This window comes from Triticum urartu, chromosome 6 (genome assembly GCF_003073215.2).
Source record: "Triticum urartu cultivar G1812 chromosome 6, Tu2.1, whole genome shotgun sequence".
Classification (NCBI taxonomy): domain Eukaryota; kingdom Viridiplantae; phylum Streptophyta; class Magnoliopsida; order Poales; family Poaceae; genus Triticum; species Triticum urartu.
Window position 1 is genome coordinate 364,201,573 of NC_053027.1, and position 72,089 is coordinate 364,273,661.

The following is a 72,089-nucleotide window of genomic DNA, read 5'->3' on the forward strand; positions in this document are numbered from 1 at the left end:
GCTCCGGTCTCCTGGAAGGAGACGGCAGGCGGCGGGGTGGGCCGTCGGCTGGGCCTTGGCCCAGTCAGCGCGCGGCGCATTTTTTTTAAAATATTCTGCTCGGAAGAAAAAGAAAAAAAGGAATACTAAACGGACTCCAAAAATTCCGAAATAAATTTTCACGGGCTTCTAAAATCAAGCCTCACAAGGTGAACATTTATTTGGGGCCTAGATGCAATTTTGAAAAACGCATTTTTTCCTAAATTCAAATAAAACACCGAAAAACTCTGAAATAAAATCTTATTTGATTTTATTATTAAATCCTCAATATTTCTGTATTTTGGGAAAGTCATTTTATTCCCTCTCTCATATTTTTGTAATAGAAATAATTGATGATAAAATAAATAAAATCAAATGATCCTATTCTCAAAATTTGAGAAAACTCAAATATGAAAATATCGAAATCCCCAACTCTCTCCGTGGGTCATTGAGTTGCGTAGAACTTCTAGGATCAACCAGAATGCAAAACAAATATGATATGCATTGATGATCTAATGTATAACATTCAAATTGAAAATTTGGGATGTTACAAGTTCATAGTATCAACTCTATTGGAAAAATGCCATCGATTATATTTGGATGTTTTGAACTTCCTCTTCCTACTGTCAAGAAGAAATATGATATTCTTATTATTGGGGATGTGCATATCCCTGTTGAGGTAACATAGTGTTATTCAAAATTTCTCCGGTTTCATGTTATTCGAAATGAGTTCGTTAACAAGACTTGATCAACCTTGTTAGTGGATTCCTTTTGATGATCATGAGATGGATGAAACTAGAAGGCACAACCTTCTGTACCCCACTTTTACTTTCTGTTATTTATATTAAATAAAATCAAAATAAATATTTTTCTGTCTGTTATCTGATTATCCGTGCAATATAAAAATACCTCGAAAATAAAAGTTCTCCAAATGTCCTGAAATTTAAATATGATTTTTTTTCTAGAATATTTGAGGATTTATGTAACTGAGAACACACCAGGGGGGTCAACCACCTGCCCACGAGGGTGGATGGCGCGCCCACCCCTCTAGGGCGCGCCCCCTGCCTCGTGGGCCCACGGTGGCCCTCCTCCATTTATTCCTGCACCCACACACTTCATCTTCCTCCCACAAACACGAATAACCAGCTCAAACCCGAGTCCAAGCTCGGTTTGCTGCCATTTTCAATCTCCTTGCTCAAAGCACCTCTCACAAAACTGCTTGGGGAGATTGTTCCCTGGTATGTGACTCCTCCATTGGTCCAATTAGTTTTTGTTCTAGTGCTTTATTCATTGCAAATTTGTGTTGCTTAGGTGACCCTGTTCTTGAGCTTGCATGTCAAATTTATATGGTCAAAAGTAGTTTTGATGCATGATATAGGCCCTAGGGACTTGTAGGAGTAGTTGCTATCAATATTATTGAGTTTGGTTTACTTTTATTTTGAAGTTACTAAAAAATTTCAGAATTTTTCAGAGGAAGAAATATGCTTAGGAAAATGTTTCGAGGTGGTTCTTCAAGGAAGCAAGGACTTAGGCTTGCAATGCGTGATGCTGATGAAGAGCCATCAAGAGACGCTCCAGTGCGTCCTTGTGAGTGGCCGTCTGAGAACTTTATGGATCGAGCGGGAATTAAGGAAGAATTTAACGCATATTTGCGTAACGCTGATCTTGTGAGCTTCGAGGAAGAGAAGTGCAGCCAGTATCACTATCTCACCAGTACCTTTGTGAGGAGGTTTGAATTTTCAACTTCACGCAAGAGGAGGATATACTATTACCAGAGAGGAGGCAGATGAGTACGAGAGGAGAGAGGAGGCCGCTCGTCGCCACGCTGCAGCTCAGCAGGCGATAGCCGCTGCATCGTAGTACGACCCCAACTATAATTACGGATATCCGCCAGGCCAGCCATGGCCATAGACCAACTTAGCCAAAAGCCTAAGCTTGGGGGAGTACGTATTTCCCACCGACATTACATTTATGCTCACACACTCATTGTTAGATGTCGGTGCTCATACTTTTTCATTGTATCATCCATGCTAGTTTATTTTCCTTTTTATGCTTTCTTCTTGTGTGTTTAATAAACCTTAAGAAAAACCAAAAAAAATTAGTTGTAGTTTTTAATTAATTTACCTTCCATGCTTGTAGTAGTAATTAAAAAGAAAACCCAAAAACATTTCATGTTCTTCTTTTGCTTGTTGGGAGCTTTCCCGTGTAAATAGTTTTATTTCTTTTCTTTTCTTTGGGGGTCGATTTCTTTGGGGGTCGATAGGAGAAGACCATAATTAAATTGTAGAAGTGGCTCTTATATGCATTATTGTTGATCTGACAAAAGAGCCCATATTGCCTTATCTTCTCCTGTTTTTTGAATGCTTGCAGATTCCAGCTTAGTCCAATGCACGTGCACTATTATTATTATTCACATCATTCGATCGTGCAAGTGAAAGGCAATTATGATGATATATGATGGACTGGCTGAGATGAGAATAGATGATACGAACTCGACCTCTTTTGTTTTTGTAAATATGATTAGTTCATCGTTCCTGATTCAGCCTATTATGAATAAACATGTTTCCAATGACAATTAAAGATCATAGTTTTTTATGCCATGCTTGATTAGCTATGAGTTATAATGGTTTACCTTGCATGCCAACATGCTATTAAAATGGTTATGATGTGGTATGATAGGGTGGTATCCTCCTCTGAATGATTTAAGTGTCTTGACTTGGCACATGTTCACGCATGAAGTTGAAACAAAATCAACATAGCCTTCACGATATTTATGTTCATGGTGGATTATATCCTACTCATGCTTGCATTCGATGTTGATTAATTTTAATGCATGTTCATGACTGTTGTCGCTCTCTAGTTGGTCGCTTCCCAGTCTTTTTCTAGCCTTCACCTGTACTAAGCGGGAATACTGCTTGTGCATCCAAATCCCTTAAACCCCAAAGTTATTCCACATGAGTCCACTATACCTACCTATATACGGTATCTACCAGCCGTTCCAAGTAAATTTGTATGTGCCAAACTCTAAACCTTCAAATAAATATCCTGTTTTGTATGCTCGAATAGCTCATGTATCAACTAGGGTTGTCTGTATCTTCCATGTTAGGCGGGTTATTCTCAAGAGGAGTGGACTCCGCTCCTCACTCACGAGATAAATGGCTGGTCACCGGTATGCCTAGTCCCATGCTTTATGCAAACTAAATCAAAATAATCGCAAACAAAACTCCCCCTGGGACACTTTTTAGTTGGAGGCACTCATTGTTTCGAGCAAGCCATGGATTGATGCTTGTTGGTGGAAGGGGGAGTATAAACTTTACCATTCTGTTTGGGAACCGCCTATAATGTGTGTAGCATGGAAGATATCGCCATCTCTTGGTTGTTATGTTGACAATGAAAGTATACCGCTCAAAATATTATTCACCTCTGTTTCAAAACCGAGCTCTGGCACCTCTACAAATCCCTGCTTCCCTCTGCGAAGGGCCTATCTATTTACTTTTATGCTGAGTCATCATCCTCTAATTAAAAAGCACCAGTTGGAGAGCACCGCTGTCATTTGCATTCATTATTGTTAGTTTACATTGAGTATGACTTGACTGGATCTCTTTTACCATGAATTACAATGTCTAGTCGGTCCTTGGTCTTTAAAGGTGCTCTGCATTTATATTTTGTGGTGTCAGAAAGGGCTAGCGAGATACCATCTTGTTATATCATATTATGATTGTTTTGAGAAAGTGTTGTCATCCGAGATTTATTATTATGGCTCGCTAGTTGATTATGCTATTGATATGAGTAAACTTGAGACCTATGCATTATTGCGAATGTGGTTAGTTATAATCTTTGCTGAAAACTTGAATGTTGGCTTTACATATTTACAACAACAAGAGCAAACAGAGTTTGTAAAAGTTTTGCTTTATCACTTTCAGTTTGTCAACTGAATTTCTTGAGGACAAGCAAAGGTTTAATCTTGGGGGAGTTGATACGTCTCCAACGTATCTACTTTTCCAAACACTTTTGCCCTTGTTTTAGACTCTAACTTGCATGATTTGAATGGAACTAACCCGGACTGACGCTGTTTTCAGCAGAATTACCATGGTGTTATTTATGTGCAGGAGCAAACATTCTCGGAATGGCCTGAAACTTCACGGAGCCACTTTTCAGAAAATAAGAAAAATACCTGCCAAAGATGAAGGCCAGGGGGGCCACCGTCTCTCCACAAGGGTGGGGGGCGCGCCTGCCCCCTAGGGCGTGCCCCCCTACCTCGTGGGCCCCCTGTTGCCTCTCCGACTCCAACTCCACCTCCATATATTGAGTTTCGGGGAGAAAAAAATCAGAGAGAAGAAATCATCGCGTTTTACGATACGGAGCCGCCGCCAAACCCTAAAACCTCTCGGGAGGGCTGATCTGGAGTCCGTTCAGGGCTCCGGAGAGGGGAATCCGTCGCCATCGTCATCACCAACCATCTTCCATCACCAATTTCATGATGCTCACCGCCGTGCGTGAGTAATTCCATCGTAGGCTTGCTGGACGGTGATGGGTTGGATGGGATCTATCATGTAATCGAGTTAGTTTTGTTAGGGTTTGATCCCTAGTGTCCACTATGTTCTGAGATTGATGTTGCTATGACTTTGCTATGCTTAATGCTTGTCACTAGGGCCCGAGTGCCATGATTTCAGATCTGAACCTATTATGTTTTCATCAATATATGATTGTTCTTGATCCTATCTTGCAAGTCTATAGTCACCTATTATGTGTTATGATCCGTTAACCCCGAAGTGACAATAATCGGGATACTTACCAGTGATTACCGTAGTTTGAGGAGTTCATGTATTCACTATGTGTTAATGCTTTGTTCCGGTTCTCTATTAAAAGGAGGCCTTAATATCCCTTAGTTTTCATAAGGACCCCGCTGCCACGGGAGGGTAGGACAAAAGATGTCATGCAAGTTCTTTTCCATAAGCATGTATGACTATATTCGGAATACATGCCTACATTACATCAATGAACTAGAGCTAGTTCTGTGTCACCCTAGGTTATGACTGTTACATGATGAACCACATCCAGCATAATTCTCCATCACTGATCCATTACCTACGAGCTTACCATATATTATTCTTCGCTTATTTACTTTCGCGTTGCTATTGCTATCATCACTACAAAATACCAAAAACATTACTTTTACTACCGTTACCACTACTATCATATTACCTTGCTACTAAACACTTTGCTGCAGATATTAAGTTTCCAGGTGTGGTTGAATTGACAACTCAGCTGCTAATACTTGAGAGTATTCTTTGGCTCCCCTTGTGTCGAATCAATAAATTTGGGTTGAATACTTTACCCTTGAAAACTGTTGCGATCCCCTATACTTGTGTGTTATCAAAGCGTTTGACAATCCGGTTGATGTAGTCGAACTTCTTCTCGTTCTGACCGATCAAGCATCGAACGTACGGCACCTCCGAGTTCTGCACACGTTCAGCTCGATGATGTCCCATGAACTCTTGATCCAGCAAAGTGTTGAGGGAGAGTTCCTTCAGCACGACGGCATGGTGACAGTGATGGTGAAGTGATCCGCGCAGGGCTTCGCCTAAGCACTACGTGAATATGACCGGAGGCGTAAACTGTGGAGGGGGTGCCGCACATGGCTAGGAATCAATGTTGTGTGTTCTAGAGGTGCCCCCTCCCACATATATATAGGTGGGAGATGGAGAGGGGCTGCACGGGGCGCCCCAAGTAGGAGTAATCCTACTTCGGCGCCTCCCACAAGTCGCCCCCCCCCCTTCCATAAGTGCCCGGACCCTCCCCTTTCCTTCTCCCTTCCTTTCATTCTCCTCCTATTCATCCTATAGGGGGCGCACCAGCCCCTTCGGGGCTAGTCTGTCCCTCTCTTGGCCCATTAGGCCCATATAGCTTGTCGGGGATTGCCCGAAACCCCTTCCGGTGACCCGATACATACCCGGTACCCCCGGAACACTTCCGGTCTCCAAATACTATCGTCCTATATATGAATCTTTACCTCTCAACCATTTCAAGACTCCTTGTCATGTCCGTGTTCTCATCTGAGACTCTGAACAACATTCGGTCACCAAATCACATAATTCATATAATACAAAATCGTCATCGAACGTTAAGCGTGCGGACCCTGCGGGTTCGAGAACTATGTAGAAATGACCGAGACACCTCTCCAGTCAATAACCAACAGCGGAACCTGGATGCTCATATTGGTTCCCACATATTCTACGAAGATCTTTATCGGTCGTACCGTAATGACAACATACGTTATTCCCTTTGTCATCGGTATGTTACTTGCCCGAGATTCGATCGTCGGTATCTTCATACCTGGTTCAATCTCGTTACCGGCAAGTCTCTTTACTCGTTCCGTAATACATCATCCCATAACTAACTCATTAGTCACATTGCTTGCAAGGCTTATTATGATGTGCATTACCGAGAGGGCCCAGAGACACCTCTCTGATACTCAAGAGTGACAAATCCTAATCTTGATCTATGCCAACCCAACAAACATCTTCGGAGATACCTGTAGAGCATCTTTATAATCACCCGGTCACATTGTGATGTTTGATAGCACACAAGGTATTCCTTCGGTATCCGGGGGTTGCATAATCTCATAGTCAAAGAAATATGTATATGACAAGAAGAAAGCAATAGCAATAAAACTTAACGATCATTATGCTAAGCTAACGAATGGGCCTTGTCCATCACATCATTCTCCTAACGATGTGATCCCGTTCATCAAATGACAACACATGTCTATGGTTAGGAAACTTAACCATCTTTGATTAACGAGCTAGTCTAGTAGAGGCATACTAGGGACACCGTGTTTTGTCTATGTATCCACACATGTTTTTCAAGGATGCGTCAAGAGCTTGACGCATCAGAAGCATAGATAGGAAGTGCCAAGAATGGCAAACAAGTCTTTACAACTCCACGGCTTACAAAGCCAAAAAGATGATCCACATGTGGATCACTCGCCGCTATCCAACCTCACTACTCTACGTGGCAAAGAGCCGTGCTCACGGAGCAAACCCGCGACCCTCCAGTCCTGCCCCTCCTCGTCAATCCTCCTAAGCACTACATCTGCCGAGGGGGAAGCACCATTGAACACTATGTCATTCCGGCGTCTCCAGATCGTCCATGCCACAAGGGTGACCACCGTCCAAATCTCTTTCCTTAGCTGCTTCTGCGGAGTGAGGGCAGTCCACCATTGCACCAAGGTAGCATCTGCCGTAGGCATCCAAGAGGGCTTACCCCACGCATTGGTAATACAGGACCAAACTTGCCTAGCAAACACACACCCCAACAGCAAGTGGTCAATGGTCTCCTGGGCTTGGTCACAAAAAGGACATGCGGAGGGGTGAGGCAAGTGACGTCATTGGAGTCTATATGTTGTCCAACATCTGTTCCACGTCGCAAGCCACGCAAATACCTTGCAAGTAGCCGGCGCCCTGGATCTCCAGATCTGAGTAGCACCGTTCGCCTCAATCCTACCCGCAAAACACGCCATGTAAGCATATTTAGCCGAGAACTGCCCAGTGCTGTCCCAAGCCCAATGGATCCTATCCTCCATCCCTGGCGTGAGATCCACATCCTGCATCCTGTCCACCAGAGCAATGAACTCGAGCAGAACACGCGTATTCATGTCCGGGGAAATGTCTTGCCACCATCCTTCCACCATGGCCTGCCTCACCGTCTTAAGCCGTGCTGGCTTTCTCACAAAAGCATACAGGTTAGGCATTAGCTCCTCAATATGGCCATCCTAGAGCCACCAATCAGTCCAGAAGCGCGCTGATTCGCCGTTTCCAAGCACTCAATGTGTTGTCGCTCTGTAGATCCCCAAGGACTCGCACGATACTTGCAAATTGAACTTGTTCCAAGGTCTGTGGGGGTCAGTTCTCTCGAGCCATGGCCATCTTGCCCGCAGCGCCGCGTTCAACAGTCTCAAATTGGGAATCCCCAGGCCGCCGAGCTCGTTGGGTGTGCAAACCTGATCCCAAGCCACCAGACATTGGCCTCCCTGCACGTCTCGACGCCCCTTCCACAGAAATCCACGGTAGATCTTGTTGGTTGTTGTAATAGTCTTGACAGGCAGATCGATCGCCATCATGGCATGAATAGGCATGGAGGCAAGCGTAGTACAAAGGAGCTCCAGCCTGCCTGCATAGAAGAGAAGCCTGGCCTGCCAGGCAGGCAATCGGTCAGCCATCTTGTCGATCAGGTACCGTAATTGCATGGCCGATATCTTCCGTAAACCCAAGGGCAGCCCAAGGTACTGACAGGGCCAACCAAGCACCTGACACTCCATCTCGGTGGCGATCTCAAGCACCTGCTCCTCCGTACATCTGATTGGGTGGGCGGAACTCTTGATTAGATTCGTGTGTAGGCCCGACACCGCGCCTAAGTCGCGAAGCAACACCGTGCATGCCCTAAGACTCTGCAGATCCGGCTTGATGAAAGTAACCACGTCGTCAGCATATATGGACGTGGTACTCCGAAGGCCATTGGGCGCGAGAGGCTGTAGCACCCCAGCCACTGAGGCCGAGCGCAGGAGGTGGTGAAGAGCTTCCATCACCAGGACAAACAGAAGTGGCGAGGCTGGGTCCCCCTGCCGCAGGCCCTGTCTGTTGTAGATGATCTCGTCGGGAATGCCATTGAGCAGCACCCTAGTGGAAGAAGATGCAAGTAAACCGGCAATCCACGACGTCCACTTGACTCCAAATCCCATGTGCCTTAGCACATCCATCAAGAAGGCCCAGTTCACCGTGTCGAAGGCCTTCATAATATCTAGCTTGAGCATCACCGCATCCTTCTTAGTGGCATGTAGCTTCCTAGCCAGCCCTTGCTGAACGCGCTCTAGTGCGCCCCGACCAAGTCTGGCATCTCCTCGGCCAACCAAATAGCCAACACCTTCGCCACAAGCTTCGGGAAACTATGTATCAAGCTGATGGGTCGGAACTCTCGGATCTCCATCGCGGCTGCCGTCTTGGGTAGCAAAGTGATGAAGGCCTGATTAATGGACGTGAGACCATGGAAATCCAGTCTCTGTAGGGTACCGAACGCCTCCATCACGTTGTCCTTAATGACCGGCCAACAAGCCACATAAAACCTGGCCGAGAACCCGTCGGGCCCCGGCGCCTTGTCCAAGCCTTGCGCGCGCACCGCGGCTAAAACTTCCTCCTCAGTGAAATCACGGTCCAAATGATCTAGGACCTTACGTGGCATACCAATTTCCTCCATGTTGAGCGTGAAATCCCTCTCAGCAGACTCCCCAAGCAAACGGGAGAAGAAGGAGTCCACGGCCTCGGCCATAACCTCGTGATCAGCAGTCAGAACTCCATCCACCCGAAGCTTGGGGATGTAGTTTTTTCGACGACGGTGACTAGTGTGGGCATGAAAATATTCCGTGCACGCATCCCCCTCCCGCAGCCGCAGAACCCTAGACCGCTGCCTAGCGATCGTGCGCTCAAGCTAAGCCAAACCCAACAGCTTATGCTTGAGCAGCCTCCTGAGCTCCATTTCCTCCATCGTAAGGAAACGACTCTCCATGGCGACATCGAGTCGCAAGATGACCTCATTGGCGATGCGGATTTGCTGCTTGACACTTCCGGCGTACTTGTTGCTCCAACTGGCCAAGCACTTGGGCGTAGCCTTTAGCTTGGCCGCAAGTCTCTTGAAAGGATTCCGCACCCACGGCTGACTGCTCCACGTGCGACTGAACCACGTCCTGGAAACCATCTATCTTCGTCCAAAAGGACTCGAAGTGAAATCGCCGACCTCTCCGCAAGTTGGCCTCAAGCACCAGGTGCAACAGATAGTGGTCGGAAACACCCGTGCTGAGCGCAGAGAGGAACGATGTTGGGTATAAGTCCTCCCACTCCACAGACACAAGCACTCTGTCCAACTTCTCCAACGTGGGCGTTGAGCGCTCATTCGACCAGGTGTACCTCGTGCCGTTAAGGTAGACCCCATGCATGTCCAAATGCGAGATGCATCTCCTAAACCGCCCCATCATCTGCCTATTTATTCTGTCGTTGCTCTTGTCGGACGGGTCCGCAATCAGGTAGAAATCACCGGAGAGCATCCAGGGACCTGCATGTAAATCCCGGATCTCCCTAAGCTCCTGCATGAAAACAATCTTCTCCGCGTCCTCCTAGGGCCCGTACACCCTGGTGAACCACCAACCAACCGACTCCAGACATTGCACCCATGTCGTGACCGAATTGTCCGTGACATGGGGGTTTGAAAGCTGCACACCACTCGACTTGGCTGCCAACAGAACGCCACTGCGTGTCCCCACCGCAGGCACGTAGAAGAACTGATCAAATGCCAGCCCAAGGCATTGTAGCACTAGCGCAGGGGTCATGTCCTGGATTTTTGTTTTCTGAAGGCAAACAACACTCGCTCCCGAGCCCGAAATGACGTTATTTATAGCATTGCATTTCGCCGGGTTGTTCATCCCGCGTACATTCCACACCACCACAACCTGGCTCGGATCAGCCATAGAGAAGGCCTACGAGCAACCAAGAGGGCAGCACCTAATACAATTCTAGCATGAATAATAAACATTTATCATGATATAAGGAAATATAAATAACAAGTTTATTATTGTCTCTAAGGCATATTTCCTTCAATTTTATCCACCTTCTTTTGTTGAGGTGTGCTTTTCCCCGCCCACCCAACCCTGTTTTTCCTTCTAGAAGTCAGAATGTTCAGCCAAGGCAAGTGTTTCTTCTCCGCACTTAAGACCTACCTACGGTGTCGGTGACTTGCTTCAAGTGCATGGAGTTCAAAGACATTGTTCTCGTTACTTTGAGGTTAATTCAACTGCTGCAAAAGTGTCATTTGATAATGGTATTTTGGGGACCATGTTTGCTTGACCGGCGTTATGAAATCTTCACCGCCAACAAGAGCCTCAAATATATCTTTTCCCAGCTTAATCTCAATCTTCGGCAAAGGCGTTGTGTGGATTCAATCTCGGATTTTGATCTTGGTATATCTCATACTCTGTGCAAAGAAAATGTCATCACCGCTGCTCTTAGGTGCAAGCGTGGTATAATAATATATTAATTCTTTAACTGTCTCATTCTTTGCCTGTGAAGCATTCCGGAAGCTAAACTATTCAAGGCTCTTACATTCAACGCAGTTTTGCTTGCCTGGAAGTTTAGGGCACCGGTTTTAAACACACATGACACTTCATCAGTGTACGAGTCCTTCAAATAGATGATGCAAGGTTGGTGTCGAAAAATGATTTTAGGGCAGGAGCGAGAATGTTTTTGGGTATCAGAAAATTCAGATGATGTAAAACCGGTGCCTAAACTTTCAAACATGAACCGGTTTTAGACATGAATTTGGTCTGTATTTGGTTTTTCGCATGTACTCCCTCCGTAAACTGATATAAGAGCGTTTAGAATACTAAAATAGTGATCTAAATATTTTTATATTAGTTTACAGAGGAAGTATTTGGTTTGTATTTGTTGCGTATTAACGGAAACTCGCACGAAAATAACAGATGAAGTCGATCAAGTTTCTCAATCAAACGCAGGGACGCTGTGAATTCCCGATAGCAAAAGCGCAATACCTTTTTACTAGTACAGCTGGAGCAGATGCCAACCTTAGTTGAGTACCGCCATCGAAAAAGCACCCGGGCTAGTGTAGTACTCCTCGGAAGTTGCCTTTGGTGACCAGATTCAACCATTCTCGGTACTACTACATAGCATCACATTTGACCAACAGAGCTCGAATTGAATTAAGTTGGTGTATCACGCGGCCAACCGCGCCAGGGCCTCGCCGGCATGCTCCCCGGTGGACTGCCGGAGCCGGCGGTAGTCGTCGTAGCCGAAAGTCCTGAAGAGGCGGTGGCTGTCGGCGCCGACGAAGGCGTCCGGCGCGCGGACCACGTCGTCCTTGGGCGCCAGCAAGAAGAGCGCGATGGAGACCCGCGGCACCGCCGCCACACACTGCACGCGGTGCCTCACGTTGTGCAGCGCCCCGTTGCTCCACGCCTACACTAGATGCACACACGGATACAGAGAGTCGAAGTCAAACGTGGGAGACGTACGTAGGGAGGCCAGAAGATGGAGGCATCCTACTGTACTATACTGTACCGTGGCGACGTCGCCGAGGTTGACGAGGAAGGTGCCTGGGACGGGTCCACGGGCGCGAACTCGCCGGTGCCCGGGTCCGCCACCTCGAGGCCGCCGACGCGGTCGTCCTCGTGGAGCACGGTGAGGAAGCCGGAGTCCGTGTGGACCTGCACGCCGGTCTCCCCCACGGTGTCCGGTGTGTAGTTGTACCTGTTGATGCGGAACCGGCACGGCCAGTCCTGGAACATGCGGTCGGCCTCGGGCTCCTCCAGGCCGAGGCTCACGGCCAGCTTCGCCGCCACGTCCACGATTAGCTCGTGTGTCTTCTCCGCGTACCTCCTAATGGTCTCCCTGCACAAGCACAAGAACCTCCGAGCGTCACCACCTCGGGCTCGAGGCAGCCGACACAGGAAAGAAACGGCAAGAAAGGCACCTGAGCACGTCCGTACCTGATGTGCGGTGGCGCGTGGAGGGAGGCGCAGAAGGCGTCGACGTCGGCGGGGGACGCGGCGTCGTAGAGGCCGAACGCCTCGTAGAGCGGGTTCGTTGGCGCTCGGCGCGACGTAGCCGCTGCCGGAGATGACGTCGGCGTTGCGGAGCTTGGCATCGTCGGGGAGATCGAAGAGGGCGCGCACGGCAGTGTTAGCCAGTCAAACTCCTCTCTCACACCTCTCCTCTACATGCACGACTGCATGATCCCATGATCTCATGCACGTCGCCACCCACGGCGCTCCGTGCCCCTGTTGTAACATATACACTTGTATATAATGAGAGCTACGCCATCGGCAGCATCTAAGGTGCGACTGCCCATTCATTCTCCCTCTCACATGGTATCAGACGCTGGGTCTCTCCCTCGCCTGTAAACCTCCATCGCTCCCTCTCTCGCCGGCGCATGGCGACGCCGCCGCCCCCTCCCCCCCCCCCCCCCCCCCCCCCCCCCCTTTCCACCCACGGCCTCGGCGGCTTCGCCGCGACACCGCCGCGCACCCGCGCGCCCGTCCTCACTCCCCTCACGCCTGCCGCGTTTGGGCAGGGTGCTCTGTTCGTCCCCGATCTCACTGCCTCCTCCTCTACAGCCGCCCCCAATCCCACTCATCTGGCCGCTGTCTTCATCAACCACCACGTCCCCATCGTGCTCTCTCTCAACCCCCCCCCCAATTTCTCCCACTGGCGCATTCTCTTCGAGGTCACCTTCCAGAAACATGGCGTCACCGACCACATCTCCGGTTCACCTCGGGCCGGAGACCCGCTCTGGATCCAAGATGACGCTCATATCGTGTCTTGGCTCTACAACCGCGTCTCCCCGGAGGTCTTCGGCCTCATCCATCAGCGCGGCGCCACTGCCGCCGCCGTCTGGGAGGCGATCTGCAACATCTTTCTGGAGAACACTGAGCATCAGGTGGTGTTCCTCTCCACCGAATTTCGCTGCATCGACCAGGGGGCGTCCTCCATCCTCTCCTACTTCGCGCATCTCAAGGACTGCGCCACCATCCAGGATCGCGATCAGGTTCTAAACATGTGCCGTGGCCTTCACCCCCGGTTTCGCTATGCTGTCCCGATCCTGATGATACAGACTCCGTTCCCCTCGCTTCTCCGCTGCCGGGCGTTTCTTCTCCTTGAGGAGAGTCGTCTCGCCGCAGACACCACCACCGAAACTGCTCTCCACGCCGCCCGCGCTCCCAACTCCACCACCAGCTCTGGAGGCGGTGGCGGCGGCGGGCAAGGGCACTCCGCTGGAGGCGGTGGACAGGGCAGCTCCAACCACGGCGGGGGCAAGGCGGAGGACGCTGCGGAGGTTGCCGCGGCGGAGGCAACGGCTCCGGCGAGGGCCACGGTTCCGGCTACGGCGGGGGCGGGCACCAGACGCACCCCGTTGCGCCATCCTCCGCTCCCTGGACCAGCATGGTACATGTCTGGCCCATGCTGTGGCGTCCCCACGCACCAGGCGCCGGCATCCTCGGGCCTCGTCCACACGGCGGCGCTCCATTCGCTGGCACGGCCACACACCAGCATGTCATCCCCGGTGTGCCTCCCAACGCACCCGCGGCGAACTGGCAGCCCGGTGTGGTGCCCGCTCATCCTCTGTACGCCGCTCCGCCTGGCGGTGGCTACACTCCTCCGGCTCCAGCGTGGGACCAGAGCGTGCTCGTGCACACGCTCAACGCCATGACGATGCAGCAGCAGCAAACCGCGCCTCCCACCGCCGACTGGTACTTCGATACGGGAGCCACCTCCCACATGGCCTCATCGTCCGGTATGCTTTCCTCCTCCATCCCTTATACTTCCTCTCGCATAGTGGTCGGCGACGGTTCCTCGCTTGCAGTCACGCACACCGGCCAACACCACATACGCACCACCACCCAACCCATCGTCCTCAACGACGTTCTTATTTCCCCCCACCTCATTCTTAACCTCATCTCTGTTAAGAAGCTAGCTCGCGAAAATCCTCTTAATGTGGAATTTGATGATCTTGGCTTTTCTATAAAGGATCAAAGAACGAAGAAGGTGATCCTCCGGTGTAACTCTGCCGACGATGAGCTCTACCCCACAACCAGCTCGCCTCCTCATCGTGCGCACCACGCCCTCACTGCCGTGTCCAAGGATGTTTGGCACCAACGCCTTGGTCACCTCGGTGCCGAATCCCTCCACCACACCCTTCGCCAGTCTGCTCTTGATCACACGAGCACCTCGTCGGCTGTCTGTCATGCCTGTCAATTAGGAAAGAGCACTAGGCTCCCATTTTCTTTATCTGAACATGTCTCGTATTTCCCTTTTCAACTTCTGCATTGTGATGTATGGACCTCACCTACGATGAGTGTTTCTGGATGTCAATACTATCTCCTTGTGCTCGACAACTATAGCCACTTTGCTTGGACTTTCCCTCTTCGGCACAAGTCTGACGTTTTCCCCACCCTACGCGCCTTTCTCCAGTTCACGCGCACCCAGTTCAACCTGCCTGTGCTCACCATCCAGACAGACAATGGCAAGGAATTCGACAACTCCGCCGCCCGCGCTCTCCTATCCTCACTCGGCACCGTCCTACGCTTGTCCTGCCCGTACACCTCTCCTAGAACGGCCGTGCTGAGCGTGCACTCCGTACTCTCAACGACATCACTCGCTCGCTGTTAGTGCACGCACACATGTCATACGCATACTGGGCAGAAGCGCTTCAGACAGCCACATTCCTCCTTAACCGACGGCCCTGCCGCCCCCGACACAACCATACACCCTTCTTCCTCCTTCATGGCACATACCCAGACTACTCTCCCCTCTGTGTCTTCGGGTGCTTATGCTACCCCAACCTCACAGCCACCACGGCACACAAATTGGCGCCGCGCTCTTCCCCTTGCGTCTTCCTCGGCTACTCATCTGACCACAAGGGCTATTGCTATCTCAACCGCGCCACCGGTCGCGTGATCACCTCGCGTCACGTCATTTTTGACGAGTCTGTCTACCCCTTCCACACTCCTCCCTCCTCACGACCAGTGCTCCTCATTGATGGCGATGACGGCGCTGATCACCCCATTACACCCAGCCCAAACCCTGCCACAGAAAATCCCCCCATGATCCGCCTCGGATCGGCCGCTACCCAACCTGCACCCACCCACCCACATGCAGCACCGAACCCACCCCACGCACGGACGCATGCACAATCCCCCGCCAGCATGCCGCGCTACGCCAAAACTCCCGCCTACAGCGCCCAACCACTCCCTCGGATCACCCGCCCGATTCGCCTGCCACTCCCACTTCCTCGGATCGCCCGCCAGATTCACCTGCTGGCCCCAGCGTATCCTCCCCGAACTCCGTACCTAACCCAGCCACCACTCCGAGCCTGCCAGTTGCCCCTTCCCATCCTACCACGCCGCCGGCTACGCCTCGCCATCCTGGCCCTCTCGTTCCTACACATGGCATGCGTACTCGCGCTCGGGCTGGCAAGTTCTTCCCCAACCCTAAATACCACCAAAACTTCCACGCCACTACTTCCGCTGCCATCTCTCCCATACCCAAAACCATACGTGCTGCATTACGGGATCCGTGTTGGTTGGCTGCTATGCAGGTGGAGTACAGGGCTCTCATGGACAACAAGACTGTAACACCCCGGATATGACTTTTCCAATATGTACTCCAACTCTTGCCGTTTCCGGCCTTAAGTTATTTTATTTTCTCAAGTTCGGGTTTTTGTCTCCGTGTGTTGTTATCGTTGTCATGCATCTTTTATCATGTCATCATGTGCATTGCTTTTGCATACGTGTTTATCTCATGCACTCGAGCATTTTCCCCGTTGTCCGTTTTGCATTCTGGCGCTTCGTTTTCCTCCGGTGGTCATTTTTTACCTTTCTTTCATGTGTGGGGATTAAACATTTCCGGATTGGACCGAGACTTGCCAAGCAGCCTTGGTTTACTACCGGTAGACCGCCTGTCAAGTTTCGTACCATTTGGACTTCGTTTGATACTCCAACGGTTAACCGAGGGACCAAAAAGGCCTCGTGTGTGTTGCAGCCCAACACCCCTCCAATTTGGCCCAAAACCCACCTAAACCCTCTCCATCTAGAGCGTTTGATCACGATCGCGTGGCCGAAAACCGCACCTCATTTGGACTCTCCTAGCTCCCTCTACCTCTATATATAGACCCCCTCCTCGAAATTCCCGGATCTCCTCTCTCCCTAACCCTAAAAATCAGCTCCGCCGCCATCGGACACGTCCGGCCGCAACCGGACGCGTCCGCCCGCTCCGCCGGACCTATCAGCAAGCGCCACGTGGGCGCCGAGCCCCACTTTGCCGCCGAAGCCCGCCGGGCCCGTGGCCGGCCTGCTCGCGCCGCGCCCGGGCCAGAGGCGCCCCGCGCCGCGCCGCCTCATCCGCTACCTCGCGCCGCCGCCCGCGCCCGGAGCGCCTCGCCGCGCCGCCGTCGCCGTCCGATCGCCGGCGCCGCCTCCGCCCCTACGTCCGGCGTCCTCCTCGCCGCCCCATCCCGCCGGCCGCCGCCACCGCCACCATCTCCGGCCTCTCCTCCTCCCCGCGGCCCCGAGAACCTCTCCGGCGAGCTCCCCCAACTCCGGCCGGCAAACTCCGGCGAACTCACTCCGTTCATCCTCGGGAAACGCGCCAGATCCAGATCTGGATCTCGTCTGGGTTGACTTTTACCCCCGAAACCCTAGTTCATTTGCTCATGTTCATCGCATCGTAACTTTGCATCCGTAGCTCCGTTTTGGGCATATAGCATATCAAAATGTTTGCCTCAGAGAGTACATCATTTCATTCCATTGCATCATTTTCATTTGATTTCATCTTGATGCCCGAAATGCTGTTAGAAGAGTGCTACTTGAGATAATTGTCAGATCTGCTGCTCCATTTAGTTATTTGTCATTTTTGCCATGATTATTGTGCGCATGATATGCCCATGAGCTCTACATATGTTTTGTTAAGGGTTTTGCCATCTTTCCAGAGGTGCAACCCATGTATTTTTGTGGTGTGTGTGGTGACTAGCACAAGCTTGCAAAGTGAGGCACTTGGTAATGCTGATTTCAGGGACTTAGCATTTCCACTAAGTCCTTGAGTTGTTTATCTCATATGGCCATATGTTCATGTTGTTTCCTAGTGATCCGTGCCTCTTTTGAGGATGATCAGTAAGGATGTTTTGTTAATCTTGTAGTGCTCTATCCATCCATGTCTTTGTTTGCAATTATGGAGCACCCTAGCTTGAGTCAATCGAGTTCTACTTTTGCTACTTCGTGAATCTGGGCAGATTGTCTACTTGTTAGCGATTTTGCCGAGGATGTTGTAGTTGATCCGTGCATGCTATGTTATTGTTCTTGCCATGTCTAGCTTGCATTTTGTGTATTCTTGATGGATGTATTCTTAGTTTGTCATGACTTGCTCTGGGGTGAGTGCATCGAGCTCGTAAACATGCCTACTTGATATCTGTTTTCAGCATGCTCCAGTTTCCACTAAGTCGGAGAACTGATTATGTTTTTGCCATGTTCACATGCTTGCAAATGTATTTTTTGATCCCTTTTGGCTCAAGGTCACTAAGGGACTTTTGTTAAGCTCTTTGAGTAGCTCCATGCCATGCTTTACTTTGCCATGTTCAGGTCCTGTAGCATACAGTTTTGTTGCTCCGAAGTGTGCTACCTGATCTGAAATTCCAGACAAGTGTTAATTTCACTAAGTTTGAGATCTGTTTACCATATGCATTTTTGCCATGCTTGTTTGAACCTGTTAATGGATGAATTGGCCGTAGCTCAGTGCTAGACTTTTGTTAAGCATCTTGAATGCATCCCTGCCATGTATTTTGTTGCCATGTTTGGTGTTGTAGCATTGTTCATCTCATTGCATTTAGATGGCTACTTGCTGTAAATCGCAGAACGTGTCATATTTGAATTGCTTGCCATTTCCAAACCGTAACTCCGATTCCGGCGTTCTTTATATCGTTTTCAAGCGATTTCATCTCATCTTTCCAGTGGCACACTTGGATTTCCATGTTGAGGCCAGGTTCATGCATCCCTTGTCAAATCTTGCATATGCATCCCGCATCGCATCCCGCATAGCATACCATCCTTTCCATCATATTGTTTGAGCTTTGCATGTGGTTGATTGTGTTCTGTTTGCATGTTTGTCTTGTTGGGTAGAGCCGGGAGATGAGTTCTCTAACGAGGAGCCTGTTGAGTTTGCTTTCGAGGATCCAGTCAGCTCTGACAACTTTGCAGGCAAGATGATCATACCCTCGAAATCACTACTATCTTTGCTTTGCTAGATGCTCGCTCTTTTGCTATGCCAATGCTACGATGCCCACCACTTGCTTTCAAGCCTCCCAAATTGCCATGTCAAACCTCTAACCCACCATGCCCTAGCAAACCGTTGATTGGCTATGTTACCGCTTTGCTCAGCCCCTCTTATAGCGTTGCTAGTTGCAGGTGAAGATTGGAGACCGTTCCTTGTTGGAACATTATTTACTTGCTGGGCCATGTTATCTTAATGCATCTATATACTTGGTAAAGGGTGGAAGGCTCGGCCTCTCACCTAGTGTTTTGTTCCACTCTTGCCGCCCTAGTTTCCGTCATATCGGTGTTATGTTCCCGGATTTTGCGTTCCTTACGCGGTTGGGTTATAATGGGAACCCCTTGATAGTTCGCCTAGATTAAAGCTTTTCCAGCAATGCCCAACCTTAGTTTTACCATTTGCCACCTAGCCTCTTTTTCCCTTGGGTTTCCGGAGCTCGAGGGTCATCTTATTTAACCCCCCCCCCCCGGGCCAGTGCTCCTCTGAGTGTTGGTCCGACCGAGTAGACTGCGGGGCCACCTCGGGGTAACTTGAGGGTTGGTTTTACTCGTAGAATGTCTCATCTGAGTGTGCCCTGAGAACGAGATATGTGCAGCTCCTATCAGGATTTGTCGGCACATTCGGGCGGTGTTGCTGGTCTTGTTTTAACCTGTCGAAGTGTCTTGAAGAACCGAGGTACCGGGTCTGATCGGAACGTCTCGGGAGGAGGTCTATTCCTTCGTTGACCGTGAGAGCTTGTCATGGGCTAAGTTGGGACTCCCCTGCAGGGATTTGAAATTTCGAAAGTCGTGCCCGTGGTTATGGGAAGATGGGAATTTTTTAATGTCCGGTTGTAGATAACTTGAACCTTAACTTAATTAAAACGAATCAACAGTGTGAGTTACCGTGATGGTCTCTTCTCGGCGGAGTCCGGGAAGTGAACACGTTGTCGGAGTAATGCTTGCGCAGGTTGTCCTCTAGTTTCTCGATCACGCCTTGCCTCCTCTTCTCGCTCTCTTTTGCGAACAGGATAGCCACCATATATGCTAGTTGCTTGCTGCAGCTCCACATTTTTTACCTTGCTTTACCTATAAGCTTAAATAGTCTTGATCGCGAGGGTGCAAGATTGCTGAGTCCCTGTGGCTCACAGATTACTATTACACCAGATGCAGGGCCTGATGATTCCGCTCCAGGTGACGCGCTTGAGCTCAAGTGGGAGTTCGACGAGGACTCTCAATGATACTATGTTTCTTTCCCTGATGATCAGTAGTGGTGCCCAGTTGGGGGTGATCGGGACCGTGTCGCATGTTGGGTTATCTTTTATTTTGGCGCCGTAGTCGGGCCATGAGTGTTTGGATGATGTAATGTTATTTATGTACTTGATTGACGTGGCGAGTGTAAGCCAACTATGTTATCTCCCCTTTTATCATATATATATTACATGGGATGTTGTGATGATTGCCTAACTTGCGACATATGCCTTCAATGCGATTATGTCTCTAAGTTGTGCCTCGACACGTGGGAGCTATAGTCGCATCGAGGGTGTTATAAGTTGGTAATCAGAGCCTTCCACGACCTTAGGAGCCCCATTGCTTGATCGTTATTAGCGGCCGAGTTGTGTCTAGAAAATTTTTTTGAGTCATTTAGGAATTATATGTCGGAGAGTTTAGGAATTCTTTTTACTCCCCAGTCTTCTCATCGCTCTGGTAAGGCATCCTGACGTAGAGTTTTGACTCTTCTCTTCTCAAATTTCATTAAAAAAAATTTAGGATCACGCGGGTATCTTGGAATCGTTCCGATGGTTTTATGACGAGAACATTGTCTTGGTGCCTCCTGTCAGGGGTTTTGTGGAAGTGTCCCGGGGAGTTGAGCTCTGAGGTGTTGTCGTCATAATTTTATCGTTGCAGTTCTGGAATACCTGAGTCTAGTACGCCGACATCGAAAATCTCTTTTATGCAGTTCGTTGGTGAGATAACCTCGACGCCACCCAGTACTGGGGCGGGAGTTCGGGAGTATCGCCATAACTTGTATAACAGATGCTTTTCGAAGGTTGAGGTAGATGGTTTCCGAAGTTTTTCTCGGTTATGTGTTGAAGGATGGATACAACTGGATGTAGGATTTGCTAGAATTGGGTGATATATTATGCTTCCCCTGTATCCCCAACACCTGATTGCATAACCGGAAAGGTTCGGGAGTTTCATAGGTGGGAATTCTTGTAGCTCTAGTTCTTCTTCCACGGATATTTGGTTTGAGATTGGGATTTCTTACCGAGTATTCGTTCTTGATCCGTACCTTGTTGATTTATTTCTCTACCTAAATTCTAAGTGGCTTCTCAATTTATGGATATGTGACCATTTCAAGAGGAATGCATTCGTTCATTTTGTTCGGATGTGAAGACTTTATGTTGCAATTTTCATTCCATTGGATTCAGCTTCATTTTATCTGTCTATGTGCTAACGGTGGTCAACCTCTTCAGGATGGCTCCCGCTAAGAGCACCATTCAGAATCAGAATCAAGATCCGCCACCACCTCCACCTCCTCCGGAGGCATGGCAAGCTGTGATGGCCGCGACCAATGCAAACACACAGTTGATCATGCAAATTCTCCAAGAGCGCAATCAAGGCAACCAAGGGAACCAAGGCAACAATTAGAATCACTTTGCTACACTCAACCAGTTCCTTGCTAATGGGCCAAAGACTTTCAGCAATTGTGTTGAGGCAACTGATGCTGACGATTGGCTCGTGGATCTGTGCAAGCATTTCGAGTGCAGTAACGTCAGGCCTGAGGACTTCGTCAAGTTTGCTTCCTTCCAACTCAAAGATCAAACTGCAGAATGGTTCCAGCAATACAAGGACTCCAGAGGTGGACGTGTGATTACTTGGGATGAATTCCGTCAAGACTTCAAAGCTCATCATATTCCTCAGAGCGTGGTTGAAAGCAAGCGTGAGGAATTCCGCAACCTGAAGCAAGGCTCTTTGTCTATCTATGACTACAACAAGTTGTTTCAGAAGCTCGCCCGCTTTGCCAAGCAGGACGTCCCTGATGAGAAGAGCATGATATACCAGTTCAGGGATGGTCTCAGAGAAGAAATCCAGCTCGCCCTTGTTCTCTTTGAGCCCTTGAGGTACGATGAGTTCTACAATATGGCATTGAAGCAAGAGGCCGCTCAACTGAGGTGTGATGCTTCCAAGAAGCGAGTCAGAGATGCTACTCCTTCTTCCTCTACTCAAGTGGCCAAGCAGCAGAAGTATTGGCTTTTTCCTCCTCCGTTCCGTCAGCCGTATCAGCAGAAGAGCAAAGGTTGCAGTGGATCTTCCCACCCACCCAACCCTGGCTTTCAGAATAAGACTTCGTCTCAAACTCCAAGATCGAGTGCTCCGTATCACCGTCCGCTTTCAGAGGTCACGTGCAACAAGTGCCAACAGAAGGGTCACTATGCCAACAAGTGTCTCAACCAGAGGCATCTTCCTCCTCCTCCTGTGAGATCGGCAAGTACAGCTGTGGTCAAGCATCACCCCAAGCACGCCAAGGTCAATTTGATGAATGCAGCTCAGGCAGAGGACTCGTCAGATGTCATCATGGGTAACCTTCCTGTTAACGATGTTCCTGCAAAAGTACTTTTTGATACTGGTGCATCGCATTCTTTCTTGTCATGCCCTTTTGCATCGAAGCACAATGTTGATACTGAGATCATGCCCAAAGTCATGCAAGTTGTTTCTCCCGACAAGCTTTTGACTTCTAGTTTGGTTGCTCCCGATATCTCTATCACGTTGGGCGACTACAAGTTTCTTTCTTCTCTGGTGGTTCTGGGTAACTCGGATATTGATCTTATTCTCGGGATGGATTGGCTTTCTAAGCACAAGGCGCATCTTGATTGTGCAGCCAGGCAGATTCAATTGACTCATTCGTCTGAGGATATAATTGTCTTTGCCGCTCGGGATAATACTATCCGTCTGTTTTCTCTCAATGAGAAGGGTGAACTGGATGCTATCTCGCAAATTCCAGTCGTTTGCGAATATCAAGACGTCTTTCCAGAAGAGCTTCCAGGAATGCCTCCGCACCGGCCAGTTGAATTCTTTATTGATCTTGAGCCTGGCACGGAACCTGTGTGCAAGTGTCCTTACAAGCTCGGACCTGGAGAGTTGAAGGAGCTGAAGAAGCAACTCAATATTCAAGAAAGAATGGGTCTCATCCGGCCTAGTTCTTCTCCGTGGGGTTGTGGTGTTCTTTTTGTGAAGAATGATGGAACGGACCGACTTTGTGTTGACTACCGTCCATTGAACAAGAAGACCATCAAGAACAAATACCCACTTCCCAACATCAACGAGCTGTTCGAACAACTCAAGGGTGCCCAAGTATTCTCCAAGCTTGATCTCCGTATGGGTTATCATCAGATTCGAATCCGTGAGCAAGATATTCCCAAGACGGCCTTCAGGACAAGCTATGGTTCATATGAATACACTGTCATGTCTTTTGGCCTCGTCAACGCTCCTCCGACTTTCTCTCGCATGATGAACTTCATCTTCGACGCCTACACCAATGACTTCGTTTTGGTCTATCTCGACGGCATTCTGGTTTTCTCAAAGAACAAGGAAGATCATGCCAAGCACTTGCGTTTGGTACTCGACAAGCTGAGGGAACACAAGTTCTACGCCAAGTTCTCCAAGTGCGAATTTTGGCTCGATGATGTTCTTTATCTTGGTCATATCATCTCTGCCAAGGGCATTGCAGTGAATCCTGAGAAGGTGTCTGCAATTGTGAATTGGGAACCTCCTCAGAACGTGAAGCAACTCCGTAGCTTCCTCGGTCTCGCAAGCTATTGCCGAAGATTCATTGAAAACTTTTCTAAGATCGCGAAGCCTCTCTCAAATCTTCTTCAGAAGCACGTCAAGTACGTTTGGTCTCCGGAGTGTGACATTGCTTTCAACACTTTGAAAGAGAAATTGATCACTGCTCCAGTTCTGACTCCGCCTGATGAATCCAAGCCGTACGAGGTCTTTTGCGATGCCTCTCTCCAAGGTCTTGGCGCAGTGTTGATGCAAGAGAAGAAAGTTGTTGCTTATACCTCTCGCCAGTTGAAGCCCAATGAGAAGAACTACCCCACTCATGATCTCGAATTGGCGGCAATTGTGCATGCTCTTTTGACTTGGAGACATCTCTTATTGGGAAGAAAAGTGGACATCTTCACTGACCACAAGAGTCTCAAGTACATCTTCACTCAGGCTAATCTCAACCTCAGGCAAACTCGATGGGTCGAAATGATTCAAGAGTATAATCCGAGTATCGAGTATACTCCAGGCAAGGCCAATGTGATTGCTGACGCATTGAGCAGAAAGGCTTACTGCAACAGTCTAATTCTCAAGCCTTATCAACCCGAGCTTTGTGAAGCTTTCCGCAAACTTAATCTGCAAGTTGTTCCTCAAGGTTTCCTCGCCAACCTTCAAGTCTCTCCTACCTTGGAAGACCAGATTCGCCAAGCCCAGCTTCTTGATGCTATGGTGAAAAAGGTGGAGATTGGGATTGCCAAGAGTCAACCCAAGTACAAGTGCTACCGCCTTGATGACAAGGATACTCTCTTCTTCGAGGATCGTATTGTCGTGCCCAAAGGTGAACTTCGTAAAGTGATCATGAACGAGGCTCACAATTCTCTCCTCTCCATCCACCCTGGGAGCACGAAGATGTATCAGGAACTCAAGCGGGCTTATTGGTGGACTCGAATGAAGCGAGAGATTGCTTAATTCGTGAATGAATGTGATGTCTGCAGAAGAGTGAAGGCAGAACACCAAAGACCAGCTGGTCTCCTCCAACCTCTTGCCATCCCAGAATGGAAGTTTGACCACATTGAAATGGACTTCGTGACTGGATTTCCAAAGTCCAAGCGTGGCAATGATGCTATATTCGTTGTCATCGACAAACTCACCAAAGTGGCTCACTTTCTGCCTATGAAAGAGTCAATCACTGCAGCTCAATTGGCGGAACTCTATACCTCTCGAATTGTCTCTCTGCACGGTATTCCACAGGTGATCTCTTCAGACCGTGGCAGCATCTTTACCTCCAAGTTTTGGAATTCTTTTCAGAAGGCCATGGGCACCAACATCCGCTTCAGCACAGCTTTCCATCCTCAAACTAGCGGTCAAGTCGAGCGTGTCAATCAGATTCTTGAAGATATGCTCAGGGCTTGTGTGATCTCCTTCGGCATAAAGTGGGAGGATTGTCTTCCTTATGCTGAATTCTCCTACAACAACAGTTTTCAAGCAAGTTCGGGCAAGGCCCCATTTGAAATTTTGTATGGCAGGAAGTGCCGTACCCCTCTCAACTGGTCTGAAACCGGTGAACGTCAGCTTCTCGGAAATGACTTAATCACAGAGGCAGAGGGAATGTGCAAAGTCATTCGAGATAACCTCAAAGCAGCCCAATCCCACCAGAAGAGCTACTATGACAGTAAGCACCGTGATTTGGCTTTCGAGATCGGAGATCATGTTTACCTCCGCGTCTCTCCAATGAAAGGTACTCGTCGCTTCAGTATCAAAGGGAAGCTTGCCCCTAGATACGTGGGACCTTTCAAGATTGTCAGCAAGAGAGGCGATCTCGCCTATCAACTCGAGCTTCCTTCAAACTTTGCAAATGTTCATGATGTGTTCCATGTCTCTCAGCTCCGAAAGTGCTTCAAGACTCCTGACCGCACCGTCAACTTCGAGGACATAGAGCTCCAAGAAGATCTCTCATATCGTGAGCACCCAGTTGCTATTCTTGAAAAGACTGAACGCAAGACTCGCAACAAGTCAATCAAATTCCTCAAAGTTAAGTGGTCACACCATTCCGACCGTGAAGCTACCTGGGAACGTGAGGATCACCTCCGTTCTGAGTACCCGGCGTTCTTTCAGTCCTAGATCTCGGGACGAGATCCTTTCGTAGTGGTGGAGTATTGTAACACCCCGGATATGACTTTCCCAATATGTACTCCAACTCTTGCCGTTTCCGGCCTTAAGTTATTTTATTTTCTCGGGTTCGGGTTTTTGTCTTCGTGTGTTGTTATCGTTGTCATGCATCTCTTATCATGTCATCATGTGCATTGCTTTTGCATACGTGTTTATCTCATGCATTCGAGCATTTTCCCCGTTGTCCGTTTTGCATTCCGGCGCTTCGTTTTCCTCCGGTGGTCATTTTTTACCTTTCTTTCATGTGTGGGGATTAAACATTTCCGGATTGGACCGAGACTTGCCAAGCGGCCTTGGTTTACTACCGGTAGACCGCCTGTCAAGTTTCGTACCATTTGGACTTCGTTTGATACTCCAACGGTTAACCGAGGGACCGAAAAGGCCTCGTGTGTGTTGCAGCCCAACACCCCTCCAATTTGGCCCAAAACCCACCTAAACCCTCTCCATCATCTAGAGAGTTTGATCACGATCGCGTGGCCGAAAACCGCACCTCATTTGGACTCTCCTAGCTCCCTCTACCTCTATATATAGACCCCCTCCTCAAAATTCCCGGATCTCCTCTCTCCCTAACCCTAAAAATCAGCTCCCCCGCCATCGGACACGTCCGGCCGCAACCGGACGCGTCCGCCCGCTCCGCCGGACCTATCAGCAAGTGCCACATGGGCGCCGAGCCCCACTTCGCCGCCGAAGCCCGCCGGGCCCGTGGCCGGCCCGCTCGCGCCACGCCCGGGCCAGAGGCGCCCCGCGCCGCGCCGCCGCCCGCGCCCGGAGTGCCTCGCCGCGCCGCCGTCGCCGTCCGATCGCCGGCGCCGCCTCCTCCCCGATGTCCGGCGTCCTCCTCGCCGCCCCATCCCGCCGGCCGCCGCCCCTCGCCGCGGAGCGCCGCCACCGCCACCATCTCCGGCCTCTCCTCCTCCCCGCGGCCCCGAGAACCTCTCCGGCGAGCTTCCCCAACCCCGGCGAACTCACTCCGGCCATCCTCGGGAAACACGCCAGATCCAGATCTGGATCTCGTCTGGGTTGACTTTTACCCCCGAAACCCTAGTTCATTTGCTCATTTTCATCGCATCGTAACTTTGCATATGTAGCTCCGTTTTGGGCATATTGCATATCAAAATGTTCGCCTCAGAGAGTACATCATTTCATTCCATTGCATCATTTTCATTTGAGTTCATCTTGATGCCCGAAATGCTGTTAGAAGAGTGCTACTTGAGATAATTGTCAGATCTGCTGCTCCATTTAGTTATTTGTCATTTTTGCCATGATTATTGTGCGCATGATATGCCCATGAGCTCTACATTTGTTTTGTTAAGGGTTTTGCCATCTTTCCAGAGGTGCAACCCATATATTTTTGTGATGTGTGTGATGACTAGCACAAGCTTGCAAAGTGAGGCACTTAGTAATGCTGATTTCAGGGACTTAGCATTTCCACTAAGTCCTTGAGCTGTTTATCTCATATGGCCATATGTTCATATTGTTTCCTAGTGATCCGTGCCTCTTTTGAGGATAATCAGTAAGGATGTTTTGTTAATCTTGTAGTGCTCTATCCATCCATGTCTTTGTTTGCAATTATGGAGCACCCTAGCTTGAGTCAATCGAGTTCTACTTTTGCTACTTCGTGAATCTGGGCAGATTGTCTACTTGTTAGCGATTTTGCCGAGGATGTTGTAGTTGATCCGTGCATGCTATGTTATTGTTCTTGCCATGTCTAACTTGCATTTTGAGTATTCTTAATGGATGTATGCTTAGTTTGTCATGACTTGCTCTGTTGTGAGTGCATCAAGCTCGTAAACATGCCTACTTGATATCTGTTTTCAGCATGCTCCAGTTTCCACTAAGTTTGAGAACTAATTATGTTTTTGCCATGTTCACATACTTACAAATGTATTTTTTTTGATCCCTTTTGGCTCAAGGTCACTAAGGGACTTTTGTTAAGATCTTTGAGTAGCTCCATGCCATGCTTTACTTTGCCATGTTCAGGTCCTGTAGAATGTAGTTTTGTTGCTCCGAAGAGTGCTATCTGATCTGAAATTCCAGACAAGTGTTAATTTCACAAGTCTGAGATCTGTTTACCATATGCATTTTTGCCATGCTTGTTTGAACCTGTTAATGGATGAATTGGCCGTAGCTCAGTGCTAGACTTTTGTTAAGCATCATGAATGCATCCCTGCCATGTATTTGTATTCCATGTTTGGTTGCTGTAGCATGTTCACCTCATTGCATTTAGATGGCTACTTGCTGTAAATCGCAGAACGTGGTCTTATTTGAATCGCTTGCGATTTCCAAACCGTAACTCCGATTCCGGCGTTCTTTATATCGTTTTCAAGCGATTTCATCTCATCTTTCCAGTGGCACACTTGGATTTCCAGTTGAGGCCAGGTTCATGCATTCCTTGTCAAATCTTGCATATGCATCCCGCATCGCATCCCGCATAGCATACCATCCTTGCATCATATTGTTTGAGCTTTGCACGTGGTTGATTGTGTTCCGTTTGCTTGTTTGTCTTGTGTTTGGGTAGAGCCGGGAGATGAGTTCGCTAACGAGGATCCCGTTGAGTTTGCTTTCGAGGATCCAGTCAACTCTGACAACTTTGCAGGCAAGATGATCATACCCTCGAAATCACTACTATCTTTGCTTTGCTAGATGCTCGCTCTTTTGCTATGCCAATGCTACGATGCCCACCACTTGCTTTCAAGCCTCCCAAATTGCCATGTCAAACCTCTAACCCACCATGCCCTAGCAAACCGTTGATTGGCTATGTTACCGCTTTGCTCAGCCCCTCTTATAGCGTTGCTAGTTGCAGGTGAAGATTGGAGACCGTTCCTTGTTGGAACATTATTTACTTGTTGGGCCATGTTATCTTAATGCATCTATATACTTGGTAAAGGGTGGAAGTCTCGGCCTCTCGCCTAGTGTTTTGTTCCACTCTTGCCGCCCTAGTTTCCGTCATATCGGTGTTATGTTCCCGGATTTTGCGTTCCTTACGCGGTTGGGTTATAATGGGAACCCCTTGATAGTTCGTCTTGATTAAAGCTTTTCCAGCAATGCCCAACCTTGGTTTTACCATTTGCCACCTAGCCTCTTTTTCCCTTGGGTTTCCGGAGCCCGAGGGTCATCTTATTTAACCCCCCCCCCCCCCCGGGCCAGTGCTCCTCTGAGTGTTGGTCCGACCGAGTAGACTGCGGGGCCACCTCGGGGCAACTTGAGGGTTGGTTTTACTCGTAGGATGTCTCATCTGAGTGTGCCCTGAGAATGAGATATGTGCAGCTCCTATCGGGATTTGTCGGCACATTCGGGCGGTGTTGCTGGTCTTGTTTTAACCTGTCGAAGTGTCTTGAAGAACCGAGGTACCGAGTCTGACGTCTCGGGAGGAGGTCTATTCCTTCGTTGACCGTGAGAGCTTGTCATGGGCTAAGTTGGGACTCCCCTGCAGGGATTTGAACTTTCGAAAGCCGTGCCCGCGGTTATGGATTGATGGGAATTTGTTAATGTCCAGTTGTAGATAACTTGAACCTTAACTTGATTAAAACGAATCAACAGTGTGAGTTACCGTGATGGTCTCTTCTCGGCGGAGTCCGGGAAGTGAACACGTTGTCGGAGTAATGCTTGCGCAGGTTGTCCTCTAGTTTCTCGATTGCGCCTTGCCTCCTCTTCTCGCTCTCTTTTGCGAACAGGATAGCCACCATATATGCTAGTCGCTTACTGCAGCTCCACATTTTTTACCTTGCCTTACCTATAAGCTTAAATAGTCTTGATCGCGAGGGTGCGAGATTGCTGAGTCCCTGTGGCTCACAGATTACTATTACACCAGATGCGGGGCCTGATGATTCCGCTCCAGGTAACGCGCTTGAGCTCAAGTGGGAGTTCGACGAGGACTCTCAACGATACTATGTTTCTTTCCCTGATGATCAGTAGTGGTGCCCAGTTGGGGGTGATCGGGACCGTGTCGCGTGTTGGATTATCTTTTATTTTGGCGCCGTAGTCGGGCCATGAGTGTTTGGATGATGTAATGTTATTTATGTACTTGATTGACGTGGCGAGTGTAAGCCAACTATGTTATCTCCCCTTTTATCATATATATATTACATGGGATGTTGTAATGATTGCCTGACTTGCGACATATGCCTTCAATGCGATTATGTCTCTAAGTCGTGCCTCGACACGTGGGAGCTATAATCGCATCGAGGGTGTTATAAAGACCTGGCGCCTCGTTCCTCATCCTCGCCACGCCAATATTGTGACCGGCAAATGGGTGTTTCGCCACAAGCTCAAGGCCGACGGCACCCTCGAGCGGTACAAGGCGAGATGGGTCGTCCACGGCTTCTCTCAACGCCCTGGCGTCGACTTCGACGAAACCTTCTCACCCGTTGTCAAGGCGGCCACAATCTGGGTCGTCCTCACCATCGCTGCCATGCGTGACTGGCCCGTTCACCAGTTGGACGTCAACAACGCCTTCTTACACGGCCGCCTCTCCGAGCAAGTGTACTGCCAGCAACCTGCTGGGTTTGTCGACGAGGCGCACCCTGATCATGTGTGCCTTCTCGACAAATCTCTCTACTGCCTCAAACAGGCTCCGCGTGCCTGGTTCGCCCGGTTCGCCGCTTACGCCCGCTCGATCGGCTTCGTCAGCTCGCGTGCTGACCCGTCGCTATTCATCCTCCACAACGACGTTGGCGCCGCCTATCTGCTACTGTACGTGGACGACATCGTCCTTGCTGCATCGTCGTCATCGCTGCTCCAACACCTCCAACGACTCCTCTCCACCGAGTTCTCGATGAAGGATCTCAGTCCCCTCCATTACTTCTTGGGGATCGCGGTCACCCGCACGACGGACGGCTTCTTCCTTTCTCAACGCAAGTACGCCGACGAGCTGCTCGACCGCGCCAACATGCGCGAGTGCAAGCCGGCTTCGACGCCCGTCGACACACGCTCCAAGCTATCGGTCACCGCGGGCTCCCCAGTCGCTGATGCCTCCGAGTACCGCAGCCTCGTCGGTGCTCTCCAGTACATGACGATGACGCGCCCCGACATCGCCTACGCTGTCCAGCAATGTTGCCTGGCCATGCACGACCCACTGGTGCCTCACATGACTCTCGCCAAGCGTATCTTGCGTTATCTTCGCGGCACCGCAAGCCATGGGCTCCATCTCCGTCGCGGTGCCTCACTCGCCATGACCGCGTACTCGGACACGGACTGGGCCGGCTGCCCCGACACCCGTCGCTCCACCTCCGGCTACGTCGTGTTCTTGGGTGACTCGCTAGTGTCCTGGTCCTCCAAGCGGCAAGCCACGGTGTCCCGCTCCAGTGCCGAAGCAGAGTACCGAGCCGTCGCCAACGCCGTCGCCGAGTGTTGCTGGCTATGTCAACTCCTCGTCGAGCTCGTCGTTCCGCTGCCCAAAGCCAGCGTGGTCTTCTGTGACAAATTTCCTCCGTCTACATGGCCGCCAATCGGTCCATCATCGTCGGACGAAGCACATCGAGTTGGACATACACTTCTTCCGCGAAAAGGTTGCTCTTGGCGAACTCCGTGTTCTTCACGTCCCAACCACACAGCAGTTCGCCGACGTGCTCACCAAGGGGCTCCCCACGCCGGCCTTCGAGGAGTTCAGGTCCAGCTTGTGCATCCGTCTGCCGGACGCTCAAACTGCGGCGGGGTGTTAGCCAGTCAAACTCCTCTCTCCCTCCTCTCCTCTACATGCACGACTGCATGATCCCACGATCTCATGCACGTCGCCACCCACGGCGCTCCGCGCCCCTGTTGTAACCTGTACACTCGTATATAATGAGAGCTACGCCATCGGCAGCACCTAAGGTGCGATTGCCCATTCATTCTCCCTCTCACAGGCGGCCTTCATGTCGTCCTGGAGCGCGCGCGGCACGCCGTGACCTGTCACCCGGAAGCAGCCCAGGCGCTGGGCCGCGTCCCGCAGCCGCGCGGCCTCCTCCGGCGCCGCGTCGGCGAGCTGCAGGTCGATCACCGGGATCCCCGCCATCCTCTCCTTGCTGCTGTGCTGCCTGATGTCGTGGCAGTTTTATGCACGGGATGGCGGGGAGTGGGACCGCCTAGTGACTTCCAGCTGGGACTTGTCGGGAGCAAAACAAGGATGGGCAAGTGGGCAACTCTGAGATGAAACTTGGACACGCAATTTCGAGATGACCTGAAATCTTCACCGCCACGACTCTAGCTAGAGGAATCACATCATATCATGAATGTGCAATGTCTCTTTGTCTTCGCAACGTACAAAAACCAACTGACAACATAGCGGAGACACCACGGAACTTGCAAACAGACCAACACAAGATACATTGCACAGGCAAAAAAGGCTTAGGACACACAACTTCTTTCCATGAGAATGTGGAAGACGGCAACAGCCTATCCATCAAATCTACTCGGCTGATGTTCGCTGGAGAGAATGACAAATCATATGTTTTTTATGACAATTTATATTGTCGCGAGGATGACAGTTTTTGTTTGTAAGCACGGCAAATCCTGGCAAAAAATGAATTGGGGCAGATTTGTCATACTTGCCAACTAAACTTGTCATCCTCTGCCAACATAAACTGCCACGCAAATCGTTTGCAATTGTCATCCTTCCCAGCTGACGTTCGCTGGTTAAGAGGTCCTAACAAAAATGCATAGAAAACAAACAAATAAACCCGTATATTTGTTCATTCATTGCCAACCAAACGGATTTCCATGGCATCATTTCTCCACCTATATGAAGACTCGTCACAGCTTCGTTACACTTTCCAGTATGTGCTCACAGCGTGCTATATTCACAATCAAGTAAGTGTCATGTTGATCCTTGGCCAATCAACATCCCTGCTCACCTGGTCAGTGTCCAACACTAGTCAGATCGAAAAGTCTCTGCTCTTGTCCACTGTCATGTGTAGCTATGCCATCTTGCACTTCCTAGTAAACATTTTAGTAGCTGAACAGCAAGCGATTCCGACAAGCACCAAAGCAACGACAAAAACTGCAGGTAGCATATGGAATCCATCAAGACATACAACTAGACAAGTGCTGCAATGTGATGAAAGCAAGAATTCGTGGTTTGAAATGTTGAGATCGATGTTAGTAGCATACCGGCAATGGTGCCAAAGAACAGCATCGCAAGGCGGTACCGTACCAGCCATGGAAGCTCTGTTTCGAGACTACAATGTGCTTCAAAAGAATGCCCTTCTTTTTTGTTTGCATGTGCATTTGATGGCTTCAGCTCAGATATAGGGAACTCCACACCATCAACGGAATTGCCCTGTAAATCTCTTAGTTCAATTTTAACCCATGGAGTTACTGCATTCCAATCTATTTCGATTGCTCCAAAATTTGGCTGACCTGATACATACAACAACAAAAGGACCAACCGGTGAAGGACTACAAGAACAACTCAAACCACAGCAGAAAATAAATCAAATACGGGCTGAAAATTCGTAATGCTATGTTCACAATTTCATGGTAATAGCATTAAACTGCAGCATTTAGAAGAAAAAAACTTGTGAAGCTACAAGTACTAAATATGCAGAAGGGGGAACAGATTACAACTACACCAGCAACCGAAAAGAACCTTCATATTGTAATATGATAGAAGCAAGGCAATTCGGTAAGCCAACACTTCAAACACGTTCTACGGCAATTGTTACTTAGGGGGGTATATGCTGTCATGACATTCTAAGGAAATGAAAGCTTACCATATGAGCATGATTTGTGACGGCAGTTAGGGCTGAAGACTCGCATGGGGGTTGGTGTCAGCCAAGCCAGAAGTCTCATAACAGATTGAAATATTGCTGGTACAGAATTCTCGACAGACTGAGTAAGACCACTCGAGGTAATATCATACAATGGATATTGAACACCGCAGTCAAAACGAGCGATTTCTCCAAAATGAACATCACCACTAATAAATAAGACCCCATTTCTCTGCATATAGTCAGCAGTCAGCACATGTTCCATGAAAACAATAAACAGGTAAGGCAAATATTCATTTTAGATGACATCTGTGGAATCTTGTTAAATATCCAACACTCCTAGAATGAGTAAATCTAAAGCTTTACAACATGTTACAAGGACACCTGTTATCAAACTGGGAAACATTTTTTTCTAATATGAGAATACTTTACATGGGTCATAAACAAAGTAAAACTCAAAAATATGGCAGCTACTTCATAATGAATATGCCGAAGGACTGCCTTTTATAGTAAAGTAATAGTAAGCAACCTTACTGCTATCGATCAGTCTAAACAGCTGTTCTCTTTCCCTCGGAAAGCGTGCCCAAGACTCCACATAGAACAAAGGTCGAGTGGTGGCAGAAAGATTGGACACCACCTGCATTAACACATTGGAAAATGTTCTGTTACTCTATGCTACTCCAATGAAAAACCAAATACAGATAATAATAAAATAATAATGGAAGTGCCAAAAGAAAGGCAAAAAATCTTCTTCTGCAGTCATTCAGCAGCTGTTAAACACATGGAAGATCGTATTATTCAAATTCTCTCACTAAAATCAATCATAGATGCCACTCATGTTGCTGAATCTTTTTATCTATGTATGAAATTATAAGAGAATCTTTGGTTCAATACTATCATCTGCCACAAAATTGTGATGATGAACTGAAGGTGTATATCCAAACTTTGCAAATTCCTTGTACCACACTAAGTTCCTGCATGCTCCAATGCTTTTATGATAAGTTTAAGTTTACAACATGACCAGTCATGATCCTAGGCCAGATCCATACTGTTGAGTATAATGTTTATTTAGGGAACATAGGATAGCGTAAGATTTATTCTACCTTGCCTTGTACTCCAAGATGATCATGTACTCATGTATACAGGGGCGGGCCCAGGATTTTAAGAGTGTGTATTCAAAATCTTAAGAGCTTACAGTTTTTTGACAACTTGTTTTTGGCATGTATAAATGATGATAGCATCATTTTATACAAATTGTATAATATATAAAAGATAAAACATGGAAATTGGAATAGCATCATAGATTCATCTTATTGATCTAGGATCAAAACTTGGAATTGTTGAATGTATGAAAGTACTAATTACTAAACATATGAAGTGGTAACATCTAACAACAATGGAGAGTACAATCGGTACTAGTACTAGTGCCGGTACATCAAAATAAATTCACATCCAGTACTACTAATGCCAACTTCTTCAAAACATCCAAAACAAAAAAATATTTGCCCAACAAACGACTCTGTAGCGCCTCCATAAAAATGAATCTGGGCAACCATCCAAGAATAACCTTTTTTTAGGGGATCTAAGAATTAATCTAAAAGGCCATAATGCACATCTGAGAAAAAGAATAGAAAATGTATCTGAAAAGATTGATGTGTCAACTGACGAACGAGATTGATGCCTCGACTCAATCTCACACCCTGGATGCATGTGCGTCGCGGTCGCGTGTCAGCCTGCCACTACGCGCCGATGCTCCTGCCGCCGTGCGGCTGTGGACCGTGGTGCTTTTTCTAGCGATGAGAACTGGGAGTGTGGGCGGAGCGGTTCATCCGATCGATGATCGATCAGGGCTGCGTCTGATTGCGCCCACGACCACTATATAATTTTGAATTGGGCTGGGACTGACCTACTAGATGAAAAGAGATTTGGGCCACTAGGCCATGTTGGAGCGTGAAAGGGAGAGAAGCACGAGGTGGGCTGGCTAATCCTTCGGCTGGAAGCGATACAATCTGCTATTCTGTCTATATCTCGTTTTTATTTCATACAGTACATGGTACACACTATATATACATAATATTTTGGCCAAAATAATGGGTATTGAAGTGAATACCCATGAATTCACCCGCAAAAAAAAAAGAATACCCATGAATTGTACTGGGCCCGCCCCTGCATGTATATATGCCCACGAGGCTCAAGCAATATATCAACAATTTCACCAATCACTCTCTATCCCTTCTAACATGGTATCAGCCTAACCTCGATCCACAGCGCTAGCCGTCGCCGCTTCCACACCGCGCCGCCCCCGGGGCGGTCTACCTCCATGATCGTCACCGGGGGCCAAGCCGCCCATACCTAGGGTTCGTCCGCCGATCGCGTTGATCGGCTGCCCTAGAGAGTCTTTTTCCTGATCAATTGATCCGGGTTTTTTCTCTCGCCGGTCGTTTGATCGGTGTTCTTTTTTGGTTTTCCGATCTATAGATCGGTTTGCGTCGCCCACCGCCGCCCGTCGACCCTCACGCGCCTCACTTCGACATCGACAACACCAACCTCTCCAGCTGTGCGATCTGGCACGCACACGACACCCCGGAGGACGTACCGTCACCCATGTATCCATCTACACATCGTGCTTGCCGGGTCATCGCCGTGGTCCGTTCAGATCGCCTTGGTCTGTATCCATCTGGTTTGGTTGCTGCATCGCGCCTAAGCAGCTATGCGTCCGTGCGCTGGTGTGGTGGCCGCTCGTGCGGTTTGGCTCTGGCCGGGTGCCGGTGGCCTCGATCCCCGCGGCTACTCACGCGCCCCGCGCGGACATGGGTTGTTGCTCGCGCGCCTATGTTGGCGGCCGCCCGCGCAGGGTAAGCAGGCCAAGTTGATTCACATCACATGGCCTGGATAACACGTGTGTGTGTGTGTGCATGCATGCCTTGGCTGATGGTACATCATGCGTCTCACGCTGGTGTTTCTGCATATGTGTCCAGCCCGTTGCATGACATGCCACGTCTGGCCGGGTGCCTCGTCCTTTGCAGGATCTTGTGTGAATATCTTCGTCGCGTATGCGCGCCTCTCCACCGATTGAGCACCGGATTGCCGCTGCGTCGTCTCATCGGACAGTAGCGTCCTCATCTTGTGGTTCTTCTCGCGGCTGCACCGACCCGCGTGCTGCCGCTGCGTCGCCCTTTGGGCCGTAGTGTCGCCGGCCGCGGTCCACCACCGCCCCGAGGCCGTCCGCTTCAGGTCGTCTCCGTGGCTGCATCGACCATCGCGCTGCCGCTGCGTCGCCTCATCATGACGTAGTGCCGTGGCATGCGGTCTACTCCGCCATCCCCGTGCGTCGACTTCTACGTGGTATGTGTCGCGCTGCCTCCCTAGGCGCGGGAACACCACCGTTCGTACCGGTCTTTGTCATGCTTTCAGGCTCTTCCTCGCCTACTTCAAGCACCGTCGCCGCACTCCTAACCTAGCCGCCGCCGCCGCTGCTCTTCTTTCCGGTCCACGACAACTACCTCGACACCGGTCACCCCGACTCGACATCGACCACGGCGTCCCTCGCACGGCTACCTCAACCATGGCTAGACCACTCTACGCTCTCGGCTACATCGACATCGGCAGAAAGGGCTACCACCTTGCTTGAGCAACCTCGTCGGTTTCCACTCCAGCCACAACCGTTACGACTGTGGGGGGATGTTTGTCGGCTTACCTTCGGATTCTTCTCCAATCTTACCGTCTGCGTCGCCACCGTTGTGACTGCCCCCGGGGGGGGGGGGGGGGGGGGGGGGGGGTTGTTGAGTATAATGTTTATTTAGGGAACGTAAGATAGTGTAAGATTTATTCTACCTTGCTACTCCAAGATGATCATGTACTCATATATATATGCCCACGAGGCTCAAGCAATATATCAATGATTTCACCAATCCCTCTCTATCCCTTCTAACACATACTTTGCAGTATCCTATATCCATTTCCACCAGAGTTTACCCTGTGTCTATTTTAGGACTAGTGAGAGAATATATTTACCTGAATTGAAGATCCAATGATGGTCATCTCTGACTGAGGACCACGTAGCTCCCTCTCCAGCCACTGCCACTGAGGATCTCCAAGTATAGTTCCATCACTTAAGAGTGGGTCTCTGTGATATCTGGTGTCCAACATTATTACCTGTAATAATGTATGAATATCTGTAGTGCACGTAAAATTAATAGTGAAGGGGAATCTTCAATGAAATTTGCAAACACACTGGTTCACTTTTGTGATTTTGACTGATAAATAACCCTTTTAGAGCATGTAGAAGTTGTCAACTGTTACGAAAGCAACTTAATATTATTAGGAGGCCAAAGGCAACATATATACAAGTACATGAGGATGCCAAAAGACTAGAATGCAAAAGACCAAAAGTCATCACTAATATAACTCTAACACCCCCCCCCCCTCCAACTCATGGTGGATCCACAACACTGAGTTTGGAGAGGTGAAATCTATCGTGTGCTCTAGTCTGTGCCTTCGTGAAGAAGTCCGCTAGCTGTAACACGTAGGAAGCATCAACACCAATATGCTTGGTAAGCTCATGCTTCATGGGGTCCCGTGCAATGTTGATAGCACCTGTACTGTCGGACAAGAGAGTGGTAGGTGTAGTAACAGAAACACCAAAATCCTCCAGTAGCCATCGTAACCAAGTCACCTCTGCCGTCAGAAGAGCCATAGCTCTCAACTCGGCCTCAGCACTCGAACGGGAAACTACAGTCTGTTTCTTCGTCTTCCAATCAATGAGAGAACCACCAAGAAAAACACAGTAAGCAGAAAGTGAACGGCGATCCGAAGGATCACTAGCCCACGTAGCATCTGAATAGGCTTGGAGCTGTAATGAGCTAGAACGGGGGGAAAGGAGACGATGAGAGATCGTGCCACGAAGATATCGTAGAACACGAAGAAGGTGACTATAGTGAACTGAAGTGGGAGCGAAACAAACTGGCTCAAAATATGGACAGGATATGAGATATCCGGACGAGTGACAGCAAGATAGACAAGACTCCCAACAAGATGACGGTAACGCGTCGGATCAGACAAGAGCTCGCCATCAGAAGCGCGAAGGTTAACATTGAGCTCCATAGGAGTCTCAGCAGTGCGCTCATCACTAAGAGCCGCACGAGCAAGAAGATCCTGAATATACTTTTCTTGGGAAATAGAAAAGCCATCAGAGGTGGAGGAAACCTCAATCCCAAGAAAGTAACATAAGGACCAAGTTCAGACATAAGAAACTGCTCACTGAGACGGGCCTTAACAAAGGCAATGTACTCAGAATCATCGCCGGTGATGATCATGTCATCAACATATAGAAGAAGAGTGCGACCACGAGCAGAAAGGTGGACAAACAGCGCTGGGCGAAAAACCAGCTGCAGTGACCACAGAGGCAAAACGCTCAAACCAAGCACGGGGGGCTTGATTAAGGCCATATAGAGATCGACGAAGACGGCAAACCATGCCATCAGGAACTGAATACCCGGGTGGTGGCTGCATATAAACTTCCTCACGCAACTCACCATTAAGAAAAGCATTCTTAACATCAAGCTGAGACACAGACTAGTGGCGAACAGAGGCCACGGCAAGAAGTGTGCGGACAATAGTCATATGGGCCACAGGAGCAAAAGTCTCATCGTAATCACAACCATGCTCCTGCTGAAAGCCACGAGCCACAAGACGAGCTTTATAACGCTCAAGAGAACCATCAGAGCGAGTCTTAATCTTATAGACCCACTTACAAGTGATGGGACGAACACGGGAAGGAAGAGAAACCAGGTCCCACGTGCCATTGCGCTCAAGGGCAGCAATCTCCTCTGCCATCGCAAACTGCCATTCAGGATGAACAATAGCATCTCGATAAGAAGTCGGCTCAAGAACGATGGAAAGACCATAGTGAGAAGGAGAATAACGGTCAGGGGGCGGACAAGGCCGAGAACGAAGACCATAAGTCGGGTGAGAGGAGGAAGACGACACATCAGAAGTAGAGGGCACATCTGTAGACTTATCCACAACATGTGAACGGCGAGTATAATGGAAAGGAAATGAGGGAAGAGGTCGAATCACTGAAGGTGGAGACGGGGAATGTATCGGTGATGAAGGTGGAGAAGGGGAATGTATCGGCGAATGAAGGTGGAGAAGGGGAAGGTATCGGTGATGAAGGTGGAGAAGGGGAAGGTACCGACGATGGAGGTGGAGAGTCATGCGATGAGGGAGGAGAAGAAAACGTAGGAGAGGACGGGGTCGGATCTGCAACAGCAAGATGAGGAGTAGGAATACTGGGCACAAAGGGTGGTGTATCTGGACATGTAAGAAAAGAGATGTCCTCCGTAGAAAAAAGCCGAGCAGGATGGACGTGGGTAGAAGGGACGAGATTCATCAAAAGTCACATCCCGGGAAATACGCATCCGGCGACCGACAGGATCCCAACACTGATAGCCCTTATGCTCATCACTGTATCCAAGAAAAACACACTCAACAGACTAAGCGGTCAATTTGGTGCGCTCACGAGGGGCAAGCAAAACATAGCAAACGCAACCAAACGAATGGAGTGCCGAATAATCGGGAGAACGACCAAAAAGATGCTCGAGAGGAATACCACCCTGTAGAGCAGCAGAAGGTTGAATGTTGATGAGATAGGTGGAAGTGGTAACAGCCTCAGCCCAAAAGTGAGGCGGAAGAGAGGTAGCAATCATCATTGCACGCGCCGTCTCAAGAAGGTGACGATGCTTGCGCTCAGCCACACCATTCTGAGCATGAGCACCAGGGCAAGAGAACTAAGTAAGAGTACCCTGCTCAGCAAGAAATCCTCGCAGTGCATGGGAGATATACTCACCAGCTGAATCTGCGCGAAAACCACGAATAGGAGTGGAAAACTGGTTATGAACCATGGCGGCAAAAAGGTTGTATATAGGTAAGACCTCACTACGAGAAGACATGAAATAGATCCAAGTGTACCGAGAAAAATCATCTATGAAGATAATATAGTAGCGATGACCCCCTTTCGAAGCGAAGGGAGCCAGACCCCAAACATCAGAGTGAATGAGATCAAAAGGACGCTCAGACACCGACTCACTGTGAGGGTAGGGTAACTGAATCTGCTTACCAAGCCGACAACCCAGACAATCCAACAAAGCGTTACGAGAGACAGACCCCAGAACACCGCGATGAACCAAAGATGAGAGACGAGAACCACATAAATGGCCAAGACGATGATGCCACTACTGAAAAGAGCTGGTAGATGCAGCTATAGGGGGTGTGAGACTGGCGGCGGTGGCAACGGAGGGAAGACGAAGCCAGTCAAGCTCCCAGAGACCATCAGAGCGTCAAGGGCCAGCACCAAGCAGAGCGCCCGTGCGACGATCCTGAATAGAACATGAATCGAAGTCGAGAATAACCCTACAACTAGAGTCAACAATCTGACCACCAGATATGAGTTGCATGGTAAGTCGAGGAACATGAGCGACAGAGGGAACATGAAATGAAGAAGTGCTAAGAGTGCCTCGACTAGCTACAGGGAGGGGAGTGCCATCAGCTGTAAGAACACGAACATGAGACTCCACAGGTTGAATAGAGGTCAAAGTGGAAGAATCATAAGTCATATGAAAAGACGCTCCAGTATCAAGAATCCATGGGGATGTACCTGAATGAGTGGAAGGTGGTTTCTCAGTGCCAGAAGAGTTAGCCATAGAACCTGTAGAAACCATCGGTGAAGAATCCCAAGCATCAAGCATGCATTTCAGCTGTGCAATCTCATGCACAGACAGGGACACGGCCGAAGAGGTCGAGGTAGAAACACCTGCCGATGATGAGCAGTCGCCTCCACCTGTGGAAGCTGCGTGCAGAGTCGACCGGGAGTAGCGAGTCAACGTAGAGCCGCATGAGAAAGCCACTAAGGGTGTCGACGTAGAGCGGTCACCGCCAAACACGGAAGCCACGAGAGGAGTCGACGTAGAGCGACAATCACCAGGTGCGGAAGTCGTGGGAAGAGTCGACGTAGAGCGGCCACTGCCGTGCACGGAAGCTGCAAGAGGAGTCGACGTATAGCGACCAGCACAGCCTGTTGAAGACTCTGAAGGGGACAACATCGCAGACGGACATGCACCAAGCACCGAGCAATGGCGCATGTGCGAGACTGGATCAATATAGGGAACGCCTTCGAAAGTGTGTGGATGGCGACGAAGACGCAGGCCCGACCGAAACATCATGCCAGTTTCTTTTTCTTCCATTTTTTTTGACAATAGTGAAAAGATCAGGCAACAGCCAAAGAATCAGGCCTCAGGCCAACAGCCGAGTCCCAAAGGCAGCACCCCAGGCCAAAAACGAAACAGACCAACTGCGGCGACTCGATTCAATCCAGCAGACGAACAGCCGAGGCGGAGCAGTTGACCTCCCATAGTTGCTGCCTCTGCTTGATCTGGAGAGCTCTCGATCTGGAGCGGATGGATGCCTAGACACGAAACAGCAGCAGCTATGAACGGATGCACGACCACTCGAGCGCCCGCGGACAGTAGCGGAAGGCAGCAGCGGCGCGGACGAGGCCGATGGCCGACGGCGCCGCGAAAGGCAGCAGCGGCGCGGACGAGGCCGGCGGCCGACGGCGCCGCGGAAGGCAGCAGGGGCACAGACGAGGCCGGCGGCCGGCAGCCGCGGAGGAAGACAGACGGCCGGCGGCGACCTTGGAGGAATACAAGCGGCCAGCGGCTCAATCGATCGGGACACACTCCGATAGGATCCAACACAGCGATGGATCAGCTAATTGGACGTCAAGCACGTGTAGCAAAAGCAAAATCACGGCCGGCAGGAAAGAGAGCAACGGCGGCTGTGCAGGAGATTGGATCGGGAGTAGCACGAGTTGCGACGTGCGAAAAAAATACCTAGAGCTCTAATACCATGTTACGAAAGCAACTTAATATTATTATTAGGAGGCCAAAGGCAACATATATACAAGTACATGAGGATGCCAAAAGGCTAGAATGCAAAGACCAAAAGTCATCACTAATATAACTCTAACATCAACAACTCAAAACTTATGACGGTGCTCATTATATCTGCCAGGGTGCTATTTTATACTGGTTATAAACAATGAGTGTATTGTGTTTAACCATGCTGGACTTGACAAATATGGAGTAGCATACAAACTATATATGCAAAAGCAACATCAACTGAAAAGACAAGCACAAATCAGCATTCACAAGGTACCAGGTTGTTACAAACCTAACTTGTGATGGGGGTTTCCATGTAAGGAATATAAATAATGAAGCAAAAGATGCTGAAGGGATAACTAGAAGAGCTCAAATATTTATATTCTAGAAACCTATGAAATGGTACTTGGTTGCAAGTTATATAAGGATAAAGGGGGAACATGGTGCACACTGGAAGAATCGCAAACATGTTTATGCATGCCTGTGGAGACATCCTATTTGAACAAGAGTTTGGCAAATATAATACTTCAAGTTTTACAGCAAAAGTTGCACATGGTATTATAGACTCTACCTTTACACGTTTTCCTTCGGGGCCAAACATGTATGAGGCATAAACACCTGCTTGTTTCCTCCTAAATAAACAAGAGAGAAAGTACTGTGAGGTTTCTGATGGCCTGCAACTTTAGGTGTGAAGATCCTGAAATATTCATAGAAGATTCGAATATTCTGCGGAAAAACAGATTTGCAAGAAACATCATAAAGCAAAAACAAAGGAATTCTGGAGCACCATCATTTACAAGGCAGTGACCGACAAAAGAAGATCAAGAACTCATAATTAATTCCAGCGGTCATGCGTATATACCGTGGGCTGTCTTCGTCTTCATCCAGGAAATCTAATAGAAGCCTTTGGGATAACACTTTTCCACTATATTCCTTTCCTGCATCATTCACTCCATAATCATGGTCATCCCATGTTCCAATGACCTGCACATTATAGTGAACAATAGTGATGCCAAGTTCTTAATTAACTAGTAAAAGTGGAAATTTTGAAATAAGAAACAGTAACAAAGTTGCAGGAATCTTCATGTAAAACTGTCCCGATTCGCAAACATAGCACTGAGCAATAAAATGAACAAATAAAATTTTGTGGCAGCCTACTCCTCACTGCTCAGTTGTAGTAGATTAACATTCTAGATAGCATGAAATTGACTCCCTCACTGCTGTGGAATAATCAGTGTCATCAACATACTGCATTGCATGATATTGAATTTTGTAATGAAGACAAACACAACCCCAAAACCACAAGACACCTCCCCCACCCAGCTCCAACAAACCATGTTTTGGACTTGCAGACACAGAGACCAGACAAAACAATGGACTATTTAACCCTGTACTAATAAAGAAGCAAAATCTCACAAGACAGTGAAGTCACTAGCAACAACAGTTGGTGCCATCAGGAAACGGAACTGGTCCTGGTCGACCCTAGAGAAACAAAATCTAACGACCGACTACCGAATACACAGGCAATGGCAATTGACCACAGCTAGCAATTTCAAGAGAGCAAACGACGGGGAGCTCACCCTAGCCCTCTCCCTCAGCTTGGCGTACCCCGGGTTAGCCTTGGCCAGCTCGTACTTCCGGCGCAGCTCCTCCTCGGTCGCCGGGTAGAAGCGCGGCACGTTCCTCCAGGGCCCCACCGTGCGCTCCCTCCCGAACACCCGGAACGGGCGCTTGTTGTCCCCGTAGACGTTGTCCCCGAGCCAGATGAAGACCTGCGGGTCGAACCCCACGATGGCCTCCCACACGGGCTGCAAGGAAACAACAGCAAACAGACCCCCGTCACATCCATCCACTCAAGCAAGGGCAAGAAAGTTGAGGCCAGGCGGTGCAGCGGGCGTTCCGTCGAGCACCTGGGGCGCGCTCTGGTTGGCGCAGGAGCCAAATGCGATCCTGGACACCACGGCGGTGGTGTTGGGGGCGGCGCGGAGGGAGGGGAAGAAGAGGATGAGAAGGAAGAGATGGACGAGCCGGGAGCCGGCCATTGGTGCGAGCGAGCTTGAGAGCAGAGAGGAGAAATGGTGGGGGGTTCCGCGGAGAAGTGGGGATATTCCAGTTCCCACGTTTTCCTTTTTTTCCCGAATTGCATCGATGGATCCTGGTGATACGTGTGATGTGGTAAACAAAGCAGGTGGGTGGCGGACGAGGGAAGCAACAGCTTGATGACCCTATTTTCTTTTCTTTTTTCTAATATATACTTCCTTCGTTCCTAAATATAACTATTTCTGAAGATTTTAATATAGACTATATATAAAACAAAATGAGTGAATCTGTACTCTAAAATATAGCATCTTTATTGAAATCTTTAAAAAAATTACATTTAGGAATGAAGGAAGTACCTGTGATGGTATCCGGTGCATTGTTGCGGGAACCTTACGACAAAAATATCTAAAACTAACACAAGTAAATAAACTAAAGTAGTAGAAAATACAGATAATATGAAATAGAAAAAAATTGAACTGCATTCAAAAGAATGTCGTTTCTATGACAAAAGAAATAAAGGGTGCGTTACATATTTATGTTGCAATCGCCGAACACATATACAATCAACACAAAAAATAATGTAAAAGTAACTTATGACTTACATATATGAATTGATGCTATATCTATACTATTTATAAAAGAGCAAACATTTATACCTAGGCCCCGCCGCCGCCGGCCGCCCCCGCCCCCGTCCCCTCCCCCCCCCCACTTTCCCCGGATCCGCTCCGCGCCGACTCCCCAGGAGGTGGCCGGGGCGGCGCGAGCCCTGCCTCCCCTTCGGCCGCCCTCGTCGCTCCTTGCCTCCCTGCCGTCGTCGACAGGCGCCCCCGGCGCTGGCCGGGTGGTGTTGGCGGCGGCGGGGCCTGCCTGTCCCGGCGCGCGCGGCTCCCTGCCCGGGGCATGGGGGCGGCGGTGGTGCCCCTCGGCCTGATGACGGCTCGGCGTCCCGGTGCGGTGGCCGGCGGCTCGCTTGGTGGTGGCGCGGCCCCTTGGCGGCGAGACGGCGTGGTGGCGCTGGTTGACCGATGGTCCTAGCGGGGCGGCCCCCGGCGTGGCTTCATCGTCGTCTGTGTGGTGAGGTGGTGGAGCAGCTCGGACGGGGGGTAGCGACGCCGACGGCATGCCAGCTGCGGCGTGGAGGCGGGAGTTGTCCGGGCCTCTGAAGGCCCGGCCGGACCTGTGGGGTCACGGGCCCGGCAGGCTCCCGCTTTGGCGTCTGGCCGGCTACCGTCGTGGACGGTGGAGGTCGGGGCCTCTAGTATGCTGACGGTGCTGCTGCCCTAGTCCCGGCTCCCCTTCCTCGCTGTGTAGGCCATCATCGCGGTGCCGTGGTGAGACAGCGTGGGAAGCTTCGTGTCTGTGTGCACAGGGTGGTAGTCGGTTTGGTGGCGAGCATCGGAGTGCCTGAGGTGGAGGATGGGATCGGGAGAAATCCCTGTTGGCTTGGCTGACACCGACGCGGTGGCGCCTGAGGGTGCCATCAGACTTTCCTGGAGGGCGTCGGGGCTACCCTTCCTCTTTCCTCACCGTGTACCGAGAGAAACCCTTGGCAGCAGCGTCGTCATCGTCGCGTCCCTTCTTGAAGGTGTTGATTGATATCGGCGCTTCGGAGTCTCGGAGCTTGGGGGGACGATTTTCGGTGGAAGCAGTGGTCACGAGGCTCCGTCGTCTTTGTCGATTCGCCATTATCGACATTTGTTTCTTTTATTTTTTTTCTCTTTCTTTTCTTTTTGAGCGTGGTTGTGCTGCTTCTGTCCCAGCACCTATTATTGATTGTATCGAATGTTTGCTTTGTAATACAAAGTGGGGGGCCTTTTTCTCATTAGTCTCATCTAATTAGATCTAACCGTCACAATTAATCTAATCCAATATCTAATGTGCGCTTAGCAATTATCGGGGAGCGGACCACTCCATCTACAAAGCAACCGGTTCGCGCGAAGGTTGGCCTCTGTTTCCCTGCAGGCCCGCTCGGAAGAGTCATACGCAGCACAGGCACTCCTGAAGCTACGCGCAACAAGAACTCCAAGAGGCCGGTCCCCCAACAAAGCATTTTTTGAAGATGGAGCTCTACAGAGAAAAGAGCCCACCAAAGATCTCAAAGACTAACTTCCGTGACCTTTGACGCGCTCGGGGGCTACTCACTGTGCCCGACAGCCGGCCTGCCGATGGGCCCACCATATACCCAACGACAGGAACGATCCCGGAGGAAGGGATAGACGTCCCTGGATCATCTTGGCCTCCAAGTTGACGGCGGCGGGCACCTAGATCGCATTTTTTTTTAGAACGAAGACGCCGGAAGCGTCCGGCTTTAAATTAATAAAGTCCACATAAGACAGGATTCAACAGATTCAACACATAACAACAGAGATAAAATGGCCGCAGCCAAGGTACGGTACATGTTACCGGCCGAAGCCTGCAAATGGGAGAGAAGCAACATAAAGCACTAGGCCGGACCAAAAGGTCAGAACCTACGGCAGGCTAGTGACGGATATCAATCTGGATCAACCGAATCCGCTCCATAGCCTCCGTCATCCGATCCGCATCACGCCGTTTCCCCAACGGCGTCCATGTCTGAAGAAATAAGTGGCATTTAAAAATAATGTCAGCCGGGTGAGAAGGAAATTTATGCTCGATAGTCATCTTATTGCGAGTGGTCCAAATGGACCACAACAAAGCTCCCACGCAACTCCATAAGACACGGCCGAAGCCACCCCTATGAGCGACTAGCAAAGCGCGCAGGTCCAAGGCTGAGCGGGGATTCCAGTTCTGACCGAAAGCCTCCCTAACCGCACTCCAAGCAAAGCGAGCGAGGTGATAGTTGAAAAATATGTGGTTGGCATCTTCATGTTGACCACATAACACGCAAGAGCCGTCGGAGGGCCCATTCCTAGATCGCATCTCCCCATGTAAAACCTTAGCCTCCACCGTGTACATAAGGGAAGGCTAGGAGGCTCGCATTGTCATCTACTGTCTGGTAGAACAACTCTCGGTAGTCATCTCTCCTTACACCATTGTAATCCCATGCACGAGGTATCCCCCGCCATGAATAACAACAAGCAAGAGTGTAGGACGTAGGGTATTACTCTTCGAAGGCCCAAACTTGGGTAAATACCTCGTGTGACCTCCGATATGTGACTTTCAGCTACGCAAGGCACCCTGCCGAGGGTACTGACGAAAATCTGCACCGTTAGTGTGACGCCCGGATAATTAAGCTACAATAATTCCTAGCTAATGATGCCACGTCATCATGACTACTGTTGTTGAACTCGCATTGGTTTGAAACCGGTTCAAATTTCAAATTCAAATCAAAGTCCAAAATTCAAATTGCCAAACATGAAAAATAAAATGTTCAAAGTGTGGCAATTATACCATAACTAATTATGGTGGTGACCCAACACTTTTGTAAAATAATTAAATGCCCTTTGGTGAATATAACAGCGGCTAAAAAGAATTATTAAATGCTATTTAAATTATAAAAATACTAAACTATTTTATTTGTTCCTCAAACTAAATGTGGCAGTGGTATAACTAGTAAAACCAATCTAGATGTTGCTACTATATTTTATAAAGCTAATTTCTATTCAAAATAAAATAAAACTAAAACTGTAAAAAGAGAAATAAAAAAAAGGGAAGAAGCAAAGAAAACAAAACAACACCCCCTCCCCTAGTGGGCCTCGTGGACCAGTTGGGCCACAAAGCCACCAGGCCGGCCCAGCTCCTCCCCACCTTCCCCTTCCTCTGCTACAGGGGGCAGGGGGATCGTGGCGCCCATCCGCCGGCGATGGCCGGGCGTGGCGGCCATCCGCCCCCCCTGGCGCCCTACTAATACACCCAGTGCGGCCCAAACCCTAAGCTTCCCCGTTCCCCTTCCTCCCTCGCGCCCCCGTCTGCTTTTCCTCGTCGACGTCGCCGAGCCCGTGGACGCCCGAAGCCACCGCCCCGAACCCCCGCCGTCGTCCCCAGGAGCTACGCCGAGCTCCTCTACGTCGTCTGCGCCCTCTACTTGGAGCTCGGATCCACCGCCTCGGCCGCATCGAGCTTGTTTTCTTCCCTCGACCGCTGCCGCCTCTACGTCAACGCCGGCTGCTCTGCTGCTACTAAGCCACCGCCGGGCCCCCGTGTGCCTCCCCAGTGAGCTTCTGCTCCTTCTACTCCTCCCCACGCTTCGGTTCCACCCCTCTGGCTAGCTAGCCGCCATGATCGTAGATCGTCTCCGCCACGGCGCTCGTCGTCGTCGTTTCGGTCGACGTCGAGTTCGCCTGAGCCCTCGGCCGTGTTCATCGGCGCCGTAGTAGGCCGTAGCACCAGCGCGTGCAGTCCCTGCCGTGCCTCACCTCGTCGTAGCCGCCCGCGCCTGCTCGCGCTGGCCACGCCCCACGCGGCCCGCGGCCCTTGTAGCCGTCACCACGCGCCGCATGCGGCCGTCCCACACCCCAGCGCACGCCCTGCGCCTGCCTCCGCTCCCCGCTGCCGTTGCCCTGTTGTTTCGCCGCCGCCCCTGCACTTGCTGTCGCTGCTGCTGCTGCGTTGCTACTGCGCGCGGCCGCTGCTGCTGCTGCCTGCACGACGCCCACGCGAACCCAGCCGCACCGGCTTCGTGCACACGCGCGCCTGCCCGCTTGCCCGCAGCCGCAGGCTGCTGCTCCCGGCCTCGCGCCCACACCTGTTGCCGCTGCTCACTAGTGCTGCTTTGTACTGCTAGGTACTGTAGGTACTAGCTAGCTTTTCTAATTTCACACCGAGTAACCCCCTAGACAGCCCCTAAACATCGGTTAAATAACTGTTAACCGGAGTAAGAATAATATTTGTAGGTAGTATACTTGTCAAAGCTCAAATGTTTCCATTGGACCAAATCAATTTGATGCATGGATTAATTCCCATAAAAATCACAAAATGCTATCTTTTCTAAACAGAGAACAAAATTAACCCCTACCACTGTGTGTGCGTGTGTTGTGTGTACAGCGTGCGTGTGTGTGGTGTGCGTGTGTGGCCGGCTGGACTCTGTCCACTAATGGCCGGCCCTTGTTAATTAGGCTATGTTTAGTTTAGGATTAGTTTAGTACTAACTAGCCCTTTTAGCAAATGACAAGTGGGTCCCATCTAAATAGATTAGACAAATATTTTGGAAATTATTAAATCAGTGTCATATGGGCCACCACCTCTCCTTTTGACTAGTCACATTGACTTGGTCAATTCGGATTTAAATTAAACACAAAATTCTAGAATATTGATAAAACTTTGGAAAATTATAGAAAATTAACCGTAACTCCGATGGAAAAATTTTGTACATGAAAGTTGCTCAGAACGACGAGACGAATCCGGATACGCAGTCTGTTCGTCCGTCACATATCCCTAGCATAGCGAACACGCAACTTTCCCCCTCCGGCTCCTCTGCCCGAAAACGCGAAACACCGGGGATATTTTCCCGGATGTCATCCCCCTTCACCGGTATCACCTACTACCGCGTTAGGGCACCTCTAACGCCGTTACTTGTCATGTCATGCATCACTATGCATATGCTTGCATTATATTTATTGTTTCTTCCCCCTCTTCTCTCGCTAGACACCGAGACCGACGCCGCTGCTACCCAGTATGACTACGGTATTGACGACCCCTCTCTCTTGCCAGAGCAACCAGGCAAGCCCCCCCCTTGATCACCAGATATCGCCTACTCTCCTCTATACTGCTTGCATTAGAGTAGTGTAGCATGTTACTGCTTTCCGTTATTCCTATCCTGATGCATAGCCTATCCTTGCTACTACTGTTGTTACCATTACCTGCTATCCTACTGCTTAGTATAAGATGCTAGTGTTCCATCAATGGCCCTACACTCCTGTCCGTCTGCCATGCTATACTACTGGGCCGTGATCACTTCGGGAGGTGATCACGAGCATATACAATATACTTTGCACAGTTACCTTACCTGTGATACTGTTCGGAGATGGGGGCTGAAGGGGCAGGTGGCTCCATCCCGGTAGAGGTGGGCCTGGGTTCCCGACGGCCCCCGACTGTTACTTTGAGGCGGAGCGACAGGGCAGGTTGAGACCACCTAGGAGAGAGGTGGGCCTGGCCCTGGTCGGCGTTCGCAGATACTTAACACGTTTAACGAGATCTTGGTATTTGATCTGAGTCTGGCCACTGGCTTATACGCACTAACCATCTACGCGGGGACAGTTATGGGCACTCGACGTCGTGGTATCAGCCGAAGCCTTCGTGACGTCAGCAACGGAGCGGCGCGCGCTGGATTGGACTGGAACGCCTACTAGGCTAGGTCTGCTTCCGGCCGCCCACGCAACGTGCAGGTGTGCTAAGGGCGATGGGCCCAGACCCCTGGGCGCTTAGGTTTAGACCGGCGTGCTGACCTCTCTGTTGGTCTAGGTGGGGCTGCGACGTGTTGATCTTCCGAGGCCGGGCATGACCCAGGAAAGTGTGTCCGGCCAAATGGGATCGAGCGTGTTGGGTTATGTGGTGCACCCCTGCAGGGAAGTTAATCTATTCGAATAGCTGTGATCTTCGGTAACAGGACGACTTGGAGTTGTACCTTGACCTTATGACAACTAGAACCGGATACTTAATAAAACACACCCTTCCAAGTGCCAGATACAACCGGTGGTCGCTCTCTCACAGGGCGACGAGGGGAGGATCATCGGTTAGGATTATGCTATGCGATGCTACTTGGAGGACTTCAGTCTATTTCTTCTGCATGCTGCAAGACGGAGGCTGCCAGAAGCGTAGTCTTCGAAAGGACTAGATATCCCCCTCTTATTCCAGCTTTCTGCAGTTCAGTCCACATATGATAGCCTTATTCCATTTGATACCAATGCATACATATGTAGTGTAGCTCCTTGCTTGCGAGTACTTTGGATGAGTACTCACGGTTGCTTTCTCCTTCTTTTCCCTCTATCCCTTCTACCTGGTTGTCGCAACCAGATGTTGGAGCCCAGGAGCCAGACGCCACCGTCGATGACGACTCCTACTACACCGGAGGTGCCTACTACGTGCTGCCCGCTGATGACGACTAGGAGTAGTTTAGGAGGATCCCAGGCAGGAGGCCTGCGCCTCTTTCGATCTGTATCCCAGTTTGTGCTAGACTTCTTAAGGCAAACTTGTTTAACTTATGTCTATACTCAGATATTGTTGCTTCCGCTGACTCGTCTATGATCGAGCTCTTGTATTCGAGCTCTCGAGGCCCCTGGCTTGTAATATGATACTTGTATGACTTATTTTATTTGTAGAGTTGTGTTGTGATATCTTCCCGTGAGTCCCTGATCTTGATCGTACACGTTTGCGTGTATGATTAGTGTACGATTAAATTGGGGGCGTCACAGTTAGTCCTCCTACACCTGTCGCAACGCCGACACAAACGACACAAGCTGCTCTTCCGCCATGACTGCGTAGGACGAGGGTGATGGAAATATGCCCTAGAGGCAATAATAAAGTTGTTATTATTATATTTCCTTATCATGATAAAGTTTTATTATTCATGCTAGAATTGTATTGATCGGAAACTTAAATATATGTGTGGATACATAAACAAATACCGTGTCCCTAGTAAAGCCTCTACTATACTAGCTCGTTGATCAAAGATGGTTAAGGTTTCCTAATCATAGACATGTGTTGTCACTGATAACGGGATCACATCATTAGGAGAATGATGTGATGGACAAGACCCATTCGTTAGCTTAGCATATGACCGTTTAATTTATTGCTATTGCTTTCTCAATGTCAAATACATATTCCTTCGACTATGAGATCATGCAACTCCCGAATACCGGAGGAATACCTTATGTGCTATCAAACGTCACAACGTAACTGGGTGATCATAAAGATGCTCTACAGGTATCTCCGAAGGTGTCTGTTGAGTTGGCATGGATCAAGATTAGGATTTATCACTCCGTGTATCGGAGAGGTATCTTTGGGCCCTCTCGGTAATACGTATCACAAGAAGCTTGTAAGCAATGTGACTAAGGAGTTAGTTACGAGATGGTGTATTATGGAATGAGTAAAGAGACTTTCCGGTAACGAGATTGAACTAGGTATGAGGATACCGACGATAGAATCTCGGGCAAGTAACAAACCGATAGACAAAGGGAATTACGTATGTTGTCATAAGGTTCGACTGATAAATATCTTCGTAGAATATGTAGGAACCAATATGGGCATCCAGGTTCTGCTATTGGTTATTGACCAGAGAGGCGTCTCGGTCATGTCTACATCATTCTCAAAACTGTAGGGTCCGCACGCTTAACGTTCGTTGACGATATAGTATTATATGAGTTATGTATGTTGGTGATCGAATGTTGTTCGGAGTTTGTAATAAGATCATGGACATGACGAGGAGCTCCGGAATAGTCTGGAGGTAAAGATTGATACATGGGATAATAGTGCTTGGCTTCCGAAAAGGTTCTGGAATTCACCGGAAGGGATTTCAAATGTTTCCCGAAATGTTCTGGTGCGAGAACACTTTATTTGGGCCAAGGGGTAAAGCCCACGAGGTTTTTGGTAAGTGCAAAAGGCAGTTTTGCGGAGGCCAGGGACCCTGGCGTCTGGTCCTGGAGTCCGAGAAGGACTCTTGCCTTTCGGGCAAAACCTACTTTGAGGAGGCTTTTACTCCAAGTTTCGACCCTAGGGCTCAACATATAATGGAGGAGCAGGGCTAGCACCCAAGAAACATCAAGATTCACCAAGTCGTGTGCCCGCAACCCCGTTCCCTCTAGTTTTTCCTCCATCATAGTTTTCGTTGTGCTTGGCGAAGCCCTACGGAGATTGTTCTTCACCACCACCGTCACCATGTCGTCGTGCTGCCGGAACTCATCTACTACTTCGCTCTCTCTTGTTGGATCGAGAAGGCGAGGACGTCATCGAGTTGAACGTGTGCTGAACACGGAGGTGCCGTACGTTCGTTACTTGATCGGGACGGATCGTGAAGGTCTACGACTACATCAACCACGTTGATAAACGCTGCCGCTTAGCGATCTTCAAGGGTATGAAGATGCTCTCCCCTTCTCGTAGCTATGCATCTCCATGGATAGATCTTGCGTGTGCGTAGAATTTTTTTGTTTCCATGCAACTTTCCCCAACAGTGGCATCCGAGCCAGGTCTATCCGTAGATGATATGCATGAGTAGAACACAAAGGAGTTGTGGGCAGTGATGGTCAAAGTGCTTACCACCAACATCTTATTTTGATTCGGCGGTATTGTGGAATGAAGCATCCCAGACTAACCATACATGTCCACCCACATGAGACCGATTCCACCGACTGGCATGCAACTTGTTTTGCATAAAGGTGGCTGGCGGGTGTCTGTTTCTCCTACTTTACATGAATCGAATTTGACTACGCCCAGTCCTTGAAGAAGGTTAAAACAGCAAAATTGATAATCACCATTGTGGTTTTGCGTACTTAAGAACGGTTCTTGCAAGAAGCCCGTAGCAGCCACGCAAAACTTGCAACAAGAAAGTAGAGGATGTCTAACTTGTTTTTGCATGGCATGTTGTGATGTGATATGATCAAGACGTGATGTGATATACGTTGTTGTATGAGATGATCATGTTTTGTAATATCGACAACCCGCAAGAGCCTTAGGGTTGTCTCTTAATTATTGTATGAAATGCAAGCGCCATGTAATTGCTTTACTTTATGGCTATGCATTAGCAATAGTTGTAGAAGCAACAGTTGGCGAGATGACCCCGACGCAACGATGGAGATCAAGGTGTCGAGCTGGTGACGATGGAGATCATGATGATGCTTCGGAGATGGTGATCGAAAGCACAAGATGTTAATGGCCATATCATGTCACATATTTTGATTGCATGTGATGTTTATCCTTTATGCATCTTATTTTGCTTGCATTATAAGATGATCCATTCACTAAATTTCAAGATAAAGTGTTCTCCCCGAATATGCACCGTTGCCAAAGTTCATTGTTTCAAAGAACCTCATGATGATCGGGTGTGATAGACTCTACGTTCAGATACAACGGGTGTAAGACAGTTTTACACACGCAGAATACTTGGGTTAAACTTGACGAGCTTAGCATGTACAGATATGGTCTCGGAACACTGGAGACCGAAAGGTCAAACGTGAGTCATATAGTAGATGTGATTAACATATAGATGTTCACCATTGATGACTACCCCATCTCATGTGATGATCGGACATGGGTTAGTTGATTTGGATCATGAATCACTTACATAACTTGAGGGATGTTTATTTAAGTGGGAGTTCATTAGTAATTTGATTAATTGAACTTAATTTATCATGAACTTACTCTTAAATAGTTTTTGCATATCTATGTTGTAAATCATGGCATGTGCTACCGTTTCCCTGAATTTTAATGCATTCCTAGAGAAAGCTAAGTTGAAAGATGATGGTAGCAACTACACGCACTAGGTCCGTAACTTGAGGACTATCCTCATTGTTGCATAGAAGAATGATGTCCTTGATGCTCCTCTAGGTGACAGACCTGCTGCACAAGCTACTGCAGATGTTATGAACGTCTGGCAGACTCAATCTGATGACTACTCAATAGTTCAGTGTGCCATGCTTTACGGCTTAGAACCAGGACTTCAAAGATGTTTTGAACGCCACGGAGCATATGCGATGTTCCAAGAGCTGAAATTGATATTTCAAGCTAATGCCCGGGTTGAGAGATATGAAGTCCCCAACAAGTTCTATAGCTACAAGATGGAGGAGAATAGTTCTGTCAATGAACACATACTCAAAATTGTTGGGTAACATAGCATGCAATTTCAAAAAAAATCCTACGATCACGCAAGATCTATCTAGGAGATGCATAGCAACGAGAGGGGGAGAGTGTGTCCACATACCCTCGTAGACCGAAAGCGGAAGCGTTAGGTTAACGCGATTGATGTAGTCGAACATCTTCACCATCCAACCGATCTAGTACCGAACGTACGGCACCTCCGAGTTTAGCACACGTTCAGCTCGATGACGTCCCTTGATGACCCACAAGTATAGGGGATCTATCGTAGTCCTTTCGATAAGTAAGAGTGTCTAACCCAACGAGGAGCAGAAGGAAATGATAAGCGGTTTCCAGCAAGGTATTCTCTGCAAGTACTGAAATAAGTGGTAACAGATGGTTTTGTGATAGGATAGTTTGTAACGAGCAACAAGTAACAAAAGTAAATAAAGTGCAGCAAGGTGTCCCAATCCTTTTTGTAGCAAAGGACAAGCCTGGACAAACTCTTATATGATGTAAAGCGCTCCCGAGGACACATGGGAATATCGTCAATCTAGTTTTCATCACGCTCATATGATTCGCGTTCGGTACTTTGATAATTTGGTATGTGGGTGGACCGGTGCTTGGGTACCGCCCTTACTTGGACAAGCATCCCACTTATGATTAACCTCTATTTCAAGCATCCGCAACTACAACAAAAGTATTAAGGTAAACCTAACCATAGCATGAAACATATGGATCCAAATCAGCCCCTTACGAAGCAACGCATAAACTAGGGTTTAAGCTTCTATCACTCTAGCAACCCATCATCTACTTATTACTTCCCAATGCCTTCCTTTAGGCCCAAATAATGGTGAAGTGTCATGTAGTCGACGTTCACATAACACCACTAGAGGAGAGACAACATACATCTCATCAAAATATCGAACGAGTACCAAATTCACATGACTACTAATAGCAAGACTTCTCCCATGTCCTCGGGAACAAAAGTAACTACTCACAAAGCATAAACATGTTCATAATTAGAGGGGTATTAATGTTCATATAGGATCTGAACATATGATCTTCCACCAATTAAACCAACTAGCATCAACTACAAGGAGTAATTAACACTACTAGCAACCTACTAGCACCAATCCCGGACTTGAATTGGATACAAGAGATGAACTAGGGTTTTGAGAGGAGATGGTGCTGATGAAGATGTTGATGGAGATTGCCCTCTCCCGGTGAGAGGAGCATTGGTGATGACGATGGCGATGATTTCCCCCTCCGGGAGGGAAGTTTCCCCGGCAGAACAGCTCCGCCAGAGCCCTAGATTGGTTCCGCCAAGGTTCCGCCTCGTGGCGGCGGAGTTTCATCCGAGAAGATGGCTTGTTATTTTTTTCCCATCGAAAGACTTAATATAGCAGAAGATGGCCACCAGGGGGCCCACGAGGTAGGGGGCGCGCCCAAGGGGTAGGGCGCGCCCCCCACCCTCGTGGGCAGGGTGTGGCCCCCTGGTGAATCTCTTCCGCTGAGTATTTTTTATATATTTGGAAAACGTCTTCCATGAAGTTTCAGGACTTTTGGAGCTGTGCAGAATAGGTCTCTAATATTTGCTCCTTTTCCAGCCCAGAATCCCAGCTGCCGGCATTCTCCCTCTTTATGTAAACCTTGTAAAATAAGAGAGAATAGGTATAAGTATTGTGACATAATGTGCAATAACAGCCCATAATGCAATAAATATCGATATAAAAGCATGATGCAAAATGGACGTATCAACTCCCCCAAGCTTAGACCTCGCTTGTCCTCAAGCGAAAAGCCGAAATCGAAAAATATGTCCACATGTTTAGAGATAGAGGTATCGATAAAAATAAAGCACGGACATGAGGGCATCATGATCATTCTTAGAACAACAACTTATATAATTCTTCTCATATGATTTCTTATGCTAGAGTAATAATTCAATCACAATCTCAAGTATGAATAGTAAACTTCATTGAAAACTAACAAACTATAATCTCAGTCATTGGAGCAATTGCAATTTGAGAGAGTCAATATATAAGAGCTTTTCAGCAAGTCCACATACTCAACTATCATATAGTCTTTCACAATTGCTGACACTCACGCAATACTTATGGTTATGGAGTTTTAATCGGACACAGAGAAAGATAGGGGCTTATAGTTTTTCCTCCCAACGTTTTACCTCAAGGGTAATGTCAACAGTAATAGTTCATGAAAACTCACATCCAATTAGCCATATATACCAGGATCTTTCCAACATACCGTGCTTGCCAAAGGATAAAATGTAAAAAGGAAGGGTGAAGATCACCATGACTCTTATGCAATGTAGGAGATAAAAGTAAAAGATAAGCCCTTCGCAGAGGGAAGCAGAGGTTGTCATGCGCCTTTATGGTTGGATGCACAAAATCTTAATGCAAAAGAACGCCACTTTATTTTGCCACTTGTGATATGGACCTTTATTATGCAGTCTGTCGCTTTTATTTCTTCCATATCACACGATCGTATAAAGCTTATTTTCTCCCACACTAATAAGTCATACATATTTAGAGAGCAATTTTTATTGCTTGCACCGATGACAACTTACATAGAAGATCTTACTCAATCCATAGGTATGTATGGTGGACTCTGATGGCAAAACTGGTTTAAGGGTATTTGGAAGCACAAGTAGTATCTCTACTTGGTGCGATGAATTTGGCTAGCATGAGGGGGAAAGGCAAGCTCAACATGTTGGAGGATCCATGACAATATAATTTATCTCAGATGTAAGAATACATAACCCATTACGTTGTCTTCCTTGTCCAACGTCAACTCTTTAGCATGTCATATTTTAATGAGTGCTCACAATCATAAAAGATGTCCAATATAGTATATCTATATGTGAAGACCTCTCTTTCTTTATTACTTATTATTAATTGCAACGATGAACAAAACAATGTTTGTCAACCCTCAACAACTTTTATTCATCATACTTTTTCTATGTGAGCTCATTACTCTCCACAAGACTCACATGATCTCTTTGTTTCTTTTTATTTCTTTCTCTTTTCTTTTATTTCTTTAGGATCATGGAAAATAATCAAGCCCTTGACTCAACACTAATATTTATTATATAGCTCACAAACTCAATTACATAGAAGGATTATAAAGCAAAACTCACAACTAGATCATACTGATACGTCCCCGTCGTATCTACTTTTCCAAACACTTTTGCCCTTGTTTTGGACTCTAACTTGCATGATTTGAATGGAACTAACCCGGACTAACGTTGTTTTCAGCAGAATTACCATGGTGTTATTTATGTGCAGAAACAAACGTTCTCGGAATGACCTGAAACTTCACGAAGCAACTTTTTAGAAAATATGAAAAATACCTACAAAAGATGAAGGCCAGGGGGCCCACCACCTGTCCACGAGGGTGGGGGCGCGCCCCCCTACCTCGTGGGCCCCGTGATGCCTCTCCAACTCCAACTCCAACTCCATATATTGTGTTTCGGGGAGAGAAAAAATCAGAGAGAAGAATTCATCGCGTTTTACGATATGGAGCCACCGCCAAGCCCTAAAACCTCTCGGGAGGGCTGATCTGGAGTCCGTTCGGGGCTCCGGAGAGGGGAATCTGTCGCCATCGTCATCACCAACCATCTTCCATCACCAATTTCATGATGCTCACCGCCGTGCGTGAGTAATTCCATCGTAGGCTTGCTGGACGGTGATGGGTTGGATGGGATCTATCATGTAATCGAGTTAGTTTTGTTAGGGTTTGATCCCTAGTGTCCACTGTGTTCTGAGATTGATGTTGCTATGACTTTGCTATGCTTAATGCTTGTCACTAGGGCCCGAGTGCCATGATTTCAGATCTGAACCTATTATGTTTTCATCAATATATGAGTGTTCTTGATCCTATCTTGCAAGTCTATAGTCACCTATTATGTGTTATGATCCGCTAACCCCGAAGTGACAATAATCGGTATACTTACCAGTGATGACCGTAGTTTGAGGAGTTCATGTATTCACTCTATGTTAATGCTTTGTTCCGGTTCTCTATTAAAAGGAGGCCTTAATATCCCTTAGTTTCCGTAAGGACCCTGCTGCCACGGGAGGGTAGGACAAAAGATGTCATGCAAGTTCTTTTCCATAAGCATGTATGACTATATACGGAATACATGCCTACATTATATCAATGAACTGGAGCTAGTTCTGTGTCACCCTAGGTTATGACTGTTACATGATGAACCGCATCGGGCATAATTCTCCATCACCGATCCATTGCCTACGAGCTTTCCATATATTGTTCTTCGCTTATTTACTTTTCCGTTGCTATTGCTATCATCACTACAAAATACCAAAAACATTACTTTTACTACTGTTACCTTTTGCTACCATTATCACTACTATCATATTACTTTGCTACTAAACACTTTGCTGCAGATATTAAGTTTCCAGGTGTGGTTGAATTGACAACTCGGCTGCTAATACTTGAGAATATTCTTTGGCTCCCCTTGTGTCGAATCCATAAATTTGGGTTGAATACTCTACCCTCGAAAACTGTTGCGATCCCCTATACTTGTGGGTTATCAAGACTATTTTCTGGCGCCATTGCCGGGGAGCATAGCTCTATTCTTTGAGTCACTTGGGATATATATCTGCTTATCATTATGAAGAACTTGAGAGATCCAAAAACCAAGATCTATCCCTCAACTACGAGGGGAGGTAAGGAACTGCCATCTAGCTCTGCACTTGATTCACCTTCTGTTTTGAGTAAGCTTGCGACTCCAACTCCACCTCCATATATTGAGTTTCGGGGAGAAAAAACAGAGAGAATAAATCACCGCATTTTACGATACGAAGCCGCCGCCAAGCCCTAAAACCTCTTGGGAGGGCTGATCTGGAGTCCGTTCGGGGCTCCGGAGAGGGGAATCCGTCGCCATCATCATCATCAACCATCCTCCATCACCAATTTCATGATGCTCACCGCCGTGCGTGAGTAATTCCATCGTAGGCTTGCTGGACGGTGATGGGTTGGATGGGATCTATCATGTAATCGAGTTAGTTTTGTTAGGGTTTGATCCCTAGTATCCACTATGTTCTGAGATTGATGTTGCTATGACTTTGCTATGCTTAATGCTTGTCACTAGGTCCCGAGTGCCATAATTTCAGATCTGAACCTATTATGTTTTCATCAATATATGAGTGTTCTTGATACTATCTTGCAAGTCTATAGTCACCTATTATGTGTTATGATCCGTTAACCTCGAAGTGACAATAATCGGGATACTTACCGGTGATGACCGCAGTTTGAGGAGTTCATGTATTCACTATGTGTTAGTGCTTTGTTCCGGTTCTCTATTAAAAGGAGGCCTTAATATCCCTTAGTTTCCGTAAGGACCCCGCTGCCACGGGAGGGTAGGACAAAAGATGTCATGCAAGTTCTTTTCCATAAGCACGTATGACTATGTTCGGAATACATGCCTACATTATATCAATGAACTGGAGCTAGTTCTGTGTCACCCTAGGTTATGACTGTTAGATGATGAACCGCATCTGGCATAATTCTCCATCACCGATCCATTTCCTACGAGCTTTCCATATATTGTTCTTCGCTTATTTACTTTCCCATTGCTATTGCTATCATCACTACAAAATACCAAAAACATTACTTTTACTATTGTTACCTTTTGCTACCATTACCACTACTATCATATTATTTTGCTACTAAATACTTTGCTGCAGATACTAAGTTTCCAGGTGTGGTTGAATTGACAACTCAGCTCCTAATACTTGAGAATATTCTTTGGCTCCCCTTGTGTCGAATCAATAAATTTGGGTTGAATACTCTACCCTCGAAAACTGTTGCGATCCCCTATACTTGTGGGTTATCAAGACCATTTTCTGGTGCCGTTGCCGGGGAGCACAACTCTATTCTTTGAGTCACTTGGGATTTATATCTGCTTATCATTATGAAGAACTTGAAAGATCCAAGAACCAAGATTTATCCCTCAACTACGAGGGGAGGTAAGGAACTGCCATCTAGCTCTGCACTTGATTCACCTTCTGTTTTGAGTAAGCTTGCGACACCTATACCTGCTTCTGCTATTCGTTCTGATACGTTGCATGTTATTGATGATGCCATTCTGCTATGCATGATACTTATGATGAAACTACTTCTATGCTTGATACTACTGTGCCACTTGGTAAATTTCTTGATGAACAAATTTCTAGGGCTAGAGAGATTGAAAATATTGAATCTGATAATACTGATGAAAGTGATGATGAAGAATCACTTGTTATTCCTGAGGGTTATGTTTTTGATCAAGAAGCTTCTTTAGCTATTTTAGCTTGCAAGGATAGAAACGAACTTAAGAGGTTATTAGCTAAATGGAACAAGCAATCTCTAAATGCTAGAATGAAACCTGACCCTGCTTTTGCTACTTCACCCATCTGTGTTACCGATAAGGATTATGAATTCTCTGTTGATCCTGATATAATTACTTTGGTTGAATCTGATCCTTTCCATGGCTATGAATCTGAAACTGTTGTGGCACATCTTACTAAACTGAATGATATAGCCACCCTGTTCACTAAAGATGAGAGAACTCGTTACTTTTATATCCTTAAAATATTTCCGTTCTCATTAAAGGGTGATGCTAAGATATGGTTTAATTCTCTTGATCCTGGTTGTGTGCGTAGTCCCCAGGATATGATTTATTACTTCTCTGCTAAATATTTCCCTGCTCATAAGAAACAAGCTGCTTTAAGGGATATATATATATAATTGTGTGCAAATTGAAGAAGAGAGTATCCCACAAGCTTGGGGGAGGCTTCTCCAATTACTTAATGCTTTGCCTGATCATCCTCTTAAGAAAAATGAAATACTTGATATCTATTATAATGGACTAACCGATGCTTCCAGAGATTACCTGGATAGTTGTGTTGGTTCTATTTTTAGGGAAAGAACACCAGATGAAGCTGAAATTCTATTGAATAATATGCTGAAAAATGAAAATAGTTGGACACCTCCGGAGCCGATTCCTGAGCCTATTCCTAAACCAACTCCGAATAAGAGGGTTATTCTATTTCTCAGTCTTGAAGATATGCAAGAGGCAAAGAAATCAATGAAAGAAAAAGGTATTAAAGCTGAAGATGTTAAGAATTTACCTCCTATTGAAGAAACATATGATCTTAATCCTTTACCTATTGAAGAAACTCATGGTCTTGATAACCCGACACAGGTAGTAAAGGTAAATTCTCTCTATAGATGTGATAAAGCTGAAATCCCATTTACTAAGTTTGCTAGCCCATGCTTAGATGAGTTTGATAAATTTATGGCTAAGCAAGAAGATTTTAATGCTTATTTTGGTAGACAATTGAAATACAATTCAAATATGCTTGAACACTTGGGTGATTATATGGCTAATGTCAAAGGTGAACTTAAACTTATTAGTAAACATGCTTCTATGGTTACCACTCAAGTAGAACAAGTACTTACGGCTCAAAATGATTTGCTCAATGAATTGAATAGTAAGAATAATGATAATGCTGTTAGAGTTATGACTAGAGGTGGTAAAATGACTCAGGAACCTTTGTATCCTGAAAGCCACCCTAAGAGAATTGAGCAAGATTCTCAGAGAAATAATATAGATGCACCTAGTCCTTCTAAAAGGAAGAAAAAGAAAAATGATAGGACTTTACATGCTTCTAGTGATCCTATTGTTGAAACACCTGAGAATCCAAATGATATTTCTATTTCTGATGCTGAAACTCAATCTGGTAATGAACCTCAAACTAGTGATAATTTTAATGATAATGTTCATGATGATGCTCAACCTAGTAATGATAATGATATAGAAATTGAACCTGTTGTTGATCGTGATAACCCACAATCAAAGAATAAACATTATGATAAGAAAGACTTTGTTGCTAGGAAACATGGTAAAGAAAGAGAGCCTTGGGTTCAGAAACCCATGCCTTTTCCTCCCAAACCATCCAAGAAAAAGGATGATGAGGATTTTGAGCGCTTTGCTGAAATGATTAGACCTATCTTTTTGCGTATGCGATTAACTGATATGCTCAAAATGAATCCTTGTGCTAAGTATATGAAAGATATTGTTACAAATAAAAGAAAGATACCGGAAGCTGAAATTTCCACCATGCTTGCTAATTATACTTTTAAGGGTGGAATACCTAAGAAACTTGGAGATCCCAGTGTACCCACTATACCATGCTCTATTAAAAGAAAATATGTTAAAACTGCTTGATGTGATCTTGGAGCCGGTGTTAGTGTTATGCCTCTCTCTTTATATCATAGACTTGATTTGAATAAGTTGACACCTACTGAATTATCTTTGCAAATGGCTAATAAATCAACTGTTATACCTGTCGGTATTTGTGAGGATGTGCATGTTGTAGTTGCAAACGTTACTATTTTAACGGACTTTGTTATTCTTGATATTCCCGAGGACGATAGTATGTCTATTATTCTTGGAAGACCCTTTTTGAATACTGCAGGGGCTGTTATTGATTGCACTAAAGGCAATGTCACCTTTCATGTTAATGGTAATGAGCATACGGTACACTTTCCGAGGAAACAACCTCAAGTTCATAGTATCAACTCTATTGGAAAAAGTCCATCGATCATATTTGGAGGTTTTGAATTTCCTCTACCTACTGTCAAGAAGAAATATGATATTCTTATTATTGGGGATGTGCATATCCCCGTTGAGGTAACATAGTGTTATTCGAAATTTCTTCGGTTCCATGTTATTCGGAATGAGTTCGTTAACAAGACTTGATCAACCTTGTTAGTGGATTCCTTTTGATGAGCATGAGATGGATGAAACTAGAAGGCACAACCTTCTGTACCCCACTTTTACTTTCTGTTATTTATATTAAATAAAATAAAAATAATATTTTTCTGTCTGTTGTCTGATTATCCGTGCAATATAAAATACCCCGAAAATAAAAGTTCTCCAAATGCCCTGAAATTTAAATATGATTTTTTCCAGAATATTTGAGAATATTTGGCACTGAGAACACAGCAGGGGGGTCAACCACCTGCCCACGAGGGTGGAGGGCACGCCCCCTGCCCCATGGGCCCACGGTGGCCCTCCTCCACTTATTCTTGCACCCACACACTTCATCTTCCTCCCACAAACACGAATATCCAGCTCAAGCACGAGTTCTAGCTCATCTTGCTGCCATTTTCGATCTCCTTGCTCAAAGCACCTCTCACAAAACTGCTTGGGGAGATTGTTCCTTGGTATGTGACTCCTCCATTGGTCCAATTAGTTTTTGTTCTAGTGCTTTATTCATTGCAAATTTTTGCTGCTTAGGTGACCCTTTTCTTGAGCTTGCATGTCAAATTTATATGGTCAAAAGTAGTTTTGATGCATGATATAGGCCCTAGGCACTTGTAGGAGTAGTTGCTATCAATATTATTGAGTTTGGTTTACTTTTATTTTGAAGTTACTAAAAATTTCAGAATTTTTCAGAAAATGATGAGGAGACTTTTGAGGGGCTCATCGAGCCAAAGCTTGAAGGAAAAGGCACCGAAGCCTAAGTATAATCTGCCTCGCACCGCGGAGGTTCGGACATGTGAATGGCCTTCCGATGATTTCTTGAGAGCAGCCGGGATTTATGAAGATTTTCATGAATTGGTTAAGAAAGCAGGCCTCACCGCTTTCCTCTACGACCAATGCGATCAGTATCTCTTACTCACAAATATCTTTCTGCAAAACTTCCATTTCCATTATAGCAGCTCACCACCTACGGTGCAGTTTTATTTATATGATGAGCATAAGGAGATGCCACTTTATGATTTTTGTCGGGTTTGTTTAGTCCCTTTTGAGGGCAAGACAGAAGAACCGCATCGCGATGATGTGGAGGGGTTTATTGATACTATCACTGTAGGGGAAACAAGGAAGGTTTCCGATGCATGAATCACTAGCATACATTTTCCTGTTTTACGTTTTTTGCATTATTTGCTAGTCGTTGTTTAATTGGTCGCGGAAACTGTGGAAACGTTAGTATCCCTGATATTATTATTTTGCTCCACGGTTTATATGGTGATAACTCTGTTAGTATGGGTGGCATTATTGCCAAACGGTTAAGTCTGAACTGTACCAAGGGCCCCATCTTTGGAGGCATCTATGCTTCACGCCTGGCTGCACATTTTAACATACCTATTAGGCATTATGAGAAGGAAGAAAAAGTGTTGCCTCGTGATATAGGGTGGAACCCTAAGTGGAGATCTTTCACGAATTGGAGGGGGAATCCCCAAGAACAAGATGAACACAAGAGGGAAAACAAGAGGAACACTCAAGAACAAGTCCAATCACACATCCACTAGACAATCAAACACACAAGATCCACAAGGTACATGAACAATCAAAGGGAAATAAGATACATGGTAGAGTTCATCCCAAATCCTATGAAGGAGATGAGGGCTTGATGATCTAGATAGATCCTTCCCACAAGGGGGTCTTCATCCACTAGGGATCTTCTCCAATGGAGGCCTTGAACTCCAATGGAGTGTCTCTCTCTCAAGAGGAATCCCAGAAGGGGAGATACATGAGCTAAGCTCTAGTGTTTAGATCTATTCTTAGCTTAGTCTAAATGGAGGAGATGAAGGAGTATATATAGGTCCAAGGGATGAAGGGGTAAGCAGGGGCGAAATGGGGATTACATGGGCAAAGCCCGCAGGAACACACAGGGGGCCCCGTGCGCACGGGGTAAGTGGAGCCCGTGCACATGGGGTATCCAGAGACCTGACGCAAGGGCCCGTGCGCACGGGGTCCGTGAGGCCCGTGGGCACGGTACACGCCCGTGCGCACGGGGTCCTCAGAACCGCCAGCCTAGGAGGCCCGTGGGCACGGGGTCGGAGGGGCCCGTGCGCACGGGGTCGCCTGGGAGCTACTGCCTTCTTCTTGGCGCTTCCTTCTCTGCTTCCAGGCTTCCCTCTTGGATGGTGTACATGTTCTCTTCTTCTTCGACTCCTCCTCGATGAATGTGTAGCTCCGCTCACACCTATGTATGCATACGAGAGAGGGGTCAAGTAGTATACCATCCTCGAGAGGTACAAGTGGACACGTGTGAAGGAGATGATTCACCTTTGTATGTATGAAGTAGATGTGGCACGTGTCACTTGCCAAATGGACTCTTGACATGGTGATGTCCATAGGATGCTCCGCATCATCCCCTCCCCCTTGGGAAAGATCCGACCTCGGACCGAAATCCAAATCACCATGGGAAAGAGATGATGTTGTCGTGTAGTAGTGGACGATCACCAAGCATTCATCATCTTGTAATTCCAAATGGGCACTCTCCGATGTCGTACCGTCTTGTAATTCCTTCAAAAGGAGCAAAGATAACAAGCACTTGGAAAAACAAATGTGGTTGGCGTAAGAGCAAAACCAAGCATTCAAGAGGTGATTCACCCAACAAGTGTTGTCATCAAGCATAGCATATGGTTTGACAAATAAGTGTGGCATGGCATTTAAGCATATAAGGTGAGCACAATCAAGGACATCATGGAAACAAGTATGCAAATGGGAGGTCGAGATGCAAATATGTGTGACAAGTGAACAAGCATCAACCTCAAGATCATAGCAAGAATGCGCAATGTGCTCAACAAAAGGTCTATGGTAGGCATATGAATCATTCACAACACCAAGTATAATGAGGTGTCTAAACACATGGGTCAAGTGCAAGACAATCCAAGCATAATGTGCATTGGGTGTAGTGAATATAGTGTGGCACTCAACACAATAGAAAGAGCAAGTGTTCATCATGTGTGAGGAAATCAAGGCAAGCATGTAGCAATCGATGGGACATGGCATATGTGAAGTGATGACATTGTTGCAACCAAACATATGAGAGGAGCAAGTAATCCAAGAATTGGATGCAACACACAAGGCATATATATGATGATGAACAATAAGTCTCATGGTGCAAGCAACACAAGTAGTATGATCCGCAATATGCATGCTCATGGTTTGGGGGTTCTCAAAAGAGAAGGATATCACCTTGAAAGCATGTTCTTGTGCGTCCTTCACAATGCCGAAGTACGAGCAAGTGCGATGTAGAATCATCATGGTAGAAGGTGGTTCGCTTTCAAGAGCTCGGATTGTCAACTCACGTGACGTGGAAGTTGACACGAAGTCCAAGTATCCTACACATGCACACAACAAAAGAAAGAATGTATGCGCATGGTAGATAAACACATCATCCATCATGATGGTTCTCTTCTCTTGCACATAACCATTAGAAGCACAAGTGCGTGAAGAATATGATGCAACAATGGCAATATTCATGGCACTAGGTATATGGTGCAAAGAGGTAAGACAAGCATGCTTCATAAGGAATATGTCAAAATCTCCAAATATATGTGAGAATGCTATGGGGGCAAACTCATTATGAAGACTAAAGGCATAATTGCACTCAATACATGGCAAATCATCTAGCATGAGAGAGGCAACACATGGAGATATATGACAAGAAGCAATAACAATCATATGCAAAGCATGTAAATGGTTGTCATCAACCGCATGAAGTGAGCAAGTATGAGTCATCGGTGATGCAACAAGGCAAGCAATCATCGGAAACAAGTCGTGCAAGCTAGTAGTGTGAAGATGCAACATACTAGAGGAAATCATGGCAATCATGTCATGTGAGAAAATCATAGGCATAGGCAATGCACATGACATATCGCAAGCACGAACACAAAGCAAGATGAAAGTATCATCATAGGTATGGGGCACAAAGCAAACATGACAATAACAAGCAATATCTCCACCAAGCTTGCAAATACACATACAAGTATGAGAATCAATCATCATGTGTAATGCAAAGCATGGGTCACGAATGCATGGCAAAGGCATAGTAATGAACATATCATGCAAAGTGAACATGGCAAGATGGGCATAGAATAGGTAATGGATAATAACCCATAGCCAAGGGAGGGCCATGTAGAAGAAATGCGCGAAGTCTTTGCGCGAAGAGAGCGGTGGGAAAGACAATCCATGGGATCCCAAGTCATCGTTGCTCCCTAGAGCTCGTTTTGTCAACTCGTGGGATTGCGAGGTTGACAAGAATTCATGGGTACCTACACAAAGGAGACACAAACGAAAGAAATTGTGTGTGTGGTAAATGTACACATCATCCATCATGATGTGTATGTGCATGTGTGAGTTAGCACAAGATAAGCATCACTCAAAGAAATTTGATGCATGGTATAAGAACATGCCATCCATCATGAAAGAATAGTTATTGTGTATGACACGATGGGGACACAAATTGAGAATGCAAGTATATGGCACATAATTCATGGAAAGCATATGGTGCGCACAAGTATTGGGATCATGCAATGAATGGGATGAATCAAAATCTCCTAAAATGTATGAGGAAACTATGGGGGTCTCCTCATGAGCAATGTTGGAAACGTCATATGGAGAAAATGGACAATATCCAAAACAATGCATATCCGAAGCTAGGTGGTTATGGCATGGCATATGAGATAAATGATGCAAAGGGGGTATATCAATATCATCACAAGAAAAACAAATGCCAATAACCATGGGCTTGTCATCTATGCCATAAGTGCAAATTGGGTTAATCTTAATGGCATATGCATAGTCACTATGAAGAGATTGCAAATATGACATGTGGTCGATCTCATGCATAGCATATGACAAGTCAAGCGGATTGGCAAACATGATGTGACCGAGAGAATTAGCACAAGAAATCCTATGTAACATGGCATCGCAACTAATAGACTCCACATGGCAATCATCATACTCATCATAAATGGGTAAATCATCACATGGGGAAGTCACACTAGCATGAAACATGGCAATAGGGGGATCAACATCATGCAAGCAATCAATGTCATGATAGTCCACTAGTGGGACAAGAGCATCACCTTCACCTATGTTACCTTTGTCATTCCACTCAAGTGGTGTAGGTGAGGTGGTAAAGACCAAATGGTGGTCATCATCATCAACTTGATGGAACCATGTGGGGATGCATCATATTCCACCATGGACATCGTTGTCCAAAGGTAGGACAAAGTCGCCGAGAATCGGCGCATCATCATATAAGGGACCTAGCACCAAATGAGAAGACACTATAGAGGTAGAGGTCAAGTCATTAGAAATCATAGTGGCCTTTCATGCCCTATCAACTACCTCACTCTCTCTATGTGGTGGTTCACTCACTCCCTCACAATAGGTGCACTCAAACTCACATATGGTGGAGTCACTCTTCTCACTCAAGAGGTGGGGGTTGTGGCTCTACTCACATGGGAATTGTGGAAACACATCATATATGGGGCTAGTGGTGAAGTCACTCTCACTCTCAATATGGTGTCAAAAGTCACTCAAGTCATCATGCGTCGCCGTGGTCGAGGTGACATACTCAACCATCTCATCGCCGTCGCCATGGATGAAGGCCGAAGATGGTACATCATCACTCTCGCCTCCTAATATGGAAGCATCATACTTGCTCGCCACCGTGTCGCTCGCCTCCAAAGCTTGGTCGTTGAAGGTCTCCGTAGTTGAACTCATCGCCGCATCGTCTTGAAAAAGAGTCATAGGAGACTCGGCATCGTCAATACCACAAAGAGGGATGGCGGTGAAGTCGAACTTGGGAGCATCGTCTTGGAGCTCGTCGGGCTTGGACATCATGGTTGTACTAGCCTCATGCTCGTCGTGTTGGAGCTTGGTCTTCGAGAAGTGTGCTTGGGGTGGAGAAGCCTTGGCCTTCATGAGTTCTTGTTCCGCCTTGAGAGCACCAATGTAGTTGTCGTCGAGGGACTTGTAGTTCTCGAGGAAGATAGGCTTCGAGATGTCGTTGTTCAATCCCATCATGAAGTGGAACTTCATTGACATGGGGTCGTCCACGCCGGCACGTCGCAAGGCATGCTTCATCTCCTTGAAGTACTCGTTGATGGACTTGGATCCTTGGATTGTGTTCTCCAATTGGCGTAGAAGTTGTTCCGTGTAGGTTGGAGGCACGAACTCTCGCCGCATAGCTTTCTTCGTCTTGGGCCAACTCATGTCGTAGCTCTCCGAAAGTGTGTGAAGCCACCATGTGGACGCGTAGTCGTGGAAGTTTCTTGAGGCGCACTTCACGTGATCTTCGGGAGGGACTTGATGTAGCTTGAGGTAGTCGTCCATCAAACGCTCCCACTCGAGATACTCCTCGGGTTCCAGAGTCCCATAGAAAGGAATATCGTGGTTGGTGTCGAGGTCATAGTAGCTCGAGGGAGTAGTGGACTTGAGCTCATGGAGTAGGCGAAGATGTCATACGTACGAAGGCGAAGATGCCGTGAAGTCACTTGGCGAAGATGCCAAAGGTGTTGAAGAAGCCGTAGCCTTGTAGTCGATGTTGTTGTACTGTATGGCCCGTGCGCACGGGGGTGATGGAGGCCGTGTGCACGGGGTCCCGTGTGCATGGGGGTCGAGGGCCCGTGTGCACGGGGGTGGCAGAGAAGCCAACTCTCATCTAGTATGTCGTTCTTCATGGTCTTGTCGATGTCGATGCTTGTGTGTACTTGCCGGAGATGGTAGCATGGAAGTCTTTGCACTTGAGCGTCTTCTCGAAGATGAGGAAGACCTCTTGCGTTTCTTGATGAGGGCCTTGAGCTCCTCCATTTGCTTGTCCATCTTGGCATTGATGACATTCTTCATAGCATCGAACTCGTCGTCGTGGTTGTAGACTGGAGGTGAAATGTCTTGCCTATCCATCACAAAACTCGAGCAAAGGTGAGTAGGAAATGAGATAAACAATACCAAGCTACCTTTTCCCAAAGTTGAGGATGTATCTCGTATCACTCAATGTGAGATGAAAGAATAGTGGAATTGGTACCGGACTTGTTCACTCACACCTACAAGTAAAAGCTTATCGAGTGGCTTGGTTAGGACAAGTGGCACAAATTTCATGCAAATTGAAGTCCAAGATATTGTAAATGTTGAAATAAATCCAAAGGACTCAAAATGCAAAGCAAGTGATCACAAATATAGAGGAGGGCAATAAAGAAACACACACGGTGGGATAATGAGGCTTGTGCAACTATAGGGATGAGCAATACAAGATTGCCTAATGAAGACTAAGCTCGTGTTGCACAAACACTAGGAGAGCACTAGCTTGATTGCACACTTGGGCACGATTCACCACTTGGCACCAACCTATATGCATGCAAGCTAAATGTTACCTATTCCATGTATCCTCATGCACAAGTATATCTTTTCATGCTCAACTCTCTTTTGCTTATAAGCTTATGATTATTCTCTTTCTTGCTTAAAAGCTTTTTTTTGCTCTTCTCTTCCTTTCCACTTTTCTTATTGAGCCTCAACCACAAACATGATATAAATATCACAAGATATGCACAGGAGTAAACAATTGCACTATATGATATATCCAATGATGCAACAATATGATATCGTATCACTATGGTGCACAAGTTTTCACGAAGCCCGGCAATACTCGGATAGCTAGTCTCAAATAGGTATGAAGGTATGCGCAAAGATGGTGGGGCTATCAAGATGTAATGGCAAGGAAGGAAAAGTTTATGACGGAATGGATACCTTTGTCACACTTAACCTTTTACGAAGTCGGTGGGTAACCGGCCTTGCTTCCGGTTGAAGATGGTCTCAAAGGATGGATGGTCGTCGTCGATGTGGAAGCTCGTGGTGGATGTAGTCGATGAACCGATACAAGTCACCGGTGGTGGATGAAGATGTAACCGTCCCTAAGTAGCCGAAACACCTTAGGAGACTCAAATCACAACTCCAACAACCACAAATACCAAAAAAACCAAAATGGGTTAGTTTGCGGAAGTTGTGTGTGGTGGTGCGGAAGCTATGGCGTAGGGGCTATGCAAAAGATGCAAATATGGAGGAAATTTTATGGAGTCAAATGGTGG

The 72,089-nt window shown here is 47.6% G+C and overlaps 1 protein-coding gene and 1 pseudogene across 1 annotated transcript; both read right to left on the bottom strand.

Moving 5' to 3' along the window:
• Positions 1-11,749: 11,749 nt before the first annotated feature.
• Positions 11,750-12,757, bottom strand: LOC125513520 (annotated as a pseudogene).
• A 19,692-nt stretch (positions 12,758-32,449) lies between these two features.
• Positions 32,450-44,585, bottom strand: LOC125513519 (alkaline phosphatase D). Its single transcript, XM_048678650.1, has 9 exons — positions 44,345-44,585; positions 44,015-44,242; positions 43,297-43,418; positions 43,006-43,066; positions 37,513-37,653; positions 34,028-34,135; positions 33,502-33,730; positions 32,900-33,148; positions 32,450-32,789 (listed from the first exon to the last, which is right to left on the bottom strand). Exons 1-9 carry the CDS (start codon positions 44,474-44,476, stop codon positions 32,707-32,709), a joined length of 1,353 nt encoding a protein of 450 aa, XP_048534607.1. The 5' UTR covers positions 44,477-44,585; the 3' UTR covers positions 32,450-32,706.
• Positions 44,586-72,089: the final 27,504 nt, after the last annotated feature.

Bases quoted from the DNA above. Each gene is read 5' to 3' on its own strand.
- LOC125513519 (XM_048678650.1), bottom strand. From the start codon at position 44,476: ATGGCCGGCTCCCGGCTCGTCCATCTCTTCCTTCTCATCCTCTTCTTC. The intron at 43,419-44,014 runs GTGAGCTCCCCG...TATAATGTGCAG, and splicing joins AGCTGAGGGAGAGGGCTAGG to GTCATTGGAACATGGGATGA. The intron at 32,790-32,899 runs GTATGCTACTAA...TGCTACCTGCAG, and splicing joins GTTCTTTGGCACCATTGCCG to TTTTTGTCGTTGCTTTGGTG.